The 72089-nt window shown below is 39.7% G+C and overlaps 1 long non-coding RNA gene across 1 annotated transcript; it reads left to right on the top strand.

Annotated features, from left to right (window-relative positions):
- The first annotated feature begins 20520 nt into the window (after nt 1–20520).
- Nucleotides 20521–59800, top strand: LOC137151895 (uncharacterized). Its single transcript, XR_010919398.1, has 3 exons — nt 20521–20604; nt 58827–58949; nt 59476–59800. It is a non-coding gene; the product is annotated as an uncharacterized lncRNA (long non-coding RNA).
- Nucleotides 59801–72089: the final 12289 nt, after the last annotated feature.

Here is a 72089-nt window from a genome sequence, read left to right as displayed (position 1 = left end):
AGTACATCAATGGAAGATACGCAAGCCACATAGTCTCCCATTGACTGCCAGTGGCAATGTAGACCATGAGGCAAGAGCTAATGACTGAATATGTGGTAGTCACTCCGATTCAGAATTTGTCGCGTTCACTGTGAGTTAAGCATTAGGGGAAGAAGCAGAATTTAAGCCATTGTCCAGTGTGATTTTTTCATCTAGTTGAACTAGATAATGTAACTGAAGTTACAATTAAGCAGTAGTCCAACGTTTTTAAATAAAATGTTGCGAGACCTTTATCACTGGCATTTAAATGAAAATTTAAGGGGCAGCTACCCAGTTAAGTTTTGGCATGCAGTTACTAGAACTGTGTAAACATGGCAAAACACTTACTGTTATTATTCATTTTGCTTTATAAACTAACTTCCTTCAACTGTGTCTGCATTATTCTTTTTCCAATATCCTAGTGAATGAGTTTACTGGTAGGAACGGCTGATGGAAATACTGAATTTCAAGTAAATATTAAACAACTTTCAAAGAACACAATTTATCAGACTCTGTATGCACATTGAAAAATTCTAAGAGCTATTGAATTAACTAACAGAACTTACTTTGTAACCTATGTCTAAGATACCAAGAAATATAGCTTGAAATTTAAAATATTGAAAACCAGTGTAGAGACTTAAAACAGTCGATAGATGAATCGACTGATTGGTCACTGACTTAAGTTTTACTGCAGTGCAACTCAGTTGCTTGCACTGGAGTTGTGTTGGTCTAAAATAGGAGTAATTCACTGGTGGTGACTCAAGCATAATGAGTTAGTTGGTTTCTTCAGCAGAATAGAAAAAAATGTGAATAATAAAAATTGAAAATGCTTAGGACAACTCTCAAACAAAATTGGGGCCTGATTGTTGTTTTGGATGGAATACAGCATATACTAATGAATATTATATATTTAACATTGCACACACAGATATAGATGAATATAAATAGTTTTGTTAGTAAAAGTCATACAATAAATGTAATTGAATGGGTATAGCATTTCCCAGAGTGATTGTGTTTGATTTAATGCATTTCTTCCCACACATTTCCTAAAACAGATTATTGCACAGTTTGCACTTCAGAACACACTAAATTTAGTTCATTTATACATTCAATTTATTTTATATCCCAAATTTTATGCACTTGCCTTCACTATAATGTATGAAATTTGGCAAGAGTCAGCTGACTGAATACTAAGGAGGATTTGAAGACAGTTGAATTGTGTGCGGTTGATTAAATGTACTTTGATTTGCACCGTAATCTGATCACTGTTATGCAATTTTTAAAAGTCCAGGTCTGAGGAAAATCTATAATTAAAACACACAATGGAACCCAAGTTGCTGGGTTAAATCTCAGGCTTAATTACATAATAATATGGTATAGATGGTAAAACTTGATCTTCCTACAGTGTAACTAGGAAAAACTTGCTTAGCTGCTTCTGGTAATATCTAATGGTTTTATGATAGCCTTCTGCTGCTAATTCTGTGCGACATACAGTGAATGTACTCATTGTACTATATAAAATAAGGGACCACTTCAGTAAATAAAGAGCTAGTAGCAACCTCTCAGCATCACAGCAAAATGCAAGGTGGAACAGATTGTATAGCATAGATAGTTAGAACATATTGTATGGGATGGTTCAAGGTAGAGTGGCCCATTAAAACCTCTGCAGTCATAAGACTAAAAGAAGGGGTTAGTGGGTTACAAATTGTTGTAATAAGCCATAAATTCAGTGTCTTGGTTCAGTCCATGATTTTAGTATCTAGCAGAGTAATGAATTTAAGCTCCTTTGAAAGTGTTGTGTGCGTTTCTTTTGAGGATGAGAACTGATAAATATATAGAAAAGCTATAGATGTTAACAGGCTACTCTACTTGAATGGTTCCCTTAAAATATGTGGTAACTCCTTATGCTAAACAATCTGTTCCATCTTGCTGTGACACCGGGAGTATCCTTTCCAAACCTGAAGAAGAGCTCTGTGTGACTCGAAAGCTTGTCTCTCTCATCAACAGCAATTAGTCCAGTACAAAATATTACCTCACCCACCTTGTTGTTCTTTTAACAGGCTGATGTATTTTTATAACCTGGTTAAGACACCACAATGAAATGCCCTTTTGTTTGATATAATCCACAAGGTATTGTCACAGATGTATTGAGCTAAATCTGTCATATGTAAATCACTGAACTAGGTGGATTTAAACTAGAACAAAACTTGTTCAAGTATTTTCAGCTCTGTTGTTGATTATTCTAAACCTTCATCTCTCTAGTGACTCAGTTCTTTATTTCTGGGACTTGCCTTATTGGGTATGTCTACACAGGAAAGAAAAACCCATGGCTGGCTTGTGCCTGTGGTACCCTCCGTGGTGAGGGCGGCCTGTTCTGCCCTTTCGTGGGTCCTGCGCCCTCTTCAGCTATGCCGGTGATATGCCTGGGTGGGAGCGGGGAGGGCCCGGGTCCTGCCCTCTGCCCCGGGCCTGAACCCAAGGACCTTGTGTGGAGTAGTCTCAAAACTGCTCAGTCCGTGACTTACTCCCTTCCCTGGGTAGCCTGTTCTTGGCCCCACTGCTCGCAGTCCACTTCCTGGAACTGGTAGGGAGGGGTTCTCCCTCAGGCCTGTGTGCCTTGGATCCCTGGCCGTGCCCTCCTTGTCACCCTCCTTGTCTCTGGTACCTTTTGGGTTGTTTGCTCCAAGCCCTGTCCTGTCTCGTCTCGTCTCGTCTCGTCTCGTCTCGTCTCCTCCTCCTCTTAACTCCCTTCCAGCTGCCCCTGTGTGCCTGACAGAGAGGCTTTTAACTGCTGGGGCAAGCTCCTTGATTGACCTCAGCTGGCCTAAGTGGCCTAATTGCCCTGGAGTAGCCCCAGCTGGATCACCCAGGGAACAGGGATTTGTTGATCCTGGGGCTAATATAGATACCCTCCACTACTCTCCTGTAGCCATCAGGTCTGGCCCTGTCACACCACTCAGGGTCCTAAAGACTCGGTTCCATCCCAAGCCCCGAAGTCTACACAGCAATGAAACAGCCCCACAACCTGAGCCCCCTGAGCCCAAGTTTACTGGTATGGCCAGCCGTGGATTTTTCTTTGCTGTGTAGATATAGCCATTGTCTTCTTTTGTCTCTCTTCTTTGGAGTACTTTGTCACTATTTTATACAACATATCTCTATTCTAGTCACAGAGCTATGAGCTAATGTACTGTACATTACCGAAGAGATTACAGTTAGTATATTGTACAGTGAAACAGCACTACAAAAGCTCAACGTACATAACTAAGTTTGTAAACCGCTCAGCAGTGAAGATGATTGGTACCAGTATTATTAGTGGATGAATATTTGTTTTTAAAACAGGGTAACTATTCAAGTTAACAGTTAAAAGTACACAAGTCAAAACATTTAAGTTACATCTTAGTAACGTGAGCCGTTAAGTACTCAGCTGTCATGAAACACCAAAGTTAAAATTGTCTGTGCAAGTTTAAGTGTAACAACAAAGATGTTGAGATGAAAAGTGTTCTCTCTCTATATTTAACAAATAATTCTCATGTATTTTGGACAAAAATACCTGAACATTCCCGAGATCAAAGTAACATAGATTTTGAAACAGAGAACGGTAACCAAAAAGTTGGTTCCCTCAATATTGATACCAAAGGGCTACAGTATGTAGTATGCTCACCTATAACTTGGCATCCAATTGTTCCATGTATGTTGTTGTTGCATATGCGTGGCATCCAAAAAGCGGGGCAGATCAAATACAGGAAATTTAACTTTAAAAGAATGCTGAGTGACATGGTGTATGAAGTGGTGAATAGCCCCTGTAGTGAACCTTTTTAAGCACCAGAGAGGTCTGGATCTCACTCTTATCAAAGAGAGGTGGGGAAAAGAAGCTTTTCTTTTTCATTTAGAACAAGAATTAACTGAATCAAGTGAGTAGGGAGACCCCCAGTCCATAATCCATTGTCAGTTTCCACATGTTTTCCAAACCAATTGTCACTATAATTTTATTTTACTGGTAACCTGAAAATATAATCCTCCTCTGCATCATATATTAGCTACTGTCATCATCCGAATTATCTTGACATCTAAAAACATCAGGATGCCCTTTAAGCCCTAGTTAGTTAAATCTTAAGGGATGGAGGTGGGATGATGCAGGTATATGAAATATGCAAGTTGTATACATACGATCAAGAACCTCTTCATACTGTAAAATCCTGTGGGGTTGGTTTGTAACAACACAAATATTCAGTTTGGTTGCTGATTCACACTCACATACATACACACAGAAAAGTGATTGTAGCTGCCATTTTCTGTTGCCTCAGCAGACTTTTTTTTTTAAAAAGAAAAAACGGATGATAAGAGAAGGCTAAAAGAAAAAAAAAAAAAAGATCTCAACTGTCTCTTATGCTCTGAGGCACCTGGGGCTGACAGAAAAAAAACCCAGCTACCCACTGCACTAAAGGGAGAGAGAAGCAACTATTGGAACTCAGAGTCTTCTGGAAGCTGACTCACCAACTCTGCTGTCCATATTTCAGTCTACCAAGACTGGAAGGAGCTAAGACATGTCTGAGAAATACAGACTGTCACAAGAGATGCAGGACTCACAGCAGCTTTGAGTTGCACTGCAGAGCAATGTTTTCAACCAAGGAGTCTGGTTTAAAATTAAAGCAACCAATAAAATAGAGGAAAACATGTTTTTTTTTAAAAAAGAAATAGTATTGTTAAAAACCCTTCAACATGTCAAATCTCTATGGAAAGTTTTTTAACTGTCACTTTTAGTTTCATTTTCTCTGCTGCCACCCATTTGTTGATCATACATAACTTCCATGTGTGCATGATCGAAAAATGGACTGGTTAGAAATTGAGTAACTGTATTGTTGCTAAGACACTTATTTCATCTGCATCATAGGCCACTTAAACGGAGCATAAAAATATACAGTCAAAATGTTAACAAACGTGAACATTTATTTTAAAAAAAGTAAACAGAATAAACTGAGCAGATAACTAAAATAAACCAAATAAGCACAATAAACAACATCACTAATTAGATGCACGTTCTCATTGAACTCTAAAATGAAACTCACCAATTTCTGTTAAGGAATTTGATACCTGGTGGTGCCTCCTCCACACTCTCTTTATTTGAGACTGAAAAGGCAAAGAGTTTCCCAAACTTTAAGCTTCAATATTATTTGCATTTGATTTTATTTTTCACTCTACAGGTTGCTTGCACAAGACTGATGCTTGAACATAAAGCATCTGTCTAGTATGACAGGGTTGATGTTTATTTGCATAAAATAATCACCCACCAATGGGAAAATGAATATAGTGGTATGATAGCAGCAAATTGGGATCTACATAAACTTCCAGGTAAGAGATTGTCATGTTATCATGTATTTAACAGTTCAGCATTGAATGAGACTGACAAGTTTTTGCACTAAGTAATGGAACAAAATGTGAAATTTAGCTTCTTGTAAGTTAAAGTACAGGCCGTTTTGTTGAAAGGTTAGCTAAGATTCACAGACTAACATCATTTCCTCCTCCTCCCCACCAAATTCTATCCCCAGAGCCTTGAAATACCAGGTATTCTGCAGGACAGTGGTGTTTCCTGTAGGAAATAATGGATTTAATGGGTTTATCATGCAGCGGAGGAATAACTTTTTGGCTCAAGGACATGGCTTTGCCACATTTTTTGAAGAATTTGTGCCCTTGCCTAGCCTTGAAATTCAGCTGTTGGATGTTTATCATATTTGTAGGCATTATTAGTTTCATATAAACTTGGAACTCCACCACTAAAGGGGAGCCCGAATGAACAGAATATAACCAAAGAAAAAAGCAAATGGTGCCCTGTGAAGTGAAGCTGCAAAGTTGTGCACCGTTTTCCTAACTGACAAAGATCCTGTTTTCATACCAATGTCCCTCGTAATGGAGACTATGGGAACAGAAATACATAGCTTATTGGTACATTAGCAGAATTGTCTTGATTTTGGTTTATCTATGGGATGTAGGCAAGTCTTTTAAAGCCCATTCAGTGCATAATCTGTAATGAAAGAGGTGCGAGAGCTCAAGCCATTTTTTTTACTTTCATAATTGATGTGGCAGACCCAGTGGTGTCAGAGCTATGAACTGCCAAGCCCAGAGGTGCTTGGGGTCAGCTCTGGCAAACCCTGGCATAAATTAAGCCCTTAGCTCACTGCTACTGCACAAAATGCTTGATAATCCCATGCCACCGAATTGCTTTTTCTAAATAATGTTTGGACTTTGATGATTTTACTCTAATAGGGTAAGAGGAGGGAAGTCTGAGACTCAGGACAGACTGTTTCTTTGGGAGGGACTTTTGCCATTGTGTATCATGCTGCAATTCTGGCTGACAACAGGGCGCACAAGAGCCATATCCTTAAAAGTACTCTTCTGTATTTCATTCTGTTCTTACCCAATAAATCTGTTAACTGCGGATCAGAGTAGTGATCAGATTTGAGAGCTTTCTTGTCTTAACTTCAGGCTTCTGAAAGTTGCTCTTGAAAGCTCTTTAGTTACACCTTTTTATGCTGACAGAGGATGATGAAATTGTTCAGGACACAACAGAGGGGGATGACAGTTTAGATTGGCTCTCTGGCTGAGTGCTGAATCACCTAATCTAGTGGTGTCATCTTGCCTTTGAAAGATACTTCGTCAAATTGCCAAATCTTAAACCAAGTTAGGAGAAGTATACAGGATTCATTAGCATTTGACATCAAGATCGCCTGGCTCAAGGGAACTTTTAATGTATTCTTACAGGATGGCTGTAGCTTGACTTTTTAGGGAAAAAAGTGAAGTATTATTTGTTTATCTTTCTGATCAATGCTGCAGCAGAATTGTAGGATTAGAGAAACAGAGGTACACAGGCATGATGTTTGCAGTAACACAACGAACTTCTGTTGTCAAGCCCCACACTTATGGGATAATGTTTGTGTGACTATCCGTTTGAGAGTTGATGTTATGTCATATGTGGATAGATGTAAACTGCTTCCTTGATAAAAAAGAATCACGAAAGGGTGAAAAAAAGTCCAACCAAAAACGAGGTGAAGCAGTGTTAGAGAGAGAAAGCATTGCAGAAGACAAAAGAAATTGCTCCAACACGGGGCATTAGATCTGTAGAGTTTTGTAATACTTTGCAATGACCCCAGTATAAACAGTACTTCTTAATATTCTAGACTACTACTGTAGAAAATAGTAACATTTAGTTTAAGAAAACACTAAAGGAGGTAAACTTTGTGGGTTTCTGAAGTTTGGGGCATCCAGCTAAAAATAGTATCAGCTGTGATTTTTTTCTCGTTTGTTTTCCACAAGGAAACACTCTCCATAGACAATGTTATGAGTGTTAATATACATGTTTCTTGCAACTTAACAAGAAATACATGAAAGTGAGTGTTAAAATACCCTGTTTCCAGGGTTGAATAACTTCCTGAATGTTTCCCCCACCCTTCCTAGTTTAAACTTTGAGTTAAATCTCAACACAAGATTTTAAAATATTTGTTGGAGATGAGAGAAATTGAGGAAATTTCCTTCAGCACACCTTGATTTGGCAAAACATTCTAAAACCAGATTAAAACTTCAAAGTAAAGCAGAAGTGAAGAAATATGACCAGGTCTTTGTGTCATTACATAAAGGATTGTAGAATTGCCCCTGCTACCAGTCTAGGTAAAAAAACACAGGACTTCTGTTCGGCACATTTCTGTGGGTGAGATTGTGCCGTGTTTACGTATGACATTGACAACCTTCATAAGATTCCTAGATAGTGACACATGACTCTGAATCCTGAGTTAGAGCTCTTCCTGACTCCACTTGAGGAGTGGACATAGGGTGACCAGAGGGCCCGATTTTATAGGGACAGTCCTGATATTTGGGACTTTGTGTTACATAGGGACCTATTAACCCTCAGCTGCTGTCCTGAATTTCCACACTTGCTATCTGGTCACCCTAGGTGGCCGTGATTATTTTAATTGTTATCACTTAATGTTTCATACTTACAGTCTTAGATAGTCTAACTCAAATCGCATGATGTATTGTGCAGTATCTCTAAATAGGTCCTTCAGCCCCCATAAAAGAGGGAAGCCAAAACCTGATCCTGCTTACGTTTAAATGCAAGCAGAAAACTTATGATATTAATTTCATGCACCATAAAGGAGCAGTAAGAGGCCCAGCATTTCAGAAAATTCTCTCCAGACAAATGATGCAACAGATGAGATGACACTTGTCTCAAGTCTACCCCCATCATCTTAGTGAGGTGGTAATTTATAATCCATCTTTTTTTACCATTTAGATTCTTACATAATACCTTTGCTTCAGGGTTTAAGAGACTCCCCAGTAGTTAAAAACAGAAACAGTATCAAAGCATTACTGGCAGATAATTTAAATGTTAAGGAAGTATGGTATAATTTTTTAAATAAAGGAAATTAAATGGAAGAAAAAAACCCAATGAGAGTTCTGTAGCACTTTAAAGACTAACAAATTTAATATTTTCAGACATAAGCTTTCGAGAGACTTAGCTCTCTTCTTCAGATGCAATCTCTCGAACTAAGTCTCTCGAAAGCTTATGTCTGCAAATATTAAATTTGTTAGTCTTTAAAGTGCTACAGAACAATCGTTGTCTTTGCTGTATACAGACTAACATGGCTACTCCTCTGGAATTTAATTTCTGTAGGCATAAGCTTTCGTGGGCTGTAATCCACTTCATCAGATGTGAGGAATAGAAATCACAAGGCACATATATACATATCCAAAGGAAGTAACAACAATGGGGGCGGTGGATGAAAGCAAGGTCCATTCAGTAGAGTACTTGAGGACTATTCACAACTATTGATTAGGAGGTGAGAATGTGTGATCAGAGGCAACTACTTTTTGTAGTGAGATAACCACTCCAAAAGTCCTGATTCAGACCCATTTGATGCAATCATCTGCAAACTTGACACAGTCAAACTGGGTCTGAATCGGGACTTGGAGTGGTTATCTCATTACAAGAAGTAGTTGCCTCTGATCACACATTCTCACCTCCTAATCAATAGCTGTGAATAGTCCCAAGTACTCTACTGAATAGACCTTGCTTTCATCCACCTCCCCCATTGTTATTACTTCCCTTGGATATTTATGTATGTGCCTTGTGATTTCTATTCCTCACATCTGATGAAGTGGATTACAGCCCACGAAAGCTTATGCCTACAGAAATTAAATTTGTTAGTCTTTAAAGTGCTACAGAACTCTCGTTGTTTTTGCTGTATACAGACTAACATGGCTACCCCTCTGAAACTTTTCTAAATGGAAGAAGTTATTCAAAAGAATTTGGGAAAGGAAATCTTGTTTCCTACAGCAATCTTATGTCAGCTTTGTATACCTTACTATCTTTGGTATTTGCTGAACAAAAATTGCCATACAACAAACTGTACACGCAACAAGAAAACCAGGAATAGAAAATGCTATGAACTGTAGCTTGAATAAAAAACAGTTTAGATTTAAAATATAATATGTGGACGAAGAGTATTATTTTGCCCTAATTCTAGGTAATTGCCAGCCCTCCACTCTTTATTAACCATATCTGAGTCATTGCTAAACACCATCAATTTCTGTACTTAACTTAATCAAATATAAACCACAACATTGTCTTAAGCTTTAGGGTCACACAACTGAAGTCTTCCAAATAACAGCTGTTGAGTGTCATATGAAATATGAGTTAACTGACTCCAAGTTCTATTAGAGATGTTTCCACATTAGCAAAACAAACATCCTCACCAAAGGGCTTGGCCATTGACTTCTGGATTGAATGCATATGGACTGTAAACACCTTTGTCAGTCAGAATAAGATTGCCTGTAACTATTACTGATTAGGGCACAGCCGTAGTGTACCATTAAAATATGCACTGCTGCTGTCCGCGGTCTGTGGGGAGGAAAAAAGCGGCACTATGGATCATGAAATGACTTGGATCGTTTTACTTTATTCTCATCCATAGAATGTGTAGAGTTTTACATCATGCAGTTGAACACCACTATCAGATTTAATTAAAGTCTCTACAAAATAGGCACTAAAATGTGTGTCTGACAGTTTATGATTATGGATAAACTACTACACGTGCTTCTGTCATCCTCATTAAGACAGTTTTATGTTAACACCCAGCAGCATCTTGTTTCAATCTGACTCTAAAAGCTCTAAAACATTTTTAAATTACATGAAAACAAACAAACAAACAAACTTCATGTAAAGCTAAAAGATCTTATACATCAGTGTTTCCAGATAAGATCCTGTGTAAGTGACTTTTAAGATAGAGAGCATCAATCTTTTGTGATTCATCTCCTCAGGTTTTTCCAGTGCCATTTAGTGAATACAGGAGTATGTGCACAAAAATCCTCCTCCCAAAATGTTTAACATTTATGCTGACATTTTCTTGATATACACTGAGAGTATGATCCTTTACAACAGCACAATGTAGGTTTAATTTGATAAATGCAATGAAAGTGGGCTATTAACAAAATACATGTATTTACAGTGAACTATTTTATGAACATAGTCTACTTCAGTAGACTCAGATCATTCCTAGAGTGGTTTCTTCTAATAGCATCAAATCACAAATTATTTTGCTGTCTTTGAGCTTTTGGGACACACCTTACTCTCAAATTTACTGCTCCCACAAACGTTTTCATGGACTCCACACTGGGTCTGCATTGTCCAGTGGTTAGGGCAGAGGATTGTGGTTAGCACAAAAGCTTGGAGGTCTGGCATGTTAACTTTCCTGGCTCTGATACTGCCTTACTGTATCACCTTGAGCAGGTTGCTTTGCCTCAGTTCCTTAGCAGTAAAATGGGTGCAATACTTACCTGCCTCTCGGGGGTGTTGTCAGGCTTAATGTTAGTAAAGCGCTGGGAAATAAACATCAAATAAAATGCATTTGCTTAAAATGCAAAACAATGAAAAACAATTTCCCTGCTAGAAATCAGGCAGAAAGACATTAATTCGAACATGTCCATTGTAAGGCTACCAGTCCTCTTACAAAGAGGAGTAAAATCAACAATGAAACAGCTAGAGAGAAATGGAGAAAAGGCAGAAAAAATGCTGCGTGTGCCGCACAATATGCTTTAAACCAGTGATACTCAAGTGCGACCAGGGTGACTTTTGGGGTCCCAGAGCCTCTTCCCCAAGCTCCCTGCTGTGGCCACAAGCTCTGCTCTCTGAAGCAGCAGCAGCCCCAGCTCATGCCCAAGGTGGGCCCAATAGTGTTTCATTGTAGTCTAGTATCTACTACTACTGATCTACTACTGTAGGATGGCTGCCTTTGGCTGTGGGAAGGAACACCCCTTTCTTTGTCTGCCCCCTTTGTCTTGATTGACAAGGGGGCACTGGCAGGACCCTGATTGTCCAGACCTCCTAGTTTCCCTAGCTGCCTCCCATTGGAAGAGGGAATGTCAGTCACCAAGGGGCCACCTGACTGGCTGTGCTAATCAGCTTCTAGGGATAGAAGCCAGGCAGAAACAGGGAGGCGCTGGCCAGAAGAGGCTGCAAGGTGCCAGGGAGCTGAGTCTCAAAAGCAGCTCCGGGGCTGGCAACATTGGCTAAGGAGCACAGGTGTAGGGACAGTGCATGCTTGCAGTCACTATAGGGGCCTTGTGAGAAAATGTAGGCTGGTGCTGCTCCTCCTGCTGCTGCAGGAACATGGACTCTCCTAGTTGGAGCATAGGGGCTGGCGAGAGGCCCTGGGAACAGCCTGAGTATGTGGCTACCATAAGCCTCCCCAAAGAGTTCTGGTTGGGAGGAACCCACTAGCTAGATCAGTTGTTCTGAACCTTTCAAGACTGCTGTACCCTTTTCAGGAGTCTGATTTGTCTTGCGTATACCAAGTTTCACCTCACTTAAAAACTATTTGCTTACAAAATCAGAGATAAAAACACAGAAGTGTCACAGCATGCTATTACTGAAAAATTGCCTACTTTCTCATTGTGTCTGTTTGAAATTTTTGTTTGTACTGACTTCGCAAATGCATTTTACATAGCCTGTTGTAAAACTAGGCACATATAGAGATGAGTTGATGTACCCCCTGGAAGATCTCTGTGTCCCCCCCAGGCAGGAGCTAGGACAGCCCCACCTCAGGACCAGGGTCAGATTGTTTGTGCAATACCATAGAGATATGAAACTGTTTAACTGAAAAGGAAGCTTAGAACTGACCAACTTACGCTGAATCCAATATGAATCACCCCAGTAACTCTGGCTTGTCAGTATCTGGAAGGGAAGTTGTAAGAAACCTAGTTCACAGTGGCACGCTTTCTCAATATTAACCTCCTGCTGATAGTAAGGGTTTATTTTAAAAATGCTGGTTAAACATCCGCGGCACAAAATGCTCTTCTGTATTCTCATTCATTCTTGTCATGCACAATCCCAACCTTTCCGCACCTGACTGACAGCTAATCCTCAAGTCGGAGGCAGGCAAGAAAGAGCAACTAGCAACTTGGTAGTCAATTTGCTGGAACGTGAGAGCAGTGCAAACTCATAGGAATAATCAGGGTTCCAGTGTGTGTCTAGACATTCTCCACTAGTGCCTTATGTTACTCAGCAAATAACTGAGAGTTGGTAGCCTGAATCCTGCTAGGAATGGCATTGTCTGCATTCTGAAAGACATTATCTGGTAACACAGATATATTAGCCTGTGTAGAGAAATTAACAAAGGCTGGTAAATGTTCCTCATTCAACACAGACACTTCATTAAAGCTAGCTAAGTTCTTAGAAAATAAGTCAGGTAAAACAGACTTGGTACTACCTGGCCAATTTTCTTGAGATAAACCCAAGCCATACACTGCTTTTTTTATTCTCCACTGGCTTAGTGTTCAGATAACAAATAGTTAATATCCGACCTAGTAATAATGCTTTTCAGCATTTGTCACTATCCACCTTTTCAGCTACGTTGAGCTGGCGTAAGGTGAAATGAAAGGTTTGTAATTGATTGCTTGTTCGAAATACTACAGTTAGTCTTCAGCTTGTCTGTGCAGCCCTTGTTCCAGTTCACATACAGTAAGAGAGTATTATGGCTATACGTAATTTCATATTTTATTTTGGAAAATCCAACTACATTTAGGAACTTGAATTAGAAGTGTTCTGCACAGCACAGCCAGGCGGAACTACACAGTGCCAGCAGGACTGAAACACAGAGCCTCAAGCGCCAAAAGCACAGGCTCTCCCATAAATTGAGCTAAGGGAAAATCTTTTTAAGTAGCTAACACTACAAGGCTATGATATTTAGCAAAAACCTTGATATTGCATCTGGTAGATGACAGTAGAAAATACATATTGACTGTTTAATTGGGTAGAAGGAACTGTATTTTAAGTTTCATTGCTCTAACGTGCTTTGGGTCTGGAGTGATACTGCCAGCACACTTCAGATTCTAGCTCTTTGGGATAAGGACTGTAATGGTTTGTACAGTATGAGGACAAAGGGGCCCCCCCACCTGGTAGATCCTTGTAGGGGTTACCACAGTATGAAAACATGAGCAATAACTTTGCTCTAAAACTGGATAAAACAGGCTAGGCAGGTGGCTGTGGGATGGCGTATAGAATGCAGCAGCTTCAGATTTAGAGTGTGAAAATTAAGGAAAAAGCAGACAAACTGGGAACAGTGCCTAAAAAGTTTGTTGTCCACATTAATTCTTCCTGTTTTACTAATAGCTATGCCTTGAAATTGAAGTTAGGTTAACAAATAAAAATACTTTTTTTTTTTTTAAATAAAAAAGGACAACAGTAACTTTGATTCTTCCAACATGGGAGCCCTTAGCTGTAGTAACTTCAATAGAAATAAATGTCCTCACATAGGTGTTTCATTAAACACAGAGCTTTACCAGCTCATGGTGGGCACCAAATGTCATGATCCAATTTCATTAAACATTACTAGGTTTCTGAGCGTGCAATTCTTTGCATACGAACTTTAAGCAATTACGGTGCAGATGAGGAACAAACGTGGTAAACTGAGCACAGCATTCCATAGAATTCAGTGAGACTGGCCAGGGCAGGTAGCATCTTTAATGAAGCAGCCACTACAGTAGGTCCTAGGGCAACTCCATGCTTGGAGGCCTGACTGCAACTGCATATGGGAAGGTGGAGATAGCAGTAGCAGGTGACTGTCCAGTTCTCTGCAGATTCCTGCCACAGAACACTCGTTCCTTTACACATAAGTTGTGGGAAGCTTATCTTCAGATTCCAGATTTTAATGGATTAGTGGAAGCTACCCAGAGAAGTAGCTAGAAAACATGGAGTATTTTGTATAGTTCCAATGGAAAACCCTAAATCAACCCAGTTCTGTGAACCTCGCTTAACAAACTCAGCTTTGGCCCTCTACAACAAAACCAAGTGACCTTGTGGCATGGTTTCATGACTGACGTAAACGTTTGTTAACTCCATAAAGCACATTTTCTAATAAGCTTCCACATCTCATCTGGGAAACTGGAGACCTGAAGTACCTAATGGGACAGACCCTACTCCTGTTAAAGTCAATGCCACATCTCCCACTTACTTCAAAAGGAGGAAGTTCAGCCCCAGTTTGTGGTGAAAATGTGCATCAAATGCATATTTACCAAGAAAGTGAAACAGTTGTCACCATCAAATAAGTTATTCTCCATATAAAGTTAGGGTTGTGTTTACCACTGAAACTAGGAAAAGGCATATTAAGATATGAAGGATTATTTTTGTATCCCAGTCCAAGTCATCCAAGGCAGCTCAGTGTAAAAATAGATAAGTTCCCTGCTTAGAAGACTTAAGCATTACAAAGTTTAGACAGTCCACAACTAGAGAGGGAGAAAACAAAAGAATGTTTCTGGCTTAATACAGCTACATGAATAAGTTAATGCAGTTCCATTTAATTCATGTAAACTTTAAAAAAACCACATAATTTTATTTTAAATAGTTCACTACCTCTAGTTTTCAAATTGCACCGGGACTTGAGGTAATGTCCCTCACCACTTATTGAATTTCCTGAGTTTTGTCAACTTGATTAAGATCCAAAAAACACTTAATACATGTAGTTTTTGTGTTAATTCTGTTTTTAGCTAATTTATAAAGGGGATAAAATAGTCAGTGTTCAGTGTTCCAATATGTTGTTAAACTAAAATAACAGTCAAATGGACAGTTTAGCTTTTTGTTAACATGCTGGATAGCAATGTGGAATATATCAGTTTTCTTCTACAGGAGCCATTTTCACCATTATCAGTCCAGAAAGCCAAAAATGCTGCTGACAACAAAATATTTTTTGAAGACATAACAGTTTAACAAGAATGAATTTCTGTTTGTCCTAACACATACCTTTCTGCTTAAACTGCTGCTATTAAGGTCAACTACATTTTAGACAAATTAATACCCTAAAAGTACAGGTTTGATACTGAATGTAGCTGTTAAAATGATGGTTTCCTGTGAAGATGATCATAGTGTGGAATGCAAGTAAACATGCAATTTAGTACTCCCAGCATGGAAGAAGTGTTAATATTGAGCAGTTGTGTATACTCCCTCACTAAGGATTTATTGTTGCCCTGCCACTAACATTCAGCGTTCCAGGATACACTCAGTCTAAATGGTCATCCAATATTTAAACAGGGAGAATAGCTTGGAATTCACTCTCTGAAAGATCTGACATTCCTTTCTTGAAGAATCTCAGGGGACCATGTGGTGACTTTAATTGTGAACAAGTAAACATTAGTCTGGTGACTTGAACAATTCAGCAGATGAAATGAGACAGAAGTTGTCTCTGCAGGTGGGTTAACAGCTGCTGCCAAATGCCTCTCCATCTTCCCATCTTTCAGCAAGCCTCAGAATAGAGAAGTTGAATAATTTCCCATGTCATAAAAAGTGGAAAGCAGCAGGAGAGATGTGTTGTTTCTCATGAAAATATGATTGATGTTCTTCTGAAGATTTTAAATTATGTAAGAGAAGAAACTATTAGCTCTTTCCAAGCAATTGGATCCCAAAATCATAAGATTTATCTAAACCTTTTGCAAAGGAAGTTGCAAGCAGCAAAAAATTGACCCTCCAGATGTAATGACCTATTATTTAGCTATCAAGAAATTCCATCTAAGAGTTTTACAAACTGACACAGAATTACAAATTAGAAGCAGAAAAATCTATCTGGAACAACTAAGATGAGTGCATAATCATCTGTTTTGCTTTGTAGATACAAATGTTATTTGACAGAAAAATGGATTTTCAGCTAACCAAAGTTTTTCCTGAGAAGTGTTTGCTTTCTGTAGAAAACTTCAACTTTCAGTCAAAGCAAACCAAACACGGGAAAACTGAAAAGTTTTCCTTTCACATGGAAATTTTAAAAATTAATAATTGAAAATCTAGCTGTAGTGCCTCATGGGAATTGTAGTTTAGGTACATCATGCCCCCTGTCACGAGGTACATCCACACAGTCCCTCTTTGGGGCAGGTTGTGGCAGCCCCTGCAGTTATAGTTCACCCAACTGACCTTGGACTCAAGACAGTACAGCCATGTGGCCGGAGTCAATATGGTTGCCCTGGGGATCAGGGATGTGTGGCCCAATGTACAGAGTCAGGGGTCACCACCAAGGGTGACAGCTGGGGTATGGGGACCCGGGCCCTCCCTACTCCACTGGGTCCCAGCCAAGGGCCACTGAGTCAGCAGGGAATCCTACCACAACATGCTGACCCTTCCCAGGGAGTCATGGATGCCCCCTGGGCTACTTCCTACCCTGTCTTCTGACGTGGTGGTCTGTAAGTTGGCGGTGCTTCCAAGCTCCTCAGTGTGGGTCATTCCCCGAGACACTTACTCCAGCTAAAGTTCCACAGGTACTGGTGATCCTCTCTGGTTCTCTGGCTGCCTCAGGAAAGGGCTGTAGCAGCTCCTGGGCTGGAGCCTCCACTATACATCCTTCCTCCTCACTGGTCAGCCATGAGTGGGCTGGGTTGCTCCCTCTTATCCTGAGGCAGCAGTTGGAGCATGAGCAGCATTGTCTAGGGGGCAGGATTTCCTCCTCCCATAGCGTGTGGTTAACCCTTTCTTAACCAGTGCGGGATACGTCTACCCTGTCACACCCCCATTTTCTCCTTTATGAGCCACACTCCTAGTCAGACTATATCTCCCGTGATGCACCATGGCCACAAGATTCACATAATGCATCGCAGTAGCACTACAAGAGAGGGGATCGTGGTGCAAATGGAGCCCGTCCTGTAGGAGTATGGGAGTATGAGGAACCTGAACTACAACCCACCTAAGACACATGGTGGCATTTCCAAAGGGAAATTTTGGGGGGGTTTGGATGAAATTGTTTGACTTTTTTATGTTTTGTTGAAAACACAAAACTCATGGAAAACTTAAATGAAAAAAATAATCTTTTTCCAACTTTGTTATGGGTGGAAAAACTCATTCCTATCCATCTCTACTTTGAAGTCCAGTCTATTAATCAATATCCATCTTTCAGGGGAACAGACATTAGAATTAGAATTATTTGATGAAATCCTAGAAAATACAGCTTTTAACCTGCAACTATAATACCTCACTTGTGAGCTAATTGAATTTCACCAACTTATCAGTGTCACCAGGTCAATACTTGAATGGAAACCTCCAGGAGAAATACATTTACCGTAGGAAGTGCTGTTCATGTATCAGTAGGTGGCATTTCCCCTATGACCTAATGGCTGTATGTAGTGTATGGACACTATAATTGATTATGTAGTCATTGGCATGACAACTCAGAGTAGCAACTACATGAATAAAGCTTGTCAGCATTAAGTGAGGTGTTCCATGTGGTGGGTCATAATAGTGCAAGTAGCGTGAGAACATCTAAGGTACCAGTTGTGGTTTCAAACTGAGGAGACTAAAGGAGTTGGGCAAAGGAAAGAGTAAGATTGTACCTCCTGAGCTGCTGAAGAAAAAATGTTTCACTTAATTTCACAATATGGTATATTGGGAAATGGGTGCGATACACTTGGGTGTTTATACCAACTAATAGCCTTCATTGAAATGGAGTATGTGAATAGTAAGTAGGTTAAGAGAGAGTGAGTAAAACTATGAAAAGAGAGATGCTGAATGCAGGAGAAAGGCAATGAATTTCATGTCAAGTGCACGCATTCAGGTCTGATTAAACTGATTTCATGTAAACATCTGTTGCTGGCAATTGCACCTACAGTACTGCATCACTACGATTGTCCATACAGAACCGGTTTGTTGATTTTAAACGTTTGGTATCAATTTGTGATGGTTTAACTGTTGAAAACTGCGATAATCCAGTTTCAAAACAAAAACATGTCATCTGAACACAGCAGAACTCTGCAATATCAACATGGAAATGGAGCCAAACTTTACAATGACCCCCAAATAACATGTTTGAATTGCCTCCAAACCATGGTCTGTGCTAACAGTCTCAGCCCACTAGGGGATCCTCTTGGTAGGGGAATTTCCAGTGTCTCCTCTGATGCTGTTACCAGTTGGTATAAATTACAGCAGATGTCTTTTATTGTCCCCGGAGATGAACAAGCTCCTGGCTGCCTCAAGGATTGGTAATGTAATATCACCTCTGCTTGCTCCTTGATTCTTTAGTCAACTATAGCTCACACAGATCTGGGTGTCTGCCCCCTTTACTCTATGAGAGGCCAAATCATAGCCCCTGATCCAAACAATCCTGAATGGCCAGTGTTACAAATCCAGCTCTGAGTCAGCAGTTTTAACTCATCTTTAAATATTTTTCCTATGCCAAATGGTATTTTGTGATTGACTTGTGATCATTATTTGCCACTTTACCTTGTACCATCTTAAAATTGAAGAGGAACAACTGACAATTCACCTTAAGCAACATTTTTCTTTCCCAACCCCACGTAACACATGCCAATATCTTAGCTAGCCAGCCCAGCTACCCTCCACGATAAAGCACCTCTACTTTATTGTAACTAATCTCATTTCTAACCTCTGTAATGCCGTGTATTCCATGCTTTCATCTAATCTTCTTGTTAATCTCTTATCCTCTTATTCCAACTCCTCCCCAAGCTATCTGATCACTTACACAAGTTGCAAGTTGGATTAAGTTTCTTTCTGCCTGTGAGGTTCACTAAAGTAGTTTAAGTTTTGCAGAAAGCATAGGCCCACACAACACACCTCACATGAACCATCACATTGAGTCTTGTAGGTACACATTGACTTATAACAAAGCCAACTGAACAGTGGAGCATTGCAGTAAGCATGAAGCCAAAATGGTGCAGTTAGTTTAGAACACCGTAGACAAATGGGAACATAATCCCCTCCAGAATGTTACTGGCAACCTTGGAGAAGGAGGGGATTGAGTGGAGCATTCAGACATGGGGCTGCTCCCACTCAGGACTGAGGGACTTTGTAGAGACTGGTGTGGAGAAATTAGAATGGTCACTGGCCATGCTACTTCAGATAAATATAGGGATTCTTCTTCCAGACTTGTGGGGATCTTTCAGGAGAAATAAATTAACGTTAAAGAATGCTGGGAGTCGATACAGAAAGGGATCGGGGCTATAAGTGACTGGGAAATATATAACTACTGAGAAAAACACTTCAGAGACTCAAATGCAGGAAGGTTTTTGGATTGGATCATCAGAAAGTTGTGTACTGCTTGCTGTGCATCCTCCTTTCCAATAAGAATTGAATAGTTTTATTCAGAAACGTGCAACTATTGGTTGTGATTAAAGAATGACAGCCCAGGCAATAGCCATCAAGAAAATAAAGTATTTCCTTTTGTGTGATGAAGACCATGTGTTAAGACAAGTGTAAAAGTTGAATTACAGAATATCTCTTCTAACTGGTAAGTTTCACATAGGTGCTATAAAGAGAACTATGCTCGAGTCTATGGTCAAGGTTATTTAGCAGAGTAGCAGGGGAAGGGGTGGAACTGGGGGAGATGTAACTCAGGAAATTCCCTGGCACAGCTACATTTGTTGCTTGGAGGCTTGAGCAGCTGATCACTGAGGCAGTGCTAGTAGGTAGGATGCAGTGCCATGATCCACTCCATTATGACAGTATGAAATGTCACAGGCAATCTGAAAGTCTCTTGAAAGGGGTTCTCCTTTCCCCATATAACTTAATCAAATAGTTTAATGTAGTGAGGCAGTGGCCTAGTAGATAGAACACTGAATTTAGGAGACCTGGGCTCTATTCCCAGCTCTGCTATTGGCGAGCTTGTCAAATTACTTCACTTTCTATGCTAGTTTCTTCATCAGTAATACTAACTTCCTTCGTAAAGCACTCAGAAATCTACTGATGAATTAGCTATGTGTTACTATTTTTAAAAAGCTGCCTGTCTGAATAAAGGATCCAACTATGATGCTGTCAGATACTATGGTGATAAGGGCATAGAAGTGCCCATTAAAAAAGCCCCAAAACACTAACACCCTCCTAACTAACACCTACCCTACACTTACCCTGCAGGGTTTAATGCAGACCAGATGGGCCAATAAACCCATTAGGCAGCTGATTAAGTAGGCTCAGCTGGGCAGACATAAGCAGGGCCTATAAGGTCTAGGAGTTGGAAGGTGAAAAGGCTTCTGGAAAAGGCACATAGTCCCAAGAGAAAGGGAGGAGTGAATGGAGACTGCTGTCATTCCTTGGGAAGAGGGAGGAGGCTTTGGGAACTGGTAAGGCCCAGGACAAAAAAGGGGAACCCGGGATAGGAAGAAGCCTAGGGATAGAGCAGTGAGGCCAGAGAGAGAAGGCCCAGACTGGTGAGCTCAGGGTCCCTGGGCTGAAACCGAGAGAAGAGGGCAGGCCCAGGTTCCCCTACCAGCCATTGGGTGAGTGGCACCATGGCAGTGAGTGAGAGACAGAGCCACAAAGAGGATGCTGTGGTTCCTGAAGGTGGACAGCAGAGACAGAGTGACAGTGTGCAAACCATGGACGGGGGAGAGGGAGGTCAGAGTCGAGCTAATTCCCAGAGTGCCAGGAGAAGGCACCTGTCTGGTGGTAAGTGGTGCACCCCATGACACCCTCCTAGCAGCATGCAGTTGCTTCTGGGGTGAAAAGTTTCAACAGCCAACATCATCACTAGTCAATAGCTCAAAGACAAAACAGTTGGAATCCAGTACTATGTCCAATTGAAGTTGTAAGGAAAAACTTTTGACTGAGTTATTGAAGTCCTCAAATCATGGTTTAAAGATTTCAAGGTACAGAGAATCCACCAGCAAGTGACCTGTGCCCAATGTTACAGAGGAAAGCAAAAACAAAAAAACCCCAGGGCCTCTGGCAATCTGCCCTGGGGGACTGTTTCTTCCCAATGCCAAATATGGTGATCAGCTAAACCCTCAGCATGTGGGCAAGACTCACCAGCCAGACACCCAAGAAATAATTTTCTGTAGTAACTCAGCACTAACCCCATCTAACATCCCATCACAGGCCATTGGCATATTTACCACTAGTAGTCAAAGATCAGTTAATTGCCAAATTAGGCTGTCCCATTATACCATCCCCTCCATGAATTTCTCTCTCTAGAAGAAGGTAACTCATAGTCATGGGCACCCTGAGAAAGCATGACAATGGCACACTCACGATTTTCCTAGGGTGGAATATTGTCTTGTATATCACAGGGTCTGTCAAGTGCAAGAAGATTGTTTGGCTGGTGGTCTCTGGGAGCTAAGTTCATTCCTAAAGTGGTGATGAAGTTTCATGTCAGGCAAAGCATCCATCCATCTCTGTTTTATGCTAAACCCCACTCTAGCAGAGAAGAGGTGGTATGGCACTCACTGGACATGTGTAGTACTCTTGCCTGCTGCCTGAACAAAACAAAACCTTTCCAAAAATGCCCTAGACTCTTTGACTCATTCACGAAGTGTGTGAAAGGAGAGGCTGTCTCCTCCCAGAAACTGTTGAAATGGATTTCAGGGTGCAGTATACTGTGCTGGGAGATGAGCATCACCCTTGAGGGAGGCATAAGAACACACTTGACTTGGGCTTAGGCACTTTCAGTAGTTTCCCTTAGAGAAGTTCCAGCTGCTGACAAACTACAGAGCAGCAACTTGAAGTTCACATTTCCACTAAACACTATGTACTTGTGCAAGCAACTGCTTCTGATGCCTCTCTAGGCAAGGCAGTTCTGTAATCTGTCGTATTATAGGACTCCGGGCACCTACTACCTTATAAAGACACTGCTTGTGAATCATCTGAATTGCACTACACATAGACAAACCTTATGTACAGTGTATGTATGTATAGTGTATGTATGTAACCCACCCTCCTTGCCCACTGAATGTTTACTCCAACAGGGAACTAATGTAGGGAAGGAACTAGGATGATGGTGGCTGGCAACCCCCTCAATTCCCTTGGTGAGGAGCATGAGGACAATGGGGGTGCATGCACATGCCACACAGACACTGCCAAAAAAAAAAAGGATCTGGTCCTGAATGCACGATGCACGTGTGCAACCTGAAGTGCCCTACAAATAGGGACAACATCTCAAAGAACTCAAGTTGTTAAAAGATGAGCAAAGCCTCCATACAGAGGAAAGAGTATGGAATTGAGAGTTTAACTTCTGTTTCTTCTTCTATAGTGATCTTAATGCCACCCATGTATATAGCTCTTAACAGATATCTGCTTATATCTTTCATCATCTCTATATGAAGGAGGTAAATATAAGGTCTGAATGAGTGAATAACAAGTATTTCTTCAAGTATCTGAAATATTACAAACAAAATTGTGTTGGTCCTTTTGGGTTTGCTCTTTGCAAATAGTCAGCTGATATTTGATTTGTAGAAAGTGAGGTAAGATGGCACATAAATACTTCACAGATGTCTTAGTCCCATATGCAATGAGAAATTGCTTGACACAAATGGAAGCTGGTTCCCCCACACCCTTCGTGAGAATGAGGCATGTGTACAAGCAAGCCAATCAAGGAGCTGACTCCGCTCTTCATGTACCTGCACCCGTGCCTTTTCATACAGTTACTGAGAGTCACTGCTTCTGGAGATGACAGATGGTAATACAAGGTCCATTTCAGCAGAGCACTTCAGCTCTGTGCCATAATCAGTGCCATAATGCAATACATTTTGTATAGTTTGGATAAGCAGTTAAAATTAAACAATTTTGCCTTCAGGTTTTTTTTTTATAGTCAGTATCTCTGAATGCCACATATAGGCTTTATTTCTGTGTAGGACAAGCGTTGAACCCTTGAAGGAAAGGAGGTTTGTTAATGGAAATGTCGGTGCAGCAGAGCTAGCCGGAGCCACTATAAAATAACACATGTAAGATGTTAATTTTCTTTGTGGCAGTTGGATGGGAGGAGGGCTGGAATGATATCTGTGGAGGAAAGGTAACAGCTGCTGCCTTCTCTCAGTGGACGAACACATTAGGGTAGATTCCTCAGGCACTGCTAATGAGTGTATGAAAAAGAATGAGGTACAGAGGATGGTGGCATCTGTCATTCTTGATGCATAGCAGAGAATTTCTATATTCAAATTAGAGTTGTATAGTGGAATTTCAATAAGGATTTTTTTCTATTTTGCCTTATTAGCGTTTGTTATGAATACACAAAAATTACCACCGACACAATTTGAATTAGATACGGTTTATTTTTACAGCTTTTTCTACTTCTGTTACCAAACCTAATCTTTAGCTATATAAATTGTTCTTTTGTGCATTTGCTGTTACTGAGGCAGCAAGAGAGACACAAATAGCTTGGTAGAAAAGTTTGAAGTGCTAATCTTTTTGTAAAATAGAAAAATTGGAGCCTTCTTATATATGCACTCCTAAACTTAGATTTTCACTTGTATCACAAAGTGTTGCACCTATGGCATGCATGTTTGATTGTGTATATTACAGTTCATTAACTGACTAATTGTTCCAGATGGTATAATTTTTGTGTATACTTGGCTTGCCAGGATCATTACTATCTTGATTCTGATATTAGCTGCAATAAGTAAGGGAAAGAAAAGCTTTCTTTTCATAGGCAACTCCTCTGAAAAGACCAACTGAAGATGAACACAGTTTGATTGTGATTCTGGGTACATCAACACAAATATGAACAGCCAGCATTTACCAAGAGAATCATCTTGTGCCTTACTTCATCAACAGGCAATTTGGTGTGCCTCTGAGCATGTATAATGGGATGAACTTAAAAGATTAAATATGCAATAGGATGAATTTGGAGATGTTCAGTGAAATGTTTGTCCATTTGTCCGTGCTCCATCTTAGCTTTATAACAACATTCTTCATTAAAGCAATGCAATGATACAGAGTCATCCTATAATATAGTTTGTGATGGAGAGGAACTTCAAAAGCCTTGGACTCACATAACTGTAAATACTTATTAAAAGATATTAAAAAATAGTCCAAACTTTCTGATCCTACCAGATAGGACAAGAAATCTTTCTTGTTTGAATTTCATTTCTGCTTTGCAGGGACAAAGCAGAAACCACTAAAGTAGCATGAGAAAACACCATGTTGGTATTTTTAACTGAACTGCAAAAGAATAAACCACTTTGCCCCATTTATGCCCATCTGCACAGGGATTGTGAAAACTGAGGAAGAACATCAGTTTGCTCTAGCTAGTGATTAGGTAGTGTTCACTAGATTCCCTGCTGAGGCCAGAAAGGATAAAAGGGGGGTTGGTTTACTCTCCTTTCTTGGAGGGGAGTGGGGTTGTTGAAGCTGCATTTCCTGTTTTTGTCTAGGTAACTTGTTGTAAGAGGTGAACAAGTAAAAACGCAAAATCAATCCTAAAGAATATTTCTAGTGTGTTGGTGCTTGGGATGACTAACTGGTTCTGCTTGATTGCAGCCAATTAACCTGTAAAGTGCAATGGCGAAGTGCCATAGAAATTACCAACTCAAATCTTCTTTGACAAATTATCATTTATCTAATCAGAGAATCTGCTTTTCAAGGGGGAAAAAATGAATTATCGAGAGTCTTGCTTTTAGAATTATGTTTAGCTCAGAAGAATTAGAGGGAAGAAACTAAACCCACAGACAAAACAAGGACAATAGTTGTTCTTTACCTCTAAAATTAATAAAATTCACTGTATGTCTATGCCCTACACCATCTTCAGCCTGCCTGCTGAGCAGTGTATCACTTTTGTAGACATACTCTGCTCATATTAAATGCTACTGGAATCGACTTAAGCCTGCAAAACTACACAAAACAATATTCTTCACAACGTGCTAAGTGCTGATTAGAGCATGATCTGAATTCTGTTAAAGACAAACTTATTTGTATATAGGTGAATTGAAGCTGAGGAGCTACATTTAGACAGCTTCAGATATGAAGTTATTAATTGCTTACTCCTTCCCATAACCATGCAAATAGTTACAATGTGCAGTGAATAATCTATCAGAGGAACACACAAATAGCAGAAAAAAGAAGCTTTCGGTGTAGTGGACTCATTTTTTTTACATGTATAAATAATCACTCTTTCTGATTTTAATTAGCATGAAGAAACAGCAACACAACTTCATGCTTTTGTGTTACAGAAGTATATTTGTGTCTGAAGTGAGTACTGTGCTTATGAATCCAAGTTCAGCAAAGCACTTGTAGGGACTCAAATTAAAATCAGAACTGCAAAAATCTGCAAAAAAAGTACTAAAGGGAATCTTCCTGGAAAGTATTTTATTATCCATTGAGCAGTGCTAATCTACTGATTTCAGTTTATACTCCCTCTCTTGTATATATGAACAAAAAGAACATAACAATCTTGACATCCTTTTTGGAAATGGGCAAACTGGGTAGATAATTTTATTTATTTAAAAATATCATTTGCAGTTGTATACTTTAAGAGGTTGAAGTTTCTGTTGCTAGGTTTGCCTTTCAGTACTATGGCAACAGTATCACAGCAGGGCTCAGTGGGAGATGGTCATGTGAGTTATTGCAGAGGCTTGATGTCCTTGGGGTTAGCTGGTCAAGATTGTCAGTTTTACACCAAAGGTTTTGAGTACACACAAGCATATTTAAAATTTCACTGCTTCAAAGCTACCTGTCTGTTTATTTCTTTTTTCCCTTTCCCTGGGGATCAAAACTGGTAACTGTGGCTGAGCAGGCTCTTGCCATCTTAATAGTAAAAATACTCAGGCACTATTGAAAAGAGTATTTGACTGTTGCTAAAACCAAACACAAGATCATCTTTCAGTAGCTTCAATCTCTGAGTAACAGTTCAGTTGGTTTTCACATTGGTTCACTAACAAATGTTTCCAAAAGCAGTTTCATGGTGTGTTACTCAGTCATTTGACATCTTTCAGACATGGTATAGATTACTTTATCTCAACTTCATGATTTCTTTTAGTGGAACTGTTTGATATGAAGAGATTACGGGCTGGGATTTTGGGAACTCTTACTTTATAAAATCAGTATCTGAACACCAACAGAAAGCATGCAGTAGACTCTGCGTGTTAGCACTTAATTTGCTTATGGGTTACCTGAGATGGATGACTTACACGTACGTTACATTACCAGTAGTTGAAGACTTTATCGAATCAACTGATGAAAATATATTGGTGGTTGTACATTCATTATGTGCTCAAGTTGCTGTGGACTCTTGCAAAAAACTTGAGCCTTACCCAAAATAGTCTATGCTTATCTTTCTTTCCCTACCAAATAAAGTAAAGGGAGTAATAGCCTATTTTTTCCCCAAGCAATGTGAACCTTACAGTAGTTAAGTTTTTTCCCCACTAAATTGATGTACTATTCTCCATCCAGTACTACTGGTTACTGTGTAGGGCTTTAGTTGACAGATGTTACTGGAAGATTTATTTTTACACCTCCCGATGTGTTGTAAGAGTTACAGTATGCCTTCCATGAAGCTTATGTAATGCCCTGTTTACTATCATGTGCTTAGATGTGTGCAAAAAATCCCTAAGTGGTAGTTTAAAAGTTCCCAAACATTTAACATTGTGGAATCCCTCACAGGTGACTGAAACAGCTTAACTTGAATGCATACCTACATCTAACTGAGGCACTGATAAGCACCCAGTTGCTCCAAAAAGTGATGGCAAAAATAAAAATCTAGTAGAAATATAGAGCAATGTACATAACCACTGCTTTGGGATATGAATATTGTTGCCTTTACCAAGTGAAAACCTGTTGCTTTTGGCTTGAAGACCTTGTGTGCAAATCAATCCCAACTATGTCACAGCCCTGATTTACTCCTCACTTTATTGCTCTATTTGCATTTCCAGATCATAATGACTATAGTGCCTGGGCGCCGTACAAGATGATTGATACAGCAGATACATCCAGAGGCAAAATCCTCCTCTTCCCTTCTTTTAAAACCATATTCTACAGTAATCAGCTCTAAATCCATGCACTTAATCCCCTGCCATTTTGCAGCCCTTGAAAGGGTTTAGCTACATGTAAAGATGGTTCCTAAGTGGGTGCTTGGAACTTTACGGGTGATGCCTATGCCATTTAATCTGGATCAGGAATAGTCTGCAAATGGAGTAGCCATTTCTGTTCCATAGAATCTGCCCTCTGAGGCTGGGGTGAGAGAAACTTTGAAGCTTTGAATTCAAAGAAATACAAAATGTGCGAAACTGGAAGGTTTCTGAGAAGCGTACATTGTGCTGTGCTTTGTTTTACACTTCAGCTCCACAGCTGATGTGAAAGAGGAGCATTTAATATAAAACTACCAGAAACTTTTGCCTTTGATGTATGTTGATTGTTCATGTTTTTTCCTGGGATGATTTTTACGAATAGTCAAGTTATGTGATTAACCTTAAGTATTTAGAGGAATGTTTTTGAAGAGTTGGATTAGTTTCCTTAAAAAGTTATAAGAACTGATTGTTTTAAAGGAAGAAAAAAATCATAAGGAACATGGAATTGAAGAAAAATTTCAGAGATTCACCATCCATTATACTACAAATGCATATTGATTTTGAGGTCCACAGTAATGGGAAAAGGGATACAGGTTAGAATGCTTTCATTGGTACCAATACAATTTTGTATTAGATAATAATGTTTTTATTGGTATTGCAGGAGTGCCTCGGAGCCCCAGTAATGGGCCAGTCCCCCTTTATGCTAGGCACTGTACAAATGCAAGACAAAAAAGATGGTGCCTGTCCATAAAGAGCTTGTAATGTAAGTGTAAGAGAAGGACAACAGATGGATACAGACAAGCAGGATAATATAAGGAAACAGATAATATTGGTCTGCATAATTGGCAGTGGTCTCATAACACCAGTAATTAGTTTTTATTGGAAATCCTTACTGCTACTCAGACAAGGCTAGGGGCATTTTGGTACCAGAAGAGGAAAAGGTGACTGAACCAAATTGTTGATCTCAGTCCATCTATGCCCTGGGGCTCTGGGAATACATTAAGAGCAGCACTGTTTCTCCACGCAGATAGACTAAGGACTTGTCTAGTCAGAGAGTTAGTAAGCTGCAAGCTGGGGTGTAAATCTACAACACGCTAGCCTGCCACTAAAAGTTCCCTAGTGTTCTTTGATTCACCACAGTAGATTTCAGACAGTGATAGGAAAAAGCACAGTCAGGTAATACTAGTGCATGGCAGAAGGGTCCACACGGACAGTTAGTGTGTGGGAGTGTAGTGAGCTATAGATTTCACCTCCGCTTGCTGCATGCTAGACACATCCTAAAATACTTCATAGCCATTTAGTAGACAATACCTTACCCCAATCTTTGCTTTGTAACAGAACTAGTTGTGTATTGGTCCTTGGTACATTTCCTGACATACTTTTCCAGATACTTATATTACAAACAAATGCATGGAATCAGTTACATTTTGTGTCTCTCTTTACATGATAATATTAAATTAAAAATTAGCTTGACCAACTTATATATGTTAATGTAAAATCATTTATTGCTCTTCTTAAATTGCCCATGCAGTGGTGAGGCTAGGAACCTGAAGTCAACATCCTTGCAACTTTTAATGTTGTTACAGCCTAGGGTCATCTCTTTGCTCATGTTCCCTTCCTCATCATCTTCTACTATATCATATTTCCCCTATCCTGTGTCGATGCTTAAAATAAATCAGGCTTGAAACAGACACCAGTACTTGTGATAAGCAACCCCTCCTCCTTCAAATCTGTCTTTAAACCCCATTTTTATGGCACCTTCCTACGCTAACCTTCTGCTAATGTTTATCTCTTCACCAACAATGAGTCCCATCCAAATTTACATTTGAAGTAACTATGGCAACGTGCATGTTTCCATTGTAAGCTCTTAGATGGGTTAGAATGTTAGTGGAAAGCGGTGGAGATTTACTGGGAAATATGTAGATGAAAAGGAAACTTTTCAAGTTGCATGAGCAAGTATTTGTGGAGATAACATTTTCTGCTCCAGCTTCGATTGGTGATACTCCACTGACATAGTAGATCTAAATTCATCAGGTTGTTTCTTTGTTCTGTCATTTTCTCTTTTGGATTATGGGGGTCAGATTTCATTTTCTCCCATTAATGACATTTAGTTTTCTTCTTCCTCTGCATTGCGTTCGACTCAGTCCTTAACTCTTAAAAATTCAACTATGATCCTAGAAAATGTTTTGTAGATTACAGGCTGCTTCCCTTCACTCATACAGACACCATTTTCAAAGTTCTGCAACATTGTCTATTGCTGATGTCAAATATCTTTGTGTCTAGAGGATTGCCATCAGACTTGGAGATGTTCTAAATAGCATAACAAAGGGAAAAGGATACTTTAAGGATGAAAAAAGTTCAAAAGGAAACAACATACCATTTCTGATTGATAGAAATGTAGGTGGCTGTGCTTCTCCTTCCATATGTGTGGGCAGAGTCAGAAAAAGCTCTCTTGTTTGTCATTCAATCCCACCTCTCACGTGTGAAGCACAAAAAGAATTTCAGGCTGAATTCTGGTGTCAAAGTGAAATCCATTTCTGTGTCAGATACACTTCAAACACAAAAAGGGAGCACTTACCCTAAAATAACTTCATGCTGGGGAAATTAGCTTTTAATATTTAAATTATACAGGCATCTGTACATTTGAGCAGGCTTGACCCCAAATTTATACATAAACATTTCTATAGGAGAGAAGGGAAGGTTTGTCAGCTCTCTTCAGAATAATCACAGAAATGATAGTTTGTTGAGTAAGTTCGATTGATTTAACTGAAATTTCACTTGTAACGGTGTCCATATTAATGCCAGTTCTGACCTTGGTAGTAATTTTCAAAGTGATTGAGCATTCACACTATTTCCCACGTTGTTACAAAATACTTGTATAGCTAAAGCTATGTTGCAATGAGGTTCTTGCATGCACAATTCAGAGATATAAAGTAGTAATCTTTTGCAGGCTAGTTAGAGAGGAGCATTAATTTTTGTAATTTGGAGAAGCACAATGCAAGTTGCCAACAAAAGAGTGAACCTCAAAGTGGTTCGGCAGACAGCTGAAAGTATTTGTCTAAAAAACCAGCAGTCTAAACTTGACAACTCTAGGAGACTGGTTTAGTGTAGTTCATAACAACCAGGCCCTTTTTTAAATAGGAAGCTAAAGGCTTTGCTAAAGGCCAGTAAAAACAAAAATTTTCAGACTTTTAAAAAAACAGAGTCTGACAAAGAAGACACAATCTTACAGTCAGCTGAATCTGTAACGCCAAAATCTCTACTAATTGGTAGGTTTGATTATGCTTTCAGAGGCATGAGTCAGGAGTAACTCCATTTGTACCTTAAACTCTTACACACTTATAAAACTGAGATTCAGAGTTTCTTAAATTATAGATTTCTGATTGCCTTAAATATGAGATTATGTTGCTTTCTTTGCTATCAGGGGAAAAAAGGTCAGGCCTTCTGGACAAAATACAAAGTCTGGGATCCTTTGAAATGATGGAGGAATGGTTTAATCTTGTGTGTTTGGAAGAAATTTGTTTTGGAGTTCCATTTTAAATCAATGAATGCCTTAGAACCCAGTCCCTCCATCAAACTCAAACAAAACAAAATAGTACTAAGATACTTTATCAAATCAATATTAACTATCCTAAGATGAGTAATCCTTTCTCCCCTAAACAAACATCTTCCTTATATTAATGCTGCTAATAAATGTTCTGTTCTGTCAGTAGAAGAGAATTTACAAAAGAATTTTTGGATGTCTATTGCATGTTATGATAATCAGTTTGTTTGACCTAAACCATGCAAGACAAGTATTTCATTTGTATTACCCCTGAAAAAAATCAAAATAAATTAACATATGTCACATTCATTTGCTTTATATTGTTTAAAAAATTATGGACAGGTGTCTTTGGATGAAGACTAATACTAGAAATGAGACATGCTAAGATAAGGTACTTGATCAAACTGAATTTGTATGATCTGGACTATATCTTAATGAGGACCAGACTTCTATTTTAGCCTAATTTAAAATAAAAATGTGGTTCCGGAACCTCATTAACATTAGTGAAGACTTCAAACTCTATCTGTTGTGTTATCCCAATAGTGATAACACTATCACTGATGGTCTAACACTAACATTAATATTTTTTAAGTATGGTATCAATTATTTCTTACTCCTTAACTTTCTTTGCTAATGTGTGAAAAAACTTTGCATTAGTAGCTGTTTCCTTCTCAACTTCAAAAGAGCTACCAATTCTTTGCCTATTTTTTTAAAGCACTGAGTTATAAGGATGAAAGTGTTATTTAACTGCCAAGCGTTAATAAGATTAATGTAGTTGCATTACAACTGTAGTTGATAAGGATCTTTGTCATCTTGATTTCAATTTATAGATTCTTGATTTCTTTATACTTAGATCTTGTATCATGTTGGTCAAATACTGTAGCCCAGTCTTGTGACATGGTGTCCTATTCTGACACAGGTACCAATCTTCTCCCAAGAACTGATGGATATTCAGACCCTTGCAGGTGGAGTTCCCAGTGGAGAAATCAGTAATATGAAATGTGGGTATATTCTGAGTGTAGTTTGTTTTACCTAGACACAGAAAACAGTCCTGCAATAGAGCAGGCTAAACAGCACGCAGGCAATCCCTTCTTTCAATAATCTCAACTCAACAGGAGTGCACAGTTGTCAGGGAACAGCTCTGTCTCAAGAACTTACTGTAATTATAGACCACAGCAGACAGGTAGCTCTCCTGCTGCTGCATAGCTCCCTCTGACCAGAATTTACTTTTACCAGATCCTTGATTAACAAAAATTAACTCAGCATATTACTCTAACATTGAATATTTGTTTACATGCTAAGCATTAAGAACTTAGAAGACTATAACAGTATGACCCAGTGACACCTGCTATAACAATAAAAGAAATACTACATAAATCAAGGGTTTTTAAAAATAGATGGGGAGGTATGTTTATGGGGTCCAAATATGGGATTTTATCTGCTTGCTTTTATTCCCTCTAGTCTTGGACTGATGGATAGTTTTTCAGTTACAATGTGTAATTATAGAACCAAAACAGAAAGTAATCCTGGATGACAGTGGGAAGAGGATTACCTGATGATAAGAAACCAAGATATCAGGCACCAGTGTTGATGTAATGAAAGGACAGCTGATGAATCTAAAAGGCAACAAGCTTAAAATTGATAGAAGGAAACATTCTTCACACTTCACATGATTAGCATATGGAACCCACTGCCACTAGGTATCACTGAGGCCAAGAATTATGTAAGGTAAAAAGGATTAGACATTAATATGGATAGAGAATATCAGCAGTGACATTAGAGAGGGTGAAATAATCGTAAGAGACGTGAAACCTCGTTCTTGGGCATAAGGCAACACTGACTGTTAGGGGAACTAGAGAGAAACTAAGATTCCACGATGTGCTTTCTTCTGCCTTTCTCGAAGACATCTGGTACAGGCCACTGCCAGACAGGATAATGTACTAGATGGAATATAGGTCTGATACACTAAATTGTCAGTCTACTTTATTGTAATTAAGTCAGTGAAGTTTATTAGCCCAGGATCTTGTGGCAAATAGTTGCGTATTTTTGAAAAGCAAAGGAGACATTTGTGAACATGTGTTTTCAGCCTTCCTATTTCAATTGCGTATGTTACAAGCACTACAAATGGATTATACAGCACATAAATTAACCTCCCTCCCCAACCCTATGTAGGGTCAAAGAGAATTCTGTCCTTGTTCCACAGCATTGTATTGCATCCTTTGGCGCATTATGTGGGGTGAGAAGGTGTTAGGTTGCACTTTCTCAGCAGCATTTGCAATGGCCACCACTTGAATCAAGATACTGGACATGGACAGACCTTTGAGGTTTTAACTAATATGGAAATTATTCATTTCCTATGTAAACTTCCACTTTTGTTACTCTAAAAACACCATGTCTCAGTGCCTGTCACTACTTTCATTTTAGACAACAGATAGCAGTTACACTGGATATGTGCATTCAGTGCTGACAAACAGGAGAATCAGCCAAGGACAAGGGTTTGACCTTAGGCAGAGTCACTGAACTTGAAACTAAATTTCACAGAGTGAAGAGCAATCATTTTATTAACCTTAAAGACAACTTTGACTGTCCGGTTGATTTTCCTCTCATTCAAGTTGCAATAAATTTCCTTCAGTACTTTGAATCATGGAGCCAGCTTGTAACTGAGAAGTAATGTTCTTCTGATCCAGGGCTGTCTTGAGAATTGTGTGCAATTTCTGACAGAATAATATCAATTGAGAAATGAGGTGAAGTTAAGAAGAGCACAGCCACAGACAGAGGCTAGAGCACCGTAATGTGGATTTTGGGCTGGATTACTGTAATTCCTTTCTTTTGGCTGTTCTTCTGACTTGGTTTCATATTAAAAAATTTGCACTTCAGGAGTAATCAGCTATCAAACATTGACATACACCTTATTAAGCTAGTCTGTATACCTCCTCTGTATGATAATCAGTCCCCTTGGCTGCCAGATGGATATTGAACTAGATCAATTTCAAAAATCCTGTTGCTGCATTTTGAGGTACTGTGAAATTTAAACTCTGTACAAGATTCCCCCCCCAGGACCCAGGTTAAGACTTTTGGACTACAGCAGTGTTAGTATGCTGATGGGTAGAAAAGTTCTTCTAACCCTTTCCAGATCATTCACTTTAACAGCTCTTCACTCAGGAGTACCTTACAGGAGAGATGTGTTGTTTAATCTGGCAGTATTTGTAAATACAATTTACAAATCTTACATTGAAGATGGAAATTATTTTAAAAGCCTGGACTGAATAAACATGATGCAATTGTACATACATTTTGACCTTAAAAAGTAATAGCTATTCAAACCAGCCATGAGCAAATATCAGAAGGTTAGGGGATTCACTTCCCATAACCACCCACAAGTTCAGATGTTTACCTGAGATATCCAAACCACTTGAGTCAAAAATACATGGGAAATTTTGTGAGAACAAACTTTCTTGTAAATGTTCTAGTACTACCTGCTTGCTTTTAGAGCAGTTACACTAGGAGGCATTTTTCTCATATTAATTTGGTGCTTCAGCTTTGGTACCAGACAGAACCTCAAAATGCTAAAGTAGTGTGAAAAACAAAGCTGACCAAACTACTTGTTTTTGAAACTCTAAAAGTCTGTTTGAGTTTGGCACCCATCTCAAGATGAAACTCTGAGCTTATAGGTTTGGATAAAGACTCCATAGAGACTGTATACTCCAGTGATTTGAACACACTGATATTGATATGTGAGCTCAGACAATTAATTTAACTTTTTTATGGCTCAGTTTGGAAATCTGTAAAGTGGGGATAATAGTTAGCTACTGTATGTTATTATGAGACAAAATAATAAAAAAGCACATAAATCCCTTTTCAAAGTTTACTCAAGCAGTTTTGAAAATTTGTCCTTTGATCAAACAGTGTTTGTGAAAATTGTTGATCTTCAACTGGAATGCACATTAATGACCCTAATTTAAATTAATTTCTCTTCAGTAGAACTGTTACTATACACTACGTAAATCTAGCCTAAAATATTTCAAACATGAAGGCCAGTGTATTCTACCTACAGGAGATTATGATGATGTGGCTGGAGTGAGGAAATGTTGAAAAAGGTAATATATCCTAATTATGCGGGGAGTCATGTTATTCTAGATCTTTGTCAGGAAACAAATCTGTTACCAGCAGACTGACACCACTTGTCTCTGTAAAACGAATGTGTCTTAAATTATAGCCGTGGCTGTATGCAGTGTGATAGGCAGAATGGAATAACTCCAAGTAGTACCTTAGACAAAAGGCCATAAAAGCTGTATTCCCAGAATAACTTTTGCTTCATAGGACTAGTTGTCAGGTGGTGTTCAGTCTTATTGCCTGCTGTGTTCCAACATGACTTTACTTTGATGTGACTCATATTAGCCTAAACATTTTGAAGCTATATTTAGAATACAGATATAAACAAAATCCAAAATCATTCACAAGTAGACTTATGTTACAAGGATTAATTTTTGTGTTCCTTGTGCACACAACTCTTAGCTGACTTTCAGCTGCTGTGTACGCAAGCAATGTTGGATTGGGTGCAAAAGTGTGGTTTAAAAAATCCCTTCAGCGTAGCCCCATCTTGTTGAATCTACATTTTTAGGCCCTGGAGTTGTAACATGTAACAAAGTGATATGCTGATGTGCTTGTGCAATGTGTACTGAAGAACAGTCTTAGCATTCGATCAGGCTTACTGTTCTGAAAGGCAACAAAAATTTCTATACCTAGGGCTTGGGAAGGGATGGAATTTTCTTTTCAACGTCTCAATTTCTAAAACTAAACTAAGGGGCTTCAGCCTCAAAACTTGCAATCTGAATTTTGAGAGCTTGAAAATTCAAAGATGTTTGGATTCAGGGATTTGCTTCGGCCAACTTCAGTAATTAGGATCCAGATCTAGGTTAGATTTTAGTCCACAAAGTTCAAATATATTTTGGTACAGGCGCTACTGTATTACAAACAAGTTAGCATAAGCATTGCATATATTCTATTGAAGATCCCAAGAAGTCAGCATTTTTAAAATAGCTTTTCAATTCAAGTTTTTCACTTGCTACAATCATGATACGCTCATGCAATGAGATTTTAAACTACATTTGCACCATGCCCACATGGACATTTACCCTTTCTGTGTTCTAAGTAATGTCTTCTTCCTAAATTCCTGTATGAGCATAAGTTGACCATACATTTAAAATGGCAATAAAAATGTCGATAAATTTGACTTTGGCCTTTGCCAGGGTGTCAGATGGTGGCTGGCCCTTAAGGAGAGATGGGTCTCTGTCCACCTGTGATGAGGTTAACTCATGTCCTCAGGTGGGGAGAATGAAGGTTATGTGACCACTGGGTCAGATGATCCAGTCAGGCAGGGAGAAAGAAGGGGGTCCAAATGGATGCTAGCAGGTGCCTGCTCACACTGCAGCGAGTCAGAAGACTACTACAGGACCATGAGTCGGCAGGAGGTGGCGGGGGAAAGACTCCTGCTGCAAAAGAGGCATGTAGTTAAGGCAGAGAAGGCCAAACTTCGGCCAAGGGGTGCTGGGAGAGCAGGAAGACAGACCTCAGGAGCGGCTGTGCCCAGCCTGGAACTGGGAAAGAAGAGACTTTATTTTTTAGTTTGTTTTATGTTAATAAACCAGACCACAGGATGGGGTGTAGTTACTGGACCCAAGCCTTTGTGGATTTATTAAGGGTCCCTGAGAGAAGAGGAAACTGAGGCAGGATGCTGCAAAGCCATATCAAACCTCAAGGGAGCTCATGGGAGCCACCAGCCCATATACACAGGGAAGTGTCACCAACATTTTATTTTACCCACAGTGAACAACTGTAACAATTAAGCCATGTTAGAGAACACCATGTCTTGTTTTTAACTCTTAAATAGCATCACTGCCAACTTAAGCCAAGCTTCAACATTGTAAAAATAACCATAATTTTTTCCTGCTGAATAAGATGTTCCTTACAATCCAGAAATCAGTGTAAATCAAGTATAAATTATTTTTAAAAAATTGTTTCTGTTAGCAGACTGGAGAGAGAAATTGCTATTTTGCACACGTGTAGGCTAGAATGAAGTAGATTTTTCACCTTGCAGAAATATATAAAACCCCCAGAGAAGTCACATGAGAGGTATTACCTGCTGTCTTCACTTCATGAAAAAAGCCAAGCCACAAATAATAATACAACAAGACATGTTTAATGCTATCATTTCGTATAGAAAAGAATATACACACTGAGAAGCAGAGTAGGAAAGATAGATGAATCTTGGGATGAGGAAAAAAGTTCCAGACCACAAGGTTAGTGAAACAGTCCATTATATTGCAGGCTGTTTTAAATCATAAACGAAAAGTGAAAGCATTCACTGGCTATCTGAATGATTTTAGGTTAGCTGAAAGGAAATACATAATAAAGAAGAAACTCCTCTAATATTTCCAGGAAGCTCTACTTCACAAAATGGCATTGGCTTGGGCAGAGAGGGAGACTGCTGAGAAACTTAAAGATGAAGTACATTAAAAATTTTTTAAGTACAGTTGCTGCTTCCTGTTGATTCTTGTTATCAGTGGGGAACTCCCTCAATGCAGCAGTGAGTAAGAGACAGATTGGTTTTTTTTTTTTCTTCTGAGACACAGAGTTGCTTAAGCGTAGTAGTCAGCATTAGCAGACTCTTTTTCAAGTTAAGGCCCTGTCCAGCAAACTAAATTAAGATGTAGCGTATACTGGAAACTTATGCCAACAAAAGAAAGTGCTGGGAAGAAAAAAAATGCTATGGAGACAATACCAGGGAGGTGAAAAATTAGATCTGAGAGAGAACTGCCCCTTGGGGAATTCATGGGAAGTGGAACTGAAATGGAATGTGAACCACACTGTATAGGGGTACATCTATTCTCACTACTGAGACATCCTGACAAAGTGCCATCTGACACTGCCTTTTTGCTCACAATGAAATCTTTTAACAAAAAATTTTCAAATTCTCCCCCAGTCTGGGGTGTTACCCAAAAACTGTTTTCACTTTTCATCTTTGCTTTGTGACCTGAAGTGGAAAGTAAGAAGGTGTAACTCAGAAGGCAGATGCTAGTGAACTCATCACAGTATTGGGAGGCAGGAAATGCACAGTTCATTTCATTTTTGAGTTTGCTTAATGCTGTACACTTTCCTTTAACCGTAAGAGCATTGGTTAGGCCTTACAGAATCTCTGAGGTAGGTAAATATCATTACCTACATTTCTACTTGTGGAGTAAGAGGGGGAGGTAAAAAGAGCGCATGATTTAATCTAAGCTCCTAAAGACAGAAAGGAGAAAGCTTGCAAGTGACATTTATGCACTTCTCTGCACCTGTTGGGAAGCAAGCCATACACCTTAGGATCTGAGAGATTCAAAGATAATTACTCTATATAAAGAAGTGGACGGAGCAGACTGCAAGAACTATCAACTAACTATCTTTGCTCAGATTGGTTGGCAAGGTGCTTGCAAGGGTCCTGTTGAAAAGACTCCAAGTCCTTGCTGAGAGAGTCTATCCTGAAGCCAGTGTGGGTTCAGAGCTGGATGCCCCATGACTGACAAGTCTTTCACATTGTGCTTGTTGCAAGAAAAAAGCCATGAATATCAGGCACCTCTAAACATTTGCTGACCTACAAAAGGCCTTCGACACAGTTAGCAGGAATGGCATCTATTGGCATGCCTGTTGAAAGCAAAAAAGGTGATCGCCCTATTCAAGGAGTTCCACGAAGAAATGAAGGAAAGCTATGAAGCAAGGCTGCATCTTAGCACCCGCTGGCTTTGGCATCTTCTTCTCTGTTCTTATGTACGCCTTTGGAAATTATTAATCAGGTATACTAATTGAATCGAGGCTAGATGGCAGCTTGTTTAACATCAGATGATTCCAGAGCAGAAGGCATGTCACCTAGCTTACTATTCAGGAGCTGCAGATAATACTGCATTCATCTCTAATTCACTTGATGAACTGCAGGTCATTATGGCCATCTTAACTGCCCGCGACACAGAAGACCAAAGCTCCGATACAGCGACAAGGTCAAGCAAGGCCTCAAGAAATTCATCATTCCCACTGACAACTGGGAAAATCCTCCCCACAGTCATTCAGTTTGGAGAAACTGGGTTAAGTCTGGTGCAATCACCATGAAGAGCCATCAGACAGACCAGGCTGAGGCCCACAGGTGAGCCAGGAAGCAGAGTGTGCTTCAACTTGCATCTGGCGAGTGGACCTGTAGCCACTGTGGAAAGGCTTGCCATTCATGCATCAGATTCTTTCCCATATCATTGCTAAGCACAACTGATGGACCAACTTTGTCGCATCTCCTTTTATCTGTCAACATGCTGGATGGATATATATATAAGAATTTGAATTTCTAGAATCCCAGTCCCATGTCCAATAAGATAGACAACAGCCCCTATTAGCCTCAGACAAAGAAAACACATCTGTTTGCCCATCTTTGAAATGAGAAAAATGGTGAAGTTGTATTGGTCATGACCACTTTGCTTTGCTACTTAATTGAATTCTGGCACTGGTTTCATTACTTTATTCGTTTATTGCTTGAGAGGATCATGCTGAAAGACATAGTAACAGCAATGTGGATTGGTGGTACAGCCACAGACTAAGTGAAAATACTCACTGATAAGCCTTTGGTGAAACAAATGTGGCAGCTAAAAGAGACACTATTACTGCAATAATTCTCTGCTTATGTGGTTTCCAGAAACATTCTGCTGTGTGTTGCACAAACTGAGGGAGGTGATAGATGAGTGGTTGACCACCAGGTGCTCCATCTCTAACAGTTAAAGTCTAGAGTTATGGTTTCATTATTTTGAGTTGAATCAATGTTAAAACTGTTGTAACTCCAGGGGAGTATAAAATGAATAAAGATTAAATGATCTAATTGAGTTTGTCATTTTGCATAGTTATTTTTCAAATACTGGTGAGGCAACATGATTTGATTTTGAACATCGAAATTTAAAATGACAGGAAATATGGTGCTATAAAGTGGCAACAGGGAATTGGAAGTAGAACTGATGGTGTACATTACTGGGAAAGGAAATAATTTTGCTCCTACTAATGCCATTGTAAATCTGGAATAGCTCCAGCAAAATGCACCTAACATAGTGGAGCAGTATTTGACCAACATTCTTTAAGAAGCCAGAATAGTAGTGAGCATCCTTTGGTCTTGAGAGATGATGAGTATGCACCCCCGAGAAGTAATAAATTTGTTTAGTTGGTTTTATGACAGCCGCAGCTGTGGTTGAAGAAACTCACTCGAGAGAGACAGTTTCTGCCACATTCATCAGATTTAAAGAAGGTATTTCGACTCTTTGGGCTCTGCCTTCTGTGAGCTCTTTTCTCCTCCGGTAAGCGGGACTGCTTCCGCTTGTAGCTTTGGAGATTTTTATTAAACTCTTGTTTCCAAAGGCTGCAATCCTGAGTGTGATCTTCCCAGTTACCCATATCCATGTCCATTTCTTTGAGGTCTTGCTTGCACACATCTTGGAATGCAATTTTGGGCATCCTTTAGGTCTTTTTCCAGATGTTAGTTCATCGTAGAGGATGTCCTTTAGGATGTGCCCATCATTCATTTGGCACACAGGCCCAAGCCAAGAGAGGCGTCTCTCTTTAATGAGTGTTTGCATGTTGGGTATGCTGGCCTGCTTGAGCACCTCAGTGTTAGCGAAACTCTGTCCCTTCAGGAGATTACAAAAATTCGATGAAGACAAAGCATATGAAATCTGTTGAGCCTTTTTTCCTGATGAGAGTATAAAGTCCATGTCTCGCTCCCTACAAACGTGTACTGATAACACATGTATGATATACACAGATCTTTGTGTGTTTTGTCAGTTTATCATTTTGCCATACCCTCTTGCTCAGTCTAGATATTGTTTGTGGCAGTTTTTCTGATGTGGATGTTGAGTTCTTTTTTAAGTGAAAGGTCATCTGCCATGGTGGACTCCAGGTATGTGAACTCGTTCACCACTTCAAGTTCATAATTACTGATGTTGATGGAGGGTGCTTCTTCAACTCCTTGGCACATTATGTTAATCTTTTTTTAAGCTTATAGTAAGCCTGAAGTCTTGGCAGGCTTTGGAAAAACTGTCCATGAGATTTTGGAGATGGGCTTGTGTGTAGTTTGTCATTGCTGTGTCATCAGCGAAGAGGAGGAGTTGGATAAGGACCTCCCAAGTCTTGGTTTTAGATCTGAGTCTTTGAAGATTAAACAACTTTCCATCATATCTTGTGTGCAAGTAGATTCCCTCAGTTAAGGAACCAAAAGCTTGTTTCAGTAGCAAGGAGAAGAAGATCCCGAACATTGTTGTGGCAAATACACAACCTTTCTTGACCACATTTTGAATCTGGAAAGCCTCAGAGACTGAGCCATTATAATGGACTTCGCTGTACATTTTTCCATGGAAGGGCCGAAACATGCTTAAGAGCTTGAGGGGACGTCCAATCTTTTCTAGAAGCGCAAATAGTCCGCTTCTAGTGACAAGGTCAAAATCCTTGCAAGGCTAAGCTCCTCGACAGTTGATTCATCATTGAGTTGGTTCATAACAGGCAGGGTTTTGATGGCATTCATGGCTGCGTCCGTAACAATATTTTCAGAAGATTAAAGGTCAGAATAGTATTCTACCCAGTGATCCATCTCCTTGGTGCAGTTATTGATTGTTTCCCCTATCGTTGATTTCAGTAGGGCTTTTTTCTTTGAAGTTGGACCCAAGGCTTTCTTAATCCCATCATACACGTTTCTGATGTTGCCAGTATTGGCTACTATTTGGATACTTTCACATAGGTGCAGCCAATTGTCATTGGTGCAAAGTTGAGCAGTTTGTTGTACCTTGGTTCTTGCTGATCTCAAGGTTCATAAGGTTTTCTTCATTTGGGTCTCTCTTATAATTAATTTGGGCTGTATGTTTGGCCTTGATGACTGGTGTCATCTCACTGGAATCTACATCAAACCAGTCATTAGTCTTGTTTTCCTTTTTCCCAAAGTCTGATAGAGCTGCATCGTAGATTGTGTTTTTCAGTTGCTCCCACTTCCGCTGGGCACTTACAGCACAATCAGTGGAGTCAAGGAATTGTAATATGTTCTTGTCTGTTGTGACTTTTCTTGGTCCACTATGGTACTGATGTTAATACAAGGACATCCTTTTGCTTTAGATCTGTGTATTTTCTTTGGTTTAAAACTGACATTGCTGCATACCAAAGTATGGTCTGTGTCTCAATCAGCACTTTAATAACTGTAGGTAATAAGGATTCTATTAAGGTTGATACACTTTGTGATGATAAAATTCAGTTGGTGTCAGTGGCCAGATCTAGGATGTTTCCAAAACACTTTGTGTTGCAGCTTTGCCTGGAAGAATGAGTTTGTTAAATAGAAGTTGTGGTAGTAACAAAATTCTAGCAGTCTCTGACCATTTCCATTCATCTTACCACTTCCGTACTGACCAAGAAAATTGGTCCATGCATCATGGTCAGCTTGTGTTGAAATCCCCTAGTAGGAAAATGTATTCATGTTTCAAAATCCTGCTGATGGTGGATTTTTCAACTAGTTGTAAAACTGGTCCTTGATGTCAGAAGACGAGGAGAGTGTTGGGGCATACAAACTCCTGAGGATGACTGGGCCCCCTTAGATGTGAACAAACGTAGTGCCAAAATTCTTTCTGATCCATTTGTAGGTGGCTCAATCATCCCCAGAAGTGAATTCTTAATGTCATGTTAAGTTGGGCACAATCAATCAGTATGTCTTTTAATAATGCTAAATGCAAATGTATACGTCTAGGAACAAAGAATGTACGCTATGAATGGGGGACTCTATTCTGGGAAGCAGTGACTCTGAAAAAGACTTGGGGGTAGTGGCGGATAATCAGCTGAACATGAGTTCCCAGGGTGACACTATGGCCAAAGGGCAAAAGCAATCCTTGGATGCATAAATGGGGAAATCTCAAATAGACGTATTTTATCTTTGTATTTGGTACTTGTGCCACTACTGCTTGAATACCATGTCTAGTTCTGGTGTCCACAGTTCAAGAAGGATGTTGATAAATGGGGAGGGTTTAGAGAAAAGTCATGAGAATGATCAAAGGATTAGAAAACATGTCTTCTAGTGGTAGACACTAGAGGATAAATATATCTTCTAGATATATATAAACCTAGATAAATATATATACATATATAGTATGCAGTAAGCACCAATAACATTAAGCACAAATATTGTAACAGTGATATAGCCTAAATTGGCCTCTCCCATAATCCTGTTCACTTATGCAAAGTATCCCATAACACCTTGCATTTGCTGAAATAAGCATTTGGCACAAGCAAATAAGAAACTTGTCAAAATCAAGATAATCCACTGTATGTCTTAGTACAAGCTAGAGAACTATTTGCATGGACCAGTACTTGGAATGCTAGCATGCAAAACCAAGATTAGGAAGGAAGAAAACAAGTTAGAGAACTGGGGAAAACTGATGGGTTGGATTTAGTGACTTGTGAAGAAATGTGTAACTTGTAAAATCATCATATAAATAAGACCAGTTGCATAAGGTGAATGTAACATGACAGCTTGGGACTGTTCTTCGGAGACAGGTATTACATAGAACTTTTTTCCTGTACGATATTAATAAACTGGCTGACATTAGTTATTTGGTCTCTTGAGTATATTTTATAACAAATCAAACTGTGGTCAAGCATGTGACTATGCAAATTGAGCAATGGGAAACAAATATTTAATAATTGGCTGTTCAATCTAGCAAAGAAATATATAACACAACCCAATGGCTGGATGTGGAAGCTAGATAAATACAGGCTGGAAATAAGGAGTACATTTTTAACAGTGAGTGTTATTAACAATTGGAGCAAGATACCAAAAGTCTGGGTGGATTCTCAGACTGGCAATTTTGAAATCAAGATTGGATGTATTGCTAAAAAAATATGTTCTAGGAATTATTTTGGGCAAGTTTGTCATATGTTATACAGGAGGTCAAACAAATTGCAATGGTCCCTTCTGGCTTTGGAATCTATCAATCTATGAGCCACCTCTCCATTCAGTGGTAGCTAGGTCAACAGAGCCATTCTTCCATTGACCTAGTTGCCTCTACACCAGGGATTAAGTCCGTATAGCTACAGCACTCAGTAGTGCAGATTTTTCACACCCCTGCATGCTGTAGCTATGTCAACTTAAATTTTAAGTGTAGTCTGGGTCTTAGTGTAATAGAAATAAAACTGTTAGTCCTTAAAGTGACTTTATGGCCAGATGGTATAAAAATATAATTGCAGTCTCAGGTGCCCTTATCAAATAAACGCACTTCACAATCCAAAGTACTTTTCCAGTTGGAAGTCTTGAAACTCTCCTGGTACTCAGAGTCAATTGCATTCTTTTCTTCTCATTCATCCTCACCAGTAATAAAGGTTCTACAGCCCAAATTATGCCTGTCATGCCTGACATCTATCCAGTCCCATTATCTGGCGTGGGGTTTTTACAGATGTAACTGAAACTTGATAAATAACCTTGCTAATACCCAAAAAGAAATAGAATGCAGCTCACTCCTCCCTGTTTGAGTTGGTTTTGCAGGTCCAGTGGGAGTAATAGTAAAAGCTTGCTTTTAGCCATTAGAATAAGGAAGTATGAGTTTTGAATACATACAAGAGCATATCTGTTGAGTTTAAAGGTGAAATTTTTACATAGGTTTTGCTTTGAAAGAAGCAACTAAATTTAAATCCTTATGTAATGAGAGAGAGTTTTTTAAATTGTATAAAGAGCTGCTGAACTAAGGTAAGAATTACAATTAATTATTAATTACACGTTTTTTAAAATTTCCTTTTTAGGTTAGGTCCCAACTATCTAGAATAACGATGATGCAAATGGCTGGATGCCCTCTTCTTCATGAAATATTGTCTTTTAGGAGTAGTTAGTTATGTCCAAAATTTCTATTTGAAACCAAATTCTGGAAGTCATTTAATACAAACCTTTTTTATAGCATCTTTCATCCTTCTGGCTACCAGCACTAAAATAGAAAGGTGCTGTGTTTTTTCAAAATACCTAAGAGAGATTAATAGATAGTGCTTCACAGAACTGATAATAGAAACCATTTGATCTAATACTGAAATGCAAGTGCCTTCAGGGTGAAGCATGGCTGCTCCATTGCATTGGCAACATAATGATACTTAAAAGGGGAAGTGAAGAATGACTTGCCAGTTGAAACTGCTGGGGGAATATTTTTTTTTACCTGAGTTGAAATTTGGCCAGGACGTTAAGGATGCATCTACACTGTAACTGGAGGTGTTATTTCCAGCTCAGGCAAATGTACATACACTAGCTTTGTTTGAGTTAGTGTGCCAAAAATAGCAGTGTAACTTCGGTGGTGCAGGAGCAGTATGGGCCAGCAACACAGGTGGTGGCATTAGCCAGCCACCTGAATACTTGTATAGAGTCTCAGATGGCATTGTACTTGGATGGCTAGCCTGTGCCACCACCTGCGCCACTGCACTGCTATTTCTTTTTTTGGATGCATTAGTGTGCGTATGTCTACACGAGCGGGAAATTATACCTCCAGCTGCACCATAGGTAATCATATGCACCTGTCTTGTAGAAGTGCCATGAGATCTTCGACAGTGATTGGATGGGAGAACCTTTCTGTGCAATGCATCTGGCAAGTGATTCTCCAAATGGCATATTTCCTAGAATAATACTCAGAGGTTAGGATATATTCTATCTAAGTCAGGGGAAGAATACCACTCTGAGTATTGAACAATCAACATCACTTGTGGAGGAGGAGGATATTAGTGGCATGACACGTCCCTTATTGAACTCCATGAAACTCATTTGAAGTAGCAGCAATTAACTTACAAGAAGATTCCCTTGGTGACTCTGGAACCAGTACAGCTGTACTGCTCCACTCTAACATACCTGCCAGTCTTAGCTGAGTGAATAGGTAATAGTAACCTCTGTATTGGATTTACATAGTGGGAAAAAGAAGGATTGGACCAGTGCAAGAAGTGCTTGGAACCAACTGGACTGTACTTCCTGCCAATCCATGTTCAGGGGGAGGGAGTGAAACACAGTGCAGAAGACAGCACAGGTGTCACTCAAGGTGTAGGTGAAAGCTCACTTGAACTGGTGTGGGAAGGGGCTTAAATGTAAGAAAAATGTATGAGAAAAGTCCAGTGGGCTAATATTTTCCCTTTTAAAATAGAAAAGGCAAATATTAAATAAGAATTTATCAAACAGACAAATGGCAAAGGATAAAGAAAAAATATTAAATATTTCAGTGGAAAGAGAAGCTGTAACATACCGAAGTATGATTGGGACAAGTTACCTCAGCAATAAATAACAACAGTGCTGGCTGCTAAACTTGGTTTCAAGTGTGAGCAGGGAATACAAATGGCATTCTTCTCTTGGCTGCAAATAGTTCTTAAATTGTCTTAAAGACACAGTCCTTGCCTTAAAGAGCTTAAAATATATTTTTGTGTGGAGAACACCTAGCACACTGTTGGCACAAAGTGAAAGGCCCTGTTTTGAGGGCTTAAGCAGTGCATAGTCTTTTTGCTGGCCCGGTGCACAGCAATGAATTTCGATTTCAGTGAGTAAGTAATTTTGTTTACTTTTTTCAATGTCAAAAATTAGAGATGTGCCTGAGCCAGAACCCCTGGATCCCAACTTCTTAACTTAAAATGAACAGAATCAAAACCTCAGATGGTAACACTCCTAAAGCTGAGGCTTTAATACCTAGATCCAAACTTATTCAAATTGGGCATGATGAAATTTAGTGTTCGAATAACAAGCTTGAATCGAGATTCAGAATTGAGTTTGAGGTTTTGGTTCACTGTCATGACCAGCAAACCTGAGGTTAGGTCTCAGTAACCAGATCTACTTAAAAATCTGCCTGAAGCATAATTTTGCTTTCCATGGGTCAGTGTGAAGTCAGGTGGCAACTTGAAATCAGGTGTTTTTGACTGTTTTAATCTTTAAATTGGAACCTTGTTCAATATGACACTTAAAAGTAAATTTCAAGCCAGTAAACTAAATTAACCAAGGTAAAGGTCAGCACAAGCTTCTGTAAATCTCAACTACTAAGTTATGCATAGCAATACCACTTCTTGAATTTCTAGCCTCATATTATAAATAAAGGGCCAAACTTACTTACATTGGTGACACTCCTAAACTTGAATAGCTGCTTTATTGCAAGTGTACAGATAATTTGGTTTAAGGCTGACAGGTAATTGGGTGATATTCCCACAATAGAGTAAATTGAAATTAACTCAAGTGGGATTACATAAAAATCATGAGTGGAAAATTAAGTCCTATATTCTGAGTGGGAACTTCAAAACTCGGTTAACCTACCTGTAGAGATGCTGAGTACCTTTATTAGCAGGGCCACTTTGAAAGGTGGGCAAGTCATTTCTTTAAAAGGACTGAGAAAGCTCAGTTACACAGAGACCCAGGAAAGAGAGGAGTTGGGAGTTCTCTGAGAATGATCCTACAGAAGTAAGGAGCAGAATATCTGGGAAAACTCAGGATGGATTAAAATTCAAGCCTGAGAAAGATCAAAATGATTTAAGTTTATAGTTTAGGTTGGGGCTTTGTTAGAAAAATCCATGGATGAATCTTGCAAGCCACAGCCCTGATGGAGAAGTGAAGTCTGAAACCTTGGAGAGTATGAGAGGAATACAGTTACACAGTTGGCCGACAAAGGACTGTGGGAAAGGTCTGTTGACAGGCTGAGACAGGAACACGCCCTTAGAGGGCAGTGGCAGGTTTGAATAGAGAGACCTTACTGGCTCAAGAGAGGGTCTCTGGGCTGAAATTCAGATAAGATGGAGGGCCTGGCTTTTCCTACCAGATGCTAAGAAGGTGGCATGAAAAACCCCTGACATAAGGGCACAAGGACTTTTAAAAGTCTTGGGACAAGAGGCAGTAAGGACCATGGGGCCCAGAGTCAGGAGCTGAAAAGCTGATGTAAAGATTTTGTTTGTGTTGGATCTTGTTAGTTCGTCAGTTAGTTAACACCAGAAGGAATAGAATTAAAATATGAACCGTCCAGAATGAAGAGCCCACCACAGGATCAGAGTGATCAGCAGCAGCGGTGCTAGGAGAAAAAAGAGCTGCTACACCACACCCAGCCACGAGCAGGTATGCCAGCAATTTAATTTTGTTGGGTTTCACCTGGTTCTTGTAACAAATAGACTTGTGAAACTGGATTCAGTTACTTTCATGAAAAAATGTGCTACAAATATTCTGAAAATACATTTCACAGTAGCATTTCTAGGTGTAAAACCATCACAACTTTAGAGTTCACTTTCTCAGAACTTAAGGGTATGTCTGCACTGTGCACTAAGTCTGGGCTGTGACTCAGCTTTGAGCCCAAGCCGCACCTTCCATCCACACACAGGAATGAGTCTGACTTAAGTTAGCAAGCATTCAGGACTCTGGCCCTAGAATCCTTCTAGAGAGGCAGACTGGAACCCAAGTGCCACTGTGGCTTGAGTCCAAGCCCTGTCATTTTGCAGTGTGGATGCAGCTCAAACGTAGACCTGAGTCAGAAGGTCTGTGTAGTGCAGTATGAACATATTAGTGTGGTTGTGAGACTCAGGTCCAGAAATTGTAAACCCAGATTTACAGTGCAATGTGGACATTCTATTGTGGGCTTGGAAACACCGAATCCACAAGCCTGGGTTCCACAGACCTGGGTTACAATGCAATGTTTACATATCCTAAAGGAATAGTAGAAAGTGCTATGTGTCAGATCAGAAAGCTGGAGCCCTCCTCATTCCAACGTTATAAAGTTCCTAATCGTAGCCCAGAAGGATTGTGAGGTATCAGAATTAAACCTCTTATAGTTCCAGGACAGAATATTGTACGTTTTGGGCTTTGAAGCCTTGTAATTTTGATGAGGTTAATGAAAATTGTCTACTTGAGAGTAAGAAAGTACCTGCCACAAAAATATTTGAAGCTGTTCTAAGGCTTAAAATGGCATGTTAAAAAAAAATTAATACCACTAAAAAATCTCTTTAAAAATTCTCATTGTTCCTTTGTGCTTCCCTGTCTAAGTAGTATCCATCGGTTGTCTTTCATCTTATATTTATCTTGTAAACTCTCTAAAGCAGGGACTGTTTGTGTACAATGTCTAGCACAATGGGGGTTTGATGCATGATTGGGAGCCAGAGGCACTACTGTAATATAAAAAAAAAAATTAGTTGTTGGAAAAATTAAACTTTTGCAGATTAATGAAGAACAAAGTAAAGAGATGGCAACCAATGAAGTTCAAAACTCTCTAAGGGCCTTTCCAAATAGCCAACTTCCAAGGCCAGACTGTTCAGCAGCAAGTTGTATAAAACTTTCCAGTAGCTTAGTGTCTCAAATGTATCCAGACAATACAATACTGGCATAGCATTAGCAAACAGGATAACTCTAGCTTTTCTACTATTACTAATTAACACCGATCAATTTGGCTTAACTCAGGGAAGAACTTCTAAATATATTACTGGCAAATATTAAACAGCATTCATCCCATTCAGAGAATGAATAATAGGCTGATTCTAGCTTAAGATGCAGAGAAGGCCTTAACTAGGGCTATTTGGAATGATCTTTTTGTAATTGCTTTTTAGACATGAGTATCTAACCTTGAGTTACTTTATCTGAATGGTGCATATCAGAGACTATATTCAAAGAGAGGCACAAGGTGAATCATAGAATCATAGAAGATTAGAGTTGGAAGGGACCTCAGGAGGTCATCTAGTCCAACCCCCTGCTCAAAGCAGGACTAACCTCAGCTATATCATCCCAGCCAGGGCTTTGTCAAGCTGCAGCTTAAAAACCTCTAAAGATGGAGATTCCACCACCTCCCTAGGTAACCCATTCTAGTGCTTCACCACCCTCCTAGTGAAAAACTTTTTCCTAATGTCCAACCTAGACCTCCCCAACTGCAACTTGAGACCATTGCTCCTTGTTCTGTCATCTGCCACCACCGAGAACAGCCTAGCCCTATCCTCCCTGTAACCCCCTTTCAGGTAGTTAAAGGCTGCTATCAAATCCCCCCTCATTCTTCTCTTTTTGCAGATGAAACAAACCTAATTTCCTCAGCCTCTCCTCATAAGTCTTGTGCTCCAGCCCCCTAATCATTTTTGTTGCCCTCCGCTGGACTCTCTCCAACTTGTCTACATCCTTTGTGTAGTGGGGGGCCCAAAACTGGACACAATACTCTAAATGCGGCCTTACCAATGCCGAATAGAGGGGAATAATCACTTCCCATGACCTGCTGGCAATGCTCCTCCTAATGCAGCCCAATATGCTATTAGCCTTCTTGACAGCCAGGGCATACTGCTGACTCATATCCAGCTTTTTATCCACTGTTACCCCCAGGTCCTTTTCTGCAGGACTGCTGCCTAGCTCGTCGGTCCCCAGTCTATAGCTGTGCATAGGATTCTTCCTTCCTAAGTGGAGGACTCTGCACTTTTCTTTGTTGAACCTCATTAGATTTCTTTTGGCCCAATCCTCCAGTTTGTTTAGGTCCTTCTGTATCCTATTCCTATCTTCCAGGGTATCTACCACTCCCCCCAGCTTAGTGTCATCCACAAACTTGCTGAGGGTGCAATCTACCCCATCTTCCAGATCATTAATGAAGATGTTGAACAAAACCAGCCCCAGGACCGACCCCTGGGGCACTCCGCTTGTGACCAGTTGCTGCTAGACATGGAGCCATTGATCACTACTTGTTGAGCCCTATGCTCTAGCCAGTTCTCTATCCATTTTATAGTCCATTCATCCAACCCATACTTCTTTAACTTGCTGATAAGAATACTGTGAGAGACAGTATCAAAAGCTTTGCTAAAGTCAAGGTATATCACATCTACCGCCTTCCCGACATCCATAGAGCCAGTCACCTCATCATAGAAAGCAATCAGGTTGGTCAGGCATGACTTTCCCTTGGTGAATCCGTTTTGACTGTTCCTGATCACCTTCTTCTCTTCCAAGTGCCTTAAAATGGAGGGAATATCTTTTTTGAAATCTTCTCCATTTGCTCTATCCAGCTTTATCAGATTCTGAAGCGCTTGAGTGTACCATCCATTATCCATATTTAAAAAAAAAAAACAAAAAAATGTTATATTGCCTTTTTTTGTTTTAAATGGAGGCATGGAACCTACATCACTATATCTTTTTTGGTGAAATATGTCCAAGTCAAATGTGATGCCCAGCAGGATTCTTTCAGTAAAACTCCATACTGATCGTACCGTGAGGGGCTCAAACATGAGGGTATAAAGATCTCACAAGGTTAAACTGAATTAATAATTTTAAATGTGCAACCTCTTTTTATACATCTAATGTCAAGACCTTGAAGGATGAAGAAATGAAACCTTATTTAAGTTAGCAGGATCAACTTAGTGAGAATAAAATGTCAGTTCCCATGTGTTCTTTCTACAAGTTCTGCCCTAGATAAAGCGTGCAACTATTTTGCATGGCTTTGAAAGAGACCAACAATAGGCTTGATAAGAGATTTCAAAGAGAAAACAAAAGGAGTTACTAAGCTCCCCAACTTCAATACTTTGTGAGGTAGCCTTGATGTTTTGAACCAGTTGTTAGAGAAACTTGAAACAGGTGCTGCACATAATGCAGTTTGAGCAGCATATTACTCATTATTTTTCCAAACTGAATGATTGGAAAGACAGAATATCAGACAACATCCTATGATAGGGATCATTTTGAAAATGTGGAAAAAAGTAATGTTTGGCGTAAAGCCCCAGTTCTCACTTTGTTGCTACACGTGTAGGCCATCAAATTCTCCTCCAGGACAAAATAATGGTAAATTTAAAAGATGGGAAGACAAATGACTTAATTGGAGATCTTTTCAGGACTTTGTTACTGAACTTTGAATAGTTAATTTAATTCTTAACTTAATTTACCTATTCACTTGGGGTGTCCATATGTACCTACAAATTGGTCAGTTCCTAGACATGATTACTAAAGGAGAAACTCCACAATTGAGTAAGAACCAATTAAAAGAAACACTTCAGGTTTTGAACTAACCTAATTAGCTTCCTATCTCTACAGCAGAACTTGTTCATTTATAAACTCTATATCCCAAGTTCTATACTCTTAAGTAAAGTGGTGAATATTTTTATGGGTAGCCAGTGGTAGAAATCATTTATCATCCCCTTTAAAATTTCTTGGCTACTCCTACATTTCTTTGCAGTACTTTGTGCTACAGAGACCTGGCTCTTTCCTGCAGTATTGAACAAAATGAGTCCGGATATATTTTAAATATGCCCTTACCGTGATTTATAACTTAACCATGGTGATTGTTTGTATATGGAGCTGCCATTGCATATGCAGAGTTTGAGTGCTGACTCACTATTTCACATGTTCCAGTCAACTGACTTGGTATTTAATGCTTAACATAGTCCAGGAGTTGACCCCAGGAACAAATGGTAGTCATGTTTAGGGTGATCAGAAAGCTTATCTTAAAATTGATTGCGCCTTCAATGCCCAAATGACAGATGTGGCAACTTGTAATTTGAAGCTACTGTAACCTAGAGAAAACACACTGGATCAACAATACACAGGATTGATTGTGTAAGTGATAGGAGATCTGTATAAATATCCTCCAATTTCAATAAAAGATAAGTCAATTGGCTACCATTTTACGTTCTAGAGATAATGCAGTTGTGTTTAAATCAACTAAAATGCTGACCTAAACATTTTCCAGTAGTAACTATTTAGATGTATAATTAAAATTAGGTGAGTGTTCTGGAAAACTTAGAATTTCTGATTACTATATTTGTTATTGATGGGTAAAAACAGACTAAATGTTCATGGGAATTCCTTATAATGCAGACCAGTATTATTTTAATAGAAAGGCACCATGAGCCAAATCCTGTGCCAATTTATATACCATACAGTACCATTTATTTCAATTTCTGGAGTGTAAGTAAACATAGAATTTGTCCCTATATATAGTGTCTGTAAAGATATATGAACACTGTAGTGCAAAAAAATGGCTACAACAAGTTTAAACCCTGTGCAAGAACTGGAGCATCTTAAATGTCTTATGGTATCAGAAATTCTTCCAAACCAGACAATAGTATGAATTTCAGAAGGAACAATAACTCAGATTTTCTTGACAACCCATATATCCAGGTTCTATAGTAATGGATGTAAAACCTTAAAGCAAACCTTAACTTTCCTGAGTGGGGTCCATATGATAACAAACATTCCTGGACTACTGTTGGATTTGAGTAATCTGCAGGATTTGTATGATAAAATCCTGTGTAGGGGCATATGTGTGGTGTACCCACTGGGGAAATTTAAAATAAAATAAAACTAAAACAAACCAAAAATCCAACAAGTTGCCACTTGAATTCTAGAGTCAAGCACTGGCTTTTCATACATTTTATAAGCTAGGGAGAATTTCATGCTTAACCATGATGCTTTAGTTTAATTAAAGGAGATGGGTGAATTCCATGGGCAGCAGGGAAATCCTTCTATTCTCCACTCATTTGAATTAGAACAGTTGTATGTAATTGGGATGCTGGAGGTGGGGGTAGCAATATGTTGATGTGCTCATTTATGATGTACTGTGATACTTCTGCGTGATTTGACATGGAGGGCATACGTCAAAGTGGGTGAATTTCTTTTGTGGGCTTTAGAGTTTGGGGGGGGAGGGGATCTGATCTGTGTTAATGTTTTTTTTTTCCAGTGTATTACTATGCTAGATTTACTATTACTTGCTTGTTAAGATGATGCTACATATCTTATGAATGGAAAAGTAGATTATTTTTTATCAGCATAAGTTTGGGATGATTACGAGTTGCAGGTCTTTCCTTACAAAAACCAGTAAAACATTTAACTACTACACCTTGTGAATTCTGTAACTATCATGCATCTAACATAATTGATTTTGAGTATGTTTGCAGAGTTTAACACTTCAAATATTTTTTCCATAGCTCTTCAATTGTAGAGCAGAGCTCCCTTAGTAACTATGAATTAAATTGTATAGATTTTGGTCAGGGAATAAATAGCTTCCACATTTTAAAAACCTCTGAATCCTAAAATAGCTTCAATATACATATCATCATAGAACCTGTGGGGCTTGATGCCTAGGAATCTTTCTGCAAGTTAGTATTAGATTATTAGGAGTAAGCAAATAGTCTGCAGGGAATGGAAAGAGAGACTGATCAGCAAATAAAGCTACACTATGAAGATAAGAAAATGTAGAAGTAAAGCGAGAACTGCAAAAAGACAAGCTGAATTAACTCTTTCCAATGAAATTAAAATAAATAATAAGAGGTTTTTTTAGTTATATAAATTAAAAGAGAATAAAGGAAGGATGAGTTTGGGCCACTATGCAGTGTGGATGGGAAGGAGGTTAAAGATAATCTAGGTATGTACCAAAAACTAAGTGAAAACACTTTGCCTTGGTTTTCAGTTACGACCATGATATGGAACATGTGCATGAAGGCAATACTGCTGATGGAAATGAGTGTCTAGTAATGGAAATTACCACATCTGAGGTTGAAGAAAACCTTTAGGAGCTTAATGTGATCTAATTGGGGAACCAAATAAATTCCATCCCAGAAGACTGAAAGAAATGACACATGAAATTGCTAGTCTGGTACAAAGGATTTTTAATAAATCGATCTATTCAGGGGTAGTACAATATAACTGGAGAATAGCTAACATCATACTCATATTTAGGATGGGGAAAAATGTGATCTGGGCAATTATAGACCAATTAGTCTGATCTCAGTGGTATGCAAGGTTTTAGAACAAATTGTGAATGAAAGAATATTTAAATTCAGAGAGGTAAAAGGAATGCAGGACAACATGAGTTTACCAAACATAGATCATGAAAAACTAACCTGATTTCCTTCTTTGAGAAAATAACTGATTTTTTTGATAGGGGAAATGCAGTAGATCTAATATAATTGGACTTCAGTAAAGCTTTTAACACAGTTGCACATGGGAAATTATTAGTTAAATTAGGGAAGATGCGGATCATTACAAGCATTATAAGGAAATGTCTGAAGGGCAGAAGATGATGGGCTGTGCAGAAAGGTGAATTATTTGACAGGACGGAGGTTGCTAGTGGAGTTCCTTAAGGATCGGTCATGGGACCAATCTTATTCAATATGTTTATTAATTATCTTGGCACTTTAAGCAGGAGTGTGTTAATGAAATTTGCTGATGATACTAAGCTGGGAGGCATCGTCAATTCAGATGAGGATCGGAATATTATACAAGAAGATCTAAATGACCTTGAAGACTGGAGTGACAGAACAGGATGAAATTGAATAGTACAAAGTGCAAGGTCATGCCCATAGGGTCTAATAAGAATTTCTGCTACAAGCTGGGGACACATCAGTTGGAACCAATGGAGGAAAGAGACCTGGATGTGTGGTTCAATTACAGGATGACTATTAACTACCAGTGTGATGTGGCTGTGAAAAAAACAAATGTGATCCTAGCATGTGTTAGGCAAGGCATTTCCAGTACAGAGAGAAGTATTAATGTCGTTGTACAAGGCTCTGTAAGTTCTCACCTGGAATACTGTGTACAGTTTTGGTTACCAATGCTCAAGAAAGGAATTAAAATTGGACCAGGTGCAGAGAAAAACTACTTGGAAGATCAGGGGAATAGAAGCCCTGTCTTATGAAAGGAGACTAAAAGAGCTTGGCTTGTTAGTCTTGCAAAAAGGAGGCTGAGGAAAGGGGTTTGGTTGATTACTTTCTATAAATACATTGTAGTGTAAATACAAGGAAAGGTGAAAAGCTATATAAGCTAAAGGACAATGATGGCACAAAAACAAAGGGATATAAATTGGCCATGAACAAATTAAGGCTGGAAATTAGAAGAAGATTTCTAACCATCAGAGGGGCAAGGTTCTGGAACACAACGGTGGGAGTTGCAGGGACAAACAGAATAACTAATTTTAAGAGAGAGATGGACAAATTTTTGAGTGAAATTATGTGATAGGGTTATTAGTTAGGATAGCAGGCAGGGCTCAACAGCCTAGGGGCTTACTTCCAGTTTATGTCCTACATTCATAAAGCTCATGCTTCAGTATTTCAGCCAGCCACAGACAGAGGTCAGGAAGGGATTTTTCCACCCCCAATGTATTCTGGGAAGTCTTTCCTCTCCCCCTTCAATTTCCTTTCTCTGAAACACCAGGAAATGGCCACAGCTGGATATGGGATGTTATGGGGGTGAGCCAGAATTCTGAGGTGGCACCGAGCAGACTCTCTCAGATGCTGGGCTGGGTTTTGCTCAGATGCTCAGGATCTAACCAGTTGCCACATGTGAGCTCAAGAAGCAATTTTCCCCGAAGTCAGTTTTTTCCCCCCTTTCTAGTGTGTGGGTGCGGGTTACTTGCCAATATTATCTGGGTATATCTCATTTAATCAGTTCCTTGCCATTTCGGGGGCATCAGGAACTGGTGCACTTTGAACCCTCCTATTCTCTGCCTGTTGCTCATAATACTCTAGCCTACTGTGCATTGTAATATTTTGGTCTAATTTCAGTTGTTGGGTTAGTGTGGGGGTGCAATGTGGTGGTGGTGGCCAGTGCTCTGCAGAGGGTCAGATTAGATGCTCTAGTGGTCCCTTCAGATCTTAAACTCTAAGTGCTGTATTCCCAATCTTAGTTCTGTATCATTTGCAGGTTAGAGTACAGTTCATTCTGGACAAAGGACAGTAACTTGAGATCTTACTAATCTCCCCATTCTTCCTGGCAAGCCGGCTTTCTTTAAAATAATACTTTGTTTGAAAATGCTCAGAAATGTGGGATCTTAGAAGTATCTCTGAAGGAGATAAACTAATGGGCTGAGGGCAAATGAGGCAGTCCAAGGTTCATGATAAATGCCACTTGTTTAGCTATCACCACATTGTGTGTAAAGGTGTGTGTTTGTTAATAAAAAAGCAAGAGTTAGCTGCTTAAGTCAAACACATCATATCTCACAGGTATACAGAATTCCTAATACTGGTTTATAAGCAAAGGTGTATAATTGTTTACTGTTAATCTCTATAGTAGGGTTAGAAGCCCCAATTGGGGACCAGGACTCCATTGTGCTAGGTGCTGTACAAACACACTTCAAAATAATGGGTGATGACCAAAAGGACTTGGGCTAAAAATTACCAATTCAGGTGCCTAAAATTAAGCTCCTAAACCCACATTTAGGCACCTGCATAATTCAGGAGGTCATGGAAACAATGACACATACATGTTATACTGTGGTCAGAGTTGGAGGCTGCAACTTGATTAGAATCCTTGCCCAACCCAAACTGCCTACCAAGTAATTCTAGTGCCCAACTGGGCATCAGTAGCCCTGGATTCTACAAAACTGAGGGCGGTGCCCCCTCTATAGTCTCAGGGCTTCCCCAGAGATCCTGACTGGAACCCTACGTCCCAACCTCTTACCCTCCTACACATAGAAGGTAGGACAGATGCGATGAGGGGACTCGCACGCTCCAAGAAATTGAAAGGCATGTCCATGAGCTGTCGTGCTCTGGGACTATTCCGCAGCAGCCCATTGGGTTATAAACACTTCACATTGGATCCCTTGTAACTTACCCACCCAAGTTGCAATAATGTTCCTTAAATTACCCACACTGGACTTCCAAGGTGCTGGATGGAAGGTGGGGGAAAGAAACCTTCGAGCAGCTTGCCAATTTTGCCACATGGGAAAAATCCCTCCCAGCCCAAGTTTGACAATCAACCTAGCCCCTGGCATTATAAGAAATTCAGCTCAATTGATAAGGGTGGGGCTGGAACAGAGCCCAGCTGGCCAGCAGAAAGCAAGAACTCAAAAATGGCCACTTGCCAGCTAGTGTTGCCAATTTCGGTTGGATGTATTCCTGGAGATTTCATCACACGACATAATCTTTAAATAAACTTAATCTTTAATGCCTGGAGATTCCAAGACAATCCTGGAGGATTGGCAACCCTAATTATGCCAGCAGGAGCAATGTGCAGAAACCACCTTCTCCACCTACCCCAGAAGGCACAAGCCAATCAGCAGCCTCCTCATGCTCCATTGCATGGCTGCCATGTGAGATAGCCCTTCCACCCCCTCTCACCACATGGAGAGAAGCATACTCCCCATCCCCCATAAACACAAGTTGCAGGGAGTAGAAACCAGGAATATCACATCTAGCACTGCCCCAGATGCTTCCATATCAGATTTCCCCTCCCACTTACAATGTGAGGGGGAGAACAGTGGTATTCCCATTACCTCTGGATCCATTAAAGGTTCACCCTAGCTAGGAAGTTGAGCAGTGTCCTGAAGTTCAGGAACAACCACAGTTCCCCATGTACTGAATGGGAGCTGGGACGTCATCAGCATCTCTGAAAGCCAGACCAGGAACATAGATATCGACTTAACCTTTAGGCACCTAGGTTTGAAATTTCAGGCCCACAAAGTGATTTTTATGTGATTTCACTGTATAATTATTATGGGAAGATTTGGAGGGAGGGGAAGGAAGGGTCTGTGTACTGGAAAAATACAGGTAGGTTTCATTAAAAAATATATGAAGTGTGATACTGAACACTAGCTCACAGTAGTGAGGCTTTTCTCCTTATCTAGGTCTCAAGTCATTTTCAGACAGGACAGTTGAAATATCAACACTAAATCTATTAGTACACATGGAGTCAGCTGACTGACTGCATCTCTGCAAATATGACAGCTTTACATGAGTATTGAAACCATACTCATACTCCAGATTGGCAAGAAGGAAAATCATTTACTGACTGATTACCTTCATAATTGCAAGAAAAAGGTGCAAGACACTCAAGGGTGATAGAATACCGATGAAATGCTATATCTTATATTTTGACTGTTGCTGCAGCATGCTGTTTTGCCTTTTATCATTAGATTTTATATAGGTTTTTTTACCTTTAAATATTAGTGTGGAAATACATAGATAGGAACCCCCTGCGATGAACTTCAACACTGCATACATCTCAATCAGTCATGTCATTGTCTTGCTTTGTATCACATTGAGTGCATTTTTCCTTGTAATGATTATGCCTCATAAATCTTTTCAGTGGCTGCAGGTTAAACGGCTATGAAAGTGAACCTTTGGCGCTGTATTATAGAGTGGAAAACAGGGACAATGAAAAAAAGTAAAATCACGATTCATGTAAAAGCAACGCTTTCCAGAGAAAAAGGTTAGCTTTTTATTTTCTTATACAGAGGTTTCTTTGATCAAAACTCCCCCACATAAATCCCCCAAACCTCTATTTTAACTATATATACACTCTCACCTTGAATACCATGTTCAGTTCCCATCTCTTAAGGTACAATATAGCAGAAAAAAATAAAAAAGCTGGTAACTCACATGATTTGAGGCATGGAGGGACTTCCATGTGTGAAGCTTTTGAGAAGATTACAGTTGAGTTTAGAAAGACACAGCTGAGGGGAAGGCAGTGTCAGAAAGGTGTATAGAATAATGAAGGACAGGATTTTAACTGAACATCAGTATTCGTTAGGCGCCATTTTGTCTTGTAAAGGTTCCATCTTTGTTGTTTAGACTCTATCTTTATATGCCTTCTTCATGGGCAATTGGCGCCTTTTTCAAACTGTTACAGGAAAGGTTTTCAGCGGGAAATATCATGTGACTTGTAACCTGCCCAGAGACTGGTTCCTATATAAGGATGAAGCAGATTGTATTTGCTGTTGTCCCTCTGTGTGCAGACATGACCGTATTTGTGAAGATCCTTGGATCCAGATGAAAGAGACGACTTCTCTGTTCCCGTTGTATCCTGGTGTTCCGCTTTCTCCTCCATCGCTCTGCTCCTGTTGGTGTCCAGATCCCTGATTCCTGGTTTCTGCTCCTTGCTGCCTTGACCTGACCATTCCTGACCTGATCCATTTCTGAGTGAAGGATGGTGATGTTTTGATTTATGATTATTGTTTGTAGCCCGCGGTTATGTTTTCTTGGAATTGGGCCTAGGCTTTCAGCCTCTTTGGAGTTAACTCCAAAGTTATTTGTAATACATTGTTTGATTGTTTAAATATATGCTTTGTGTTTGTTATGTGATTTGAAAAGGTTTTTCCTACCAGTTAATAGATATGGGATTAAGGGGTGGACCTGAAGGAGGGGGGCATCCTTACTAAACATTACCTTCCCCAAGCACACATTTTGCAGCTTTTCAGTGCAAAAGAGGGACTTCCATGTGTGACGTTTTTGAGAAGACTACAGCTGAGTTTAGAAAGACACAGCTGGAGTAGAGGGCAGTGTCAGAAAGGTGTACAGAATAATGTAATGGATTAGAGAAAGAAAAGAAGTGCTCTTATTTACCCATCTCTAATGGGTTAGAGAGAGAAAAGAAGTGCTCTTATTTACACTTAGTTGTAATATAACAAGGAAACTTCGAGAAATTGTAAGGCAACACATTTAAATTTGATAAAAGGGAATATGTTATTTTACATAGTTAGCAATTACTCATTGCCACAAGGTTATTGAGGCCAAGAACTGAATAGAATTCCAAAATGAAAGAACTGTGTGTGTAACTGGACATTCTTACTACACAGGTAAGGTAACACACAATAAAAATATGTAAGGGGAATAAACCTTCTAGCTTCATGACAAAAACTGACCAGTAAGTGCTTAAGGTTAGGAAGAAGCTTCTCATCCGGAGAGGTTATTGCATAATTGTCTGAGGTTTTTTTTGCATCTTCCTTTGAGGCATCTACAGTATATTGTACTAAATGGACCATTAGTCTGTGGCATACAAGTCCTATATTATAATTTGTGTGCATTTTGATTATTCAAGGGAATGGAGGCTTTATTCCCTAGAACATGGCTTTACATACAGCTCAGATCAGTGATCATTTGATGGCTGTTGGGTGACTTCTGAGTTCTGCTGTGGTGAACAAAGCTCTGTCTCAGGCCACAGGTGTTTGAGAAAGAACTGCAGTGGCAGCGGGTCCTCCCTTCCCTATATGCCATTGGATTGAATCATGAGGACTTGTAGGGTACAGATGCTGACCTGAGGACACTGCTACCAAAAATCTCCAATTGAAGGCACATGGGCACACATGCACACCTGAAGTGGAGCACTAATGGGGCAAAATATCTCAGAGAAGAATCAAGGGTCCCTCCAGTTCACTCCCTAATCTTATTACATTGTGGAATACATATGTTATACGGAAATGTCAAAATTTTTGTTTTCTTAGACCATGTTTGTCTTCAAGCCTTGTGGGGGTACATCTTTTTTTGAAAAGACAGCCTAATGTTTCAAAAGCAACACATGTATATTCCACCCCTAACAAAATATCTTTGTATACTGTGTATCTATACATGTATGTCTAATGGCTCTAACACATGTTTAATGGTTCATATAAACTATTTGCAAATAGGTATTTTTTATTTAATTTCAAAACCTTTTCTCTTAAAAAAGCAAAGATGGACCAATCCAATGTCCTCAGTTATGTTGCTACTACATAGCAGACAAGACCTGCAACTCTGGGAAAAGGCCACAAACACATTTCTTAACCAGACATTACCAGTTGATTTTTATCTTTACTTGTAAGAATAACAATTCCACCCTGATGTGCAGAACCCACTAATACTTTTCACTTTTTCCTCCATATGAGATTCAAAATATTGTATCTGCTTCCATTGTATCCCGTGGGTAATACATGAAAGAGATATTTGCCAGTGATTATATCCACTGACTACACTTGAGGAAATCAGGAACTGAACATGTGATAAGAATTTTTCATAAGCAATAGGCCTTTGAAAAGAACATATTCAAGAGGAATTGAATTGTCATTTACCAAGAAAATGACCTTTTTTCATTTTCTCAGGGTGCTATTTCTAGGACATGTTGCATCTGTTTATGCAATCACCCTGACACAGAAGAAGTGTATAACATTGTTTTGTTTTTAATTTTGTGGTGACTTATTAACCTGGTTGTCAAACTGCCAGTGGGTAAGGGAGTGGGCATTCATATCTATGTTGTGTGCCTATCTCATAGTATGCATTTTGTTACAGATTACATAGATAGCTCTGCATTCTTTACATCTGATATTCAAATATATTTACTGATACCTTTCTTTTCATTTAAAATAAAAGGCAGCCTAAGTTACTTACTGGCTCTGAGTTGATCTTCAATTTGATATTGTGTATTTTTTCTGAGAAGCTTTTAATTCATGGCTCATTTCCAGAACAGTTTAACAGTACTGTGAAGATGAGAAAGTCATTGTAAATACATTGAAAGGAGGTACTTCAGTAGGTGCTAAGGGGGGGGGATTTCAATAGCATAGCTGCTATGAACATACTAATATTTATACAAATGTTATGGCAAATGTTACCAAATGACACTGTTGCATATAGTCTTCCAAGTTTTTCTTTGTGTGAGAGCAAGCTTTGATTAGGGTAGACATGTTGTGCAATAATTTTCGGGATATGAAAGTTGAGAGAGAGCTGGGTGAGCAGCATGTAAGTCAGTTTTCTGTCTTGTTTTTATTAAAATGAATTCTTGAAACAGAATTGCTCTGCTGAAACTGGGCATTGGTGTTGGGCAGAGATTCCTGAAAAGAAGTTTTGTCCTAAATTCAATATGACAGTCTCATTTCAGGACTTGTATATGTGTAAATAAAGCAAGCTCTGATTACCTAGATATCTCCTCCTTGGGGAAGCTGACCTGCAAAGTCCTGGCTTTTTCTTTTTAGTGCTTGGCAGCAGGATGACATGGATGCCTGATCACAGTACTGGTGTAAAAAAGAGACAAGAATATTCTAAACTGGTATTGCAGTTCTAGTTTTTTATATCCGTCATCATGCCTGACTAGTAAAAAGCAATTTCAGAACAATAATGTTGTGATATTTAACTGTTGTCTATATAATGGGAATTTTTTTTAGTAATTTAACACTCCCCTTTGTTTTCAAAAACACACACACACACACACACACACACACTAAAAGAAATCTGGAACATTAACAGTAAGATACTAATTGCTTAATGATCAGGAAAATTCCAAGATGAGCACCGACAGCAACAATTTCTTAGTTACTATGCATTATTTGCTTGACAGAAGATACTGTAGTTAATTTTCAGTTCTCTCTCATATGCTCATGACTTTCTGAAAATGACCCATTTAAATGAAACTTATTAGGTCTGATCTGTGTTGAAGTATGAATTCATGCTTGAAGGTGTGAACAAAATCCTTTAAACTGTTTCAAAGTGATACGAGTGAAAAACAGACTTGGTATTTATAGCAAACAATGATGCTTTTTTGGTTTAAGCTGTGTCAGAAATGCCTGACCTTTAAAAGATGGAATTGGATATAATGACAGTCACCTATGCAGGTTGCGCCTTGGCTTTGTGTGGGGAAATGCGGAGTTAAGAGAACTATGCCTGTTAAGGAATCATGTACTACACATAGACGGGGCAGAGTTTTATGCTCTCGGGTGTTCAGTTCAGAAGAGATGAGTTGTGCTTGGGTTAGTAGCTCCGTAAGCATGTATTTTCACATAAAACACTCAGAGGCTGATTGCTGTTTTCCAACCCAGGCATCACTCACTCTCTAGCTGCCTTATTTTTTTGCCTGGAACAGAGTATGTATACTCATTAAATCACAAAACGAATTCAGATTTTCTGAGTTGTTTTGCACCTGGAATATACTGGGACTTCCACAACCTTGAAACCTCAAAATAAATGACAGAGAAATAGGTCCCCAGGCACCTTTGACCCCTTCTTCTCTGATACCATTGCAGGTTATGAATATATTTCCAGAACCCTGGTCCTAATGTGAAGTGGTTCCCTGACCTTTCCCATCTCAGTTTTGAGAGACTCGAGTAGCTATTCCTGGGTAAATATTTTTGGACCAAATACTTTTTCCCAAAAAATCTGGTTTTAGTTGATCTGCAAGCATCTGTGAACTTGACATGAATTCATGAGGAGGTGGTAGTGGTGTCTACTTATAACTCTTAGAGCAGTAGCTGGGGCACTTACCTGGGGTGTGGGAGACTGGGGTTCTAATCCCCCCCTTTTGTGATGTGCAGCAGGAACGTGAATTTGACTTGCCCTCGTGGTAAAAAAGTGCCCTCGCCCTTGGGCTACAGCTTATTTTGGGATAGGTCTTTCTCAGTCACCTGTACTGAAGCTGTTAAACTTTGTATAAAATAATATGGTAGACCAGGTAAAGAGAATGAGACTAACTTGTCATTGGTTAGGGTGCTCACCTGGGATGTTGGAGACCCAAATACAAATCCCTGCTCCAGAAACTATTTAATTCTACACAGTGGAACAGCTTCAACAGCAGAGAGTGAGAGACCACCCCCATACCAGAATATCCTATAGTTACTTGCCAACAGCATGGTCTTGCACTGTGGGAGAACTCAGTTCAAATCCTTTCACCTCGGGGAAAGTGGACCCTGGTCTTTTGTTCTTATGTGTATTTTTAAAAATAGTGCATTTCAGGCTGAACAACATACTTTGTTTGACCTGAAATGAAATTTTTGCCAACTTCTTTGATTTGCTGATTTTTGGGTGTGGAATTTTTGGCTTCAGTTCTACCTTCACTGAATTTTTGTTCAATTTTTTTGAAACTGTCAGTAAACTGAAATAGCAGTCATTCACTAAGCTCCACCATCTGCTCCATCATCTTAATAAGGAGAGAACAAACTCACTATCCAGGTGGCTTTGTGAAGGCATTGGTTAACTTTTTTGAACTTGCACCAATGCTGGTACTGGATAAATGTAAAATTCCTCTTTGAGTACACATGTGTTAATAGGAGATATGCTTCTTTGCATCCAGGCAGGTTGTAATCATGCTTTTAACTAACTCCCCTGCCCCCCCCTCTCCCCCCCCCTCCTCCACACACACACAACTAGCTAAGCCATGTGGTATAGGCTATAGTTTGAAATGTAGACTTGGATTTTTAGGTCTCTATTGTGTGTTTACATTTATCTTGACAGATAAACTGCTTTTTCTGTCTACTACTGTTCTATTATTTTAGAGCTCAAAAGAAGATATTAACATTTACAGTAAAACCTCAGAGATATGAACACCAGAGTTTCGAACTGACTGGTCAACCACACACCTCAGGCAGCAGCAGAGACAAAAAAAAAAATTAAAAAAGCAGCAAATACGGTACAGTACTGTGTTAAATGTAAACTACAAAAAAAAAAAAAATCAAGAGAAAGCAGCATTTTTCTTCTGCATAGTAAAGTTTCAAAGCTGTATTAAGTCAATGTTCAGTTGTAAACTTTTGAAAGAACAACCATAACATTTTGTTCAGGGTTACGAACAACCTCTCTTCCCGAGGTGTTTGTAACTCTCAAGTTCTACTATCGATGGAAATTGAGTGTAATAATATCATTGTTTTAAGTCTCTGTGAGGTTTGTTATAACTAGCTGTAAATGGCTGTAGAAATCTTATTACCTTATGCTAACGTAGCTAATTACTGGTGTGCCTAGGAAATAGGGATTTACTTCAAAGCAACCTATTACTTATTCTTGATCCAAGGAAAACCTGCTGTGATGTCTGTGGTCAGGATGCTATCACGGCCTGCTAAAAAACTATAAAAGGGTACTATGGCCATGATTCTGCTTTATCTTAGTACTGCTTGGATTTCATCGGGGGGAGTTCAAGTCACTAGTCTAAGGTCCCAGTTATAGACTGGTTTACCCAGCTATTTCTTATGGAAGAAATTAAGCAGACTCAACATATGGATTGACTGTTGGATTATAACCATCTCTGCTATGGAACTGATTTATGGACTTTATTCTCATTTGTATATATAATCTTTTAACCAATATTCTTTCTTTTTTTAAAAAAATAAATATTAATTTAGTTAATAAGTATTGGCTGTGAGTGTGTATTTGGGTAAGATCTGAAACATTCATTGACCTGGTTGGTAATGTGTCTGATCTTTTGAGATTGGTAGAACTTTTTCATATGATGGACAAGGTTTTCAGAAATCCTCATCATATTTGACTTGGCTGTCTTGGTAGAAGCCAGAGGGCTGGAAGGCATTAAGGGAATTGCGTTTTTTGGCTTCTGGATAACCAGTGAGGTAACGAGAAGCTGTTTGTTGCTGGGTTGGTGAATCTAATTTTAGAAATAACCACCAGTATTGGGGGTTTGCCTGCCCTGTTCTTTGCAGTTTTGCCCTAATTAAGATATCTCAGCATGTCTCCCCAGGGACCAACGTCACAACAGCAGAGAGATTTGGCACATACTGCTAGTTTATTGGGACCAGTGGAACTTCTGTTTTCTATTGGTATGAATACACTGCAACTGGGAAAAGCAGTCTCCCAGCCGAGGTAGACAGACTTAAGCTAGCTGGGATGGAGCTAGCACGGTAAAAAAAGCAGTGTGGTCATTCCAGCTCAGGTTCTGAAGCCTAAGGGATCAGAGGGACTTGAGAGCCCTGGCTTCTAGCTGAGACGGAAAGTCCACATTGCTATTGTTAGCATGCTTGCTCAAGACCTGCTAGCTGTGAGTCGTTCCACTGGAGCTGGAAGACTCACTCCCAGATGCAGCGTAGACTCACCCTTTCTGGTTTCATGTAGCCAAAGTCCCTGAAAACTGGGCACATGCCAACTCTAAATGGCACCTGGATTCAAAAACCAAAGACTGGATTGTCTGGGTAAAGACTGGAGCATATCCAATGGAAAATCTAAATGGCTGTGATCCTGCATTGAAAGGAGGATTCCGCATTAAAGGAGGCATGCACACTTTTTCTTTGCACAGGTATAAAACCACTTCAGCAAGGCTTCAAACTTTAGAGCATTACTGCCCCAGCAAGGGCCTGGAAGCATGAGTGCTCATGCCCAGCTCTACTCTTTTCCCTCCATTCCTTATCATCCGCTGTATCAATGATCCCCTAACATTTTGGGTCCATTCTCCCCTTTGCCCTGTCCACACCCCCGAGGAGCTAGGGGCCAGAGCTGCGGCCCAGGCCAGGAATATGGCTGGGGCCAGGAGCAGGCCTGGGCTGTGGCCAGAAGCAGGAGCATGGCAGGGGCCATCCAGGGGCCCAGAGCACAGCCAGGGATCATGGCCAGGAATGGGAGTGGGGCCGAGAGCTGGGGACCAGGGCCAGGCTGAGCTGGAGGCAAAACGGGGCTGTGTGGTGCTTCCTCCTTGCTCCACGTGGGGCCTGGCCTGTGTCCTTCCAAACCACACCCCGAAAATTCTCTTGTGACCCCTCATAGGGGTGCACCCCACAGTTTGAGAATCACTGCCCTACATCTATAAATGTTTACAAATAAATAAACAATAAATACCCACCCTGCACAAGGCTTGAAAGGGTTAAGGTGGCTAGGTGGGCACCTAAAGGAGGAGCCAGGGAGCAAGGACTAATCAGAGATGAAGCTCAGCTGGACAGGAACAGGAGCGGCCTGTATAAAGCCCAGTAGCTGAGAATGGAAGGGTGCTGCACTCACTGTCAGGATGAGAGATGATAATGTAGGAAGTAGCCCAGGGATACAGCGGTAAGGTTCAAGACTGTGCAGATCCTGTCTGCTTGATCCACTAAATTGGAGGGGTACAATAAGATTTCTGAGGTGGTTAGTTTTAGACTTCAGTAAGATGCCTTTGTGTACAGCAACACCAAAAATACCAAATAAATAAGGGAAAACAAAGAAAATAAAACAAAATCTGCCTCAGACTGATGAGCTGTCAAAACTGTCAGGCTTCCCATAAACTGTAGTTTTCCTCCTTCAGTTACTCTGTTGTCTGTCCTTTGTCTAGACCATTAAAAGACACTGTTGCAAACCTAATTTTGCCTGAAATAATTGCTCCTTTTGATGATAATTTTTATGGTGTTAATTCAAGGCTATTTCTAGTAGGAAAAAGGACAAATATTGCCCAATACTGGTTCTGTTCAGGTTGACTGAGAATGGAGAAGCCCTTTGCTATATTGAGTCAAGGACTATCTGATAGAGATTTCTCCTCAGGTTTTTTTCATTGTTCTGAAGGAAAGTTTGCCTGTGCCCCCAATACTACCTGTGCTTTGCAACATTATGGACCAATTTCCAATTTTTGACAATGTGTCTTGACTTTTGTCTCATGTTCTTTGTTTATTCACCAATCCAATGGTATCTCTAAATGCAATCTATGATAGGAAGATCACAGATGACCATCCATACAAGATGGAATTTGTACATACTAAGCAGATCTTTCAGCTGCTTGAGTCCCTTGGTGGTTTCATCTATTTCCAGTTGCTCCTTGGTGTCCTTTCAGGAGCTGGACCACATCTGTCAGATTTTAGCTGTGTCTGATAACAGTTGTCTAAGGAAAGATTTCACAAGTTGAATTTCTTGTAGAAACTTCTCAATTCTTTGCCATATGGAGACTCAATTACTTTTGTGTGACAGTGACCAGATGTGAAAATTGTTCCATGGTGATGATACATCTCTGTATCCTATAAACTGTCTTGTTTATTGGGGGAATTTTCAGAATCAAGAACCAGATTATCTTCTGCACCACTGAAGAAGGTTACGTATGCCCCATTCAATTCAAGGCAAATGTTGTCCCAGGAAGTTCATCTGAATAATTTCCTTGATTTACAAGCAGTTAAGAAGGTGGTTCTCTGTACTCTTATGACAAATTTTTATAAGTGCTTGTAAACAAATGCTAAATATCTAAGTACTAAGAGAGTGAACTTGACTGCCTGGTATTAAATGAGGATTTGATATAATAGGCATAACAGAAAGTTGGTGGAATGATGATAATCAATGGGACATGGTAATACCAAGGTATAAAACATATAGGGATGACAGAGTAGGTTGCTTGGGTGGGGGAGTGGCATTATATGTGAAAGAAAGCGTAAAGTCAAATATAGAAAAAGCTTAAATGAATCAAACCTGCACCTTTGAATCTCTATGGATAGAAATTCCATGCTTGAATAATGAGTATAACAGGAGGAATATATTACCAAATACCTGACCAGGATAGTAATGGTGATTGTGAAATGCTTTTGGAGATTTGAGACTACAAAAATAGAAAACCAAATAATAATGGGAGATTTCCACTATCCCCAGATTGACTGGGCACATGTCACCTCAGGACAAGATGCAGAGATAACATTTCTAGACAGTGTTAGTGACTGCTTCTTGAAGCAACTAATCCTGGAAGCCACAGAGGAAAGGCAATTTAGGATTTAGTCTTAGGTGGAGCACAGGGTCTGGTCCGAGAGGTGAATAACTGATCTGCTCTGTGATAAGGACTAAAATCTGATTAAATTTAACATCTCTGTAAGAGGGAAAATACCAAAGAAACCCACCACAGTAGCATTTAACTTCAAAAAGGGGAAATACACAAAAATGTAGAAGCTAATTAAACAAAAATTAAAAGGAAGAGTCAGAAGGGTGAAATGTCTGCACACTGCATGGAAACTTTCTAAAAACACTGAAATAGTAGCTCAAACGAAACGTATACCCCAAATCATAATAGAAACAAAAGGTACGAGAAGCAAAAAGATGCCATCATGGCTAAAGAGCAGGTCTAAGGACAAAGTTTTAAACCTAGTATGGGGAGAGGGTGGCAGTGAAAGACAACAGAGGCAATTGCACAAAGGTTCCCTTCTACCCACTGAAATCAATAAGAGCTAGGCTAAGTGGGGGAACCTCAGAATGTGCCATCACAGAAGTAGCAGCGATAGCAGCGAAGATGAGTGGCGGCAGAGATAACCATGGCAGAGATGTCTGCAAGCAGCCGACAGAGGTAAAGATGGCAGAGAGTGGCCAACAGAGGCAGAGATAATAGCGCAGCAGCAGTGAGCCAGGTGCAGAGATCATGGTAGAAGCAGAGACACGCTGCCTGATGATACCCCACCCCTTTCAAAGGTTGGAGGTTGACCCATGTAAATGCACCTCTGAACTTTGGGTCTTTGCTGACTAAGGATGACCCGTGTGAGTGAGCTGCAGCAGAGGGATGTGGGGTTTGTTGGATTCTTACACCATAAGGTGGGAAACTGAGGCAAAGGACACTGCCCAATGTATTGTGGGGTGGGTGTTTACATATGGTTACAGGCTTTCAGTCGTGGTTGCTGTGTTTTCCCAAATTAACGTTGGGTTCCCTTTCCCTTTTAATAAGTGTTCTTATTATACACAGACTCATTGCTTGCGAGTAGGAAAGAATTCTCGTAGAGGCGTCTAGGGGTGGTGATTAGTTTTCCCAGATTACTGGTTGGGAGCTTGAGCCGATTCTGTTTTGTATTGTTAAGAGGAATCCCTAGATATTGAACTGCCATTTCCACCTGGCAGAAGGGTTACATTAGAACTGGAAAAAATACAGAGAAGGGCAACAAACATGATAAGGGGTATGGAACAAATACCATACAAGGGGAGATTAAAAAGACTGGGACTGGTCAGGTTAGAAAAGCCAACTAAGGGAGAGATAGAGTTCTGTAAAATCATGAGTAATGTAGAGAAAGTGAATAAGGAAGTGTTATTTACCTCTTCACATTATACAAGAAGCAGGGGACTAGATAAGAGGGGATCCATCACTTGATAATTGGTCAATTCCAGCAATTCTCAAACTATGGGACACGTTTCCCAAGGGAGGCACGGGAATGTGTAAAGGAAGGCATAAGTTGTGTACTTTTTGGTTTTTTTAAGAGCTCCGGCTATCATCCCCCAGGTGGCTGGGGCTCGTGCAGAAGGGCAAAGCACACCTGGGGGGAGGGGATTAAGCACACCTGGAGCGGGAGTTGCAGCCTGTCCCAGGCGGACAGTGGGAACCTGGGTAGACAACAGGAGCCGCAGCTGCACAGAGCTCTCTTAGCATCTGTGACACATCAGACATCCATTGCATGGTTTTTCCCTCAAGTACTTAAAAACGAACTTAGAAACATTATCAGCAGTGCGCTTACAGTGAGAAAGAGCTTACATGAGAAATGGATCATGTTGTAACAAAGGGAGAAAAGCGTACGAGACCAGCCAAAGTGAGGGCGGCAGCAGAGGTTCCAACAAAACGCAAAAGCTGAAAACATGACAAAGCTTATTTTAAACTGGGCTTTACATGGAGCAGATCCAGCGATGCACCGAGGCCTCAACGTGTTGTATGCGGTGAAGTACTGGTAAATGCAGTATGTGACCCTACAAGCTGCGCTGACATCTCGAAACAAGATCCTACCTTAATATCTGAATCTGCGGAGTTTTTTCAAAGGAAGCTCAATGAGTTAACAGGACAAAAAAAATGTCGTTCAAGTGTACAGCACAGTTAATATGAAGTCTACTGAGACTTCTTACCATGTGGCTTGGCGCTTTGTCAAAGCTGGTAAGCTGCATAACATAGGTGAAAAACTACTACTTCCAGCTGCAAAACCATATGTGCACAGTGATGATAGGAGAGAAAGCTAGATGTGGTCCCACTTTCTAATGACACAGTTTCATGCCGTATTGCGGAGATGATCACTGATGCAAAAGAGCAGCTTCTAGAAAGTGTTCGTCAGAGCCCATATTATTTAATTCAGATAGATGAGTGTACCCATATATCAAATGCTGCACTACTACTGGGGTATATTCGTTTTGCTACAGCAACAGAATTAAAGAGGAATTTCTGTTTTGCCATCCACTTCCAACACAAGCGACTGGTGAAGAGCTTCGTAAACTATTGAATAATTTTGTCCAAGACACAGGCCTTGAATGGGGACGTTGTTTTGGAATTTGCAGTGATGGAGCACTGTCTGACAGGACAGCATAGTGGGCTTGGGACAAGGTTACAAGAAGTGGCCCCTACAGCAAATTGGAATCATTGTATGATCCACAGAAAGATATTGGCTGCCAAGAAAATGGCAGAGGATCTCAGGAATGCTCTTTCAGCTTAAGTTAAAATTATACATTTTATAAGGTCACACTTGATTAATTCAAGAGGTTTTGCCATTTTATGCGAAGTGATGGGGGAAATCTTCACCCAGTTGTTACATTCAGAAGTTCGTTGGCTGTCCAGGGGCAAGGTGCTGACAAGACTATATGAACGGCTTGTGTTTTTCTTGCTGATAACAACTCTCCAATTGTACAGCATTTGTGTCACTTACGTTGCCAGAACTGGCTGACATATTTGAGAGACTAAATTTCTAAATGTGTCCCTTCAGGGATGAGATACAAATGTTTTCATTGCTAATGCGTGGATAGCAGCATCATTAACAAACTTGAACTGCGGTCTTCACATCTGCAGCAGGGATCTGTTTCCAGGTTTTCAACACTAGAGGACATGCAAAGTGCGGTGATCTGTCAGCTGACAGTATCCAGGACATAACTGTTCAGCACTTAGGGGGTCTGCAGGCGCAGTTTCCTGAATGCTTTCCTGAAGTGGGCAAAGACAAATGTAATCAATGGATCAGGA

This window comes from Emydura macquarii, unplaced genomic scaffold (genome assembly GCF_026122565.2).
Source record: "Emydura macquarii macquarii isolate MOO-44397 ecotype Brisbane River unplaced genomic scaffold, CSIRO-AGI_Emac_v2 contig_1119, whole genome shotgun sequence".
Classification (NCBI taxonomy): Eukaryota; Metazoa; Chordata; order Testudines; family Chelidae; genus Emydura; species Emydura macquarii.
This window is presented reverse-complemented; position numbering and strand designations above follow the sequence as displayed.